General features: G+C 42.7%; 1 protein-coding gene across 2 annotated transcripts; it reads right to left on the reverse strand.

Annotated features, from left to right (window-relative positions):
- Positions 1-25,556: 25,556 nt before the first annotated feature.
- Positions 25,557-43,149, reverse strand: LOC121536967 (dnaJ homolog subfamily C member 10). 2 transcript variants are annotated; one of them, XM_041844655.2, is made up of 22 exons: positions 42,995-43,149; positions 42,146-42,502; positions 41,614-41,782; positions 41,401-41,451; positions 41,209-41,291; positions 40,861-40,992; positions 40,170-40,341; positions 39,644-39,687; positions 39,415-39,546; positions 39,100-39,189; positions 38,687-38,797; positions 38,449-38,563; positions 38,108-38,235; positions 37,758-37,874; positions 31,103-31,204; positions 30,741-30,896; positions 29,917-30,050; positions 29,692-29,745; positions 29,416-29,563; positions 28,584-28,706; positions 26,935-27,051; positions 25,557-26,552 (listed from the first exon to the last, which is right to left on the reverse strand). In XM_041844655.2, the coding sequence occupies exons 2-22, from the start codon at positions 42,377-42,379 to the stop codon at positions 26,541-26,543; spliced, it is 2,424 nt and encodes an 807-aa protein (XP_041700589.2). In that variant the 5' UTR covers positions 42,380-42,502; positions 42,995-43,149; the 3' UTR covers positions 25,557-26,540. The 2 variants fall into 2 exon arrangements, with proteins under 2 accessions (XP_041700589.2, XP_041700590.2); XM_041844656.2 differs by lacking the exons at positions 30,741-30,896; positions 31,103-31,204.
- Positions 43,150-72,089: the final 28,940 nt, after the last annotated feature.

A 72,089-nucleotide genomic window follows, 5' to 3' on the forward strand; every position in this document is an offset into this window, starting at 1 on the left:
AAGGTTACACTCTTATAATAAAGGTTACACCCTTAGAATAAAGGTTACATCGATAGGATACAAGCTGCAGCATTAGATAAAGGTTACAACATTAGGATAAAGGTTACAACATTAGGATAAAGGTTACAACATTTGCATAAATCTATACCATGAGAATAAAGGCTACAACATTAGGATACATGGTACAACATTAGAATACAGGGCACAACATTAGAATACAGGGTACAACATTAGAATACAGGGTACAACATTAGGATACAGGCTACAACATTAGGATAAAGGTCACAACATTAGAATAAAGGTTACAACATTAGAATAAAGGTTACAACATTAGAATAAAGGTTACAACATTAGGATACAGGCTACAACATTAGGATACAGGCTACAACATTATAATAAAGCTTACAACACTAGAATAAAGGCTACAACACTAGAATAAAAGGTTACAACATTAGAATAAAGGTTACAACATTAGAATAAAGGTTACAACATTAGAATGAAGTCTACAACATTAGGATTCAGGCTACAACATTAGGATACAGGCTACAACATTAGGATACAGGATACAACATTAAAATACAGGCTACAACATTAGAATACAGGTTACAACGTTAGGATACAGGTTAACACATTAGGATACCATATTAGGATACAGGCTACAATGATAGGATACAGGCTACAATGATAGGATACAAGCTACATTATTAGGATACAGGCTACAACATTAGGATACAGGCTACAACATTAGGATACAGGTTACACCATTAGGATACAGGTTACAACATTAGGATAAAGGTCACAACATTAGGATAAAGGTTACAACATTAGAATAAAGGTTACAACATCAGGATAAAGGTTACACCCTTAGAATAAAGGTTACACTCTTAGAAAAAAGGTTACATCGATAGGATACAAGCTGCAGCATTAGATAAAGGTTACAACATTAGGATAAAGGTTACAACATTTGCATAAATCTATACCATGAGAATAAAGGCTACAACATTAGGATACATGGTACAACATTAGAATACAGGGTACAACATTAGAATACAGGGTACAACATTAGGATACAGGCTACAACATTAGGATACAGGCTACAACATTAGGATACAGGCTACAACATTATAATAAAGCTTACAACACTAGAATAAAGGCTACAACACTAGAATAAAAGGTTACAACATTAGAATAAAGGTTACAACATTAGAATAAAGGTTACAACATTAGAATGAAGTCTACAACATTAGGATTCAGGCTACAACATTAGGATACAGGCTAAGGTACAACATTAAAATACAGGCTACAACATTAGAATACAGGTTACAACGTTAGGATACAGGTTAACACATTAGGATACCATATTAGGATACAGGCTACAATGATAGGATACAGGCTACAATGATAGGATACAAGCTACAGCATTAGGATACAGGCTACAACATTAGGATACAGGCTACAACATTAGGATACAGGTTACACCATTAGGATACAGGTTACAACATTAGGATAAAGGTCACAACATTAGGATAAAGGTTACAACATTAGAATAAAGGTTACAACATCAGGATAAAGGTTACACCCTTAGAATAAAGGTTACACTCTTAGAAAAAAGGTTACATCGATAGGATACAAGCTGCAGCATTAGATAAAGGTTACAACATTAGGATAAAGATTACAACATTTGTATAAATCTATACCATGAGAATAAAGGCTACAACTTTAGGATACAAGCTACAACATTAGAATAAAGGCTACAAGTATAGGATGAAGTCTACAACATTAGAATAAAGGGTACAACGTTAGAATACAGGCTACAACATTAGAATAAAGGCTACAAGTATAGGATACAGGCTACAACATTAGAATAGAGGCTACAACATTAGGATACAGGCTACAACATTAGAATAGAGGCAACAACATTAGGATACAGGCTACAACATTAGGATACAGGCTACAACACTAGAATAAAGTTTACAACATTAGAATAAAGGCTACAACATTAGAATAAAGGTTAAACTCTTATAATAAAGGTTACACCCTTATAATAAAGGTTACACTCTTAGAATAAAGGTTACATCGATAGGATACAAGCTGCAGCATTAGATAAAGGTTACAACATTAGGATAAAGATTACAACATTTGTATAAATCTATACCATGAGAATAAAGGCTACAACATTAGGATACATGGTACAACATTAGAATACAGGGAACAACATTAGAATACAGGGTACAACATTAGAATACAGGGTACAACATTAGGATACAGGCTACAACATTAGGATAAAGGTCACAACATTAGGATAAATGTTACAACATTAGGATAAAGGTTACAACATTAGAATAAAGGTTACAACATTAGGATACAGGCTACAACATTAGGATACGGGCTACAACATTAGGATACAGGCTATACCATTAGAATAAAGGTTACAACATTAGAATACAGGTTACAACATTAGGATACAGGTTACAACATTAGAATACATGCTACAACATTACGATACAGGCTACAACATTAGGATACAGGCTACAACATTAGGATACGGGCTACAACATTAGGATACAGGCTATACCATTAGAATAAAGGTTACAACATTAGAATACAGGTTACAACATTAGGATACAGGTTACAACATTAGAATACATGCTACAACATTACGATACAGGCTACAACATTACGATACCGGCTACAACATTAAGATACAACATTAGGATACATTTGACAACATTAGGATACAGGCTACAATATTAGGATACAGGCTACAAAATAATAAAAGCTACAACATTAGGATACAGGCTACAAGTATAGGATAAAGGGTACAACATTAGGATACAGACTACAACATTATGATACCGGCTACAACATTACGATACTGGCTTTAGCATTAGGATACTGGCTACAACATTACGATACCGGCTACAACATTACGATACTGGCTACATCATTACTATACAGGCTACAAAATTAGGATACAGGCCACAACATTATGATAAAAGTTACAACATTTAGATACATCTATACCATGAGAATAAAGGCTACAACATTAGGATACATGCTACAACATTAGGATACAAGCTACAACATTAGAATAAAGGCTACAACATTAGAATACAGCCTACAATATTAGGATATAGGCTACAACTATAGGACAAAGTCTACAACAGAATGAAGGCTACAACAGAATAAAGGCTACAACATTAAAATAAAGGCTACAACATTAAAATAAAGGTTACAACAATAGAATAAAGGTTACAACATTAGGATACAGGCTACAACATTAGAATACAGGCTACAACATTTGGATACAACATTAGGATACATTTGACAACATTAGGATACAAAGCTACAATATTAGGATACAGGCTAAAACACTAGGATACAGGCTACAACATTAGCATAAAGGCTACAACATTAGCATAAAGGCTACAACATTAGCATAAAGGCTACACCATTAGAATACAGGCTACAATATTAGGATACAGGGTACCACGTTAGGATACAGGGTACCACGTTAGGATACAGGGTACCACGTTAGGATACAGGGTACCACGTTAGAATAAAGGTTACAATGATAGGATACAAGCTGCAGCATTAGGATGAAGATTACAACATTAGATAAAGATGGACATGATAGGATACAAGCTGCAGCATTAGGATGAAGATTACAACATTAGGATAAAGGTTACAACATTTGTATAAATCTATACCATGAGAATAAAGGCTACAACTTTAGGATACAGGTTACAACATTAGGATACAGGTTACAACATTAGAATACATGCTACAACATTACGATACAGGCTACAACATTACGATACCGGCTACAACATTAAGATACAACATTAGGATACATTTGACAACATTAGGATACAGGCTACAATATTAGGATACATGCTACAAAATAATAAAAGCTACAACATTAGGATACAGGCTACAAGTATAGGATAAAGGGTACAACATTAGAATAAAGGTTACAACATTAGGATACAGACTACAACATTATGATACCGGCTACAACATTACGATACTGGCTACAGCATTAGGATACTGGCTACAACATTACGATACCGGCTACAACATTACGATACTGGCTACATCATTACTATACAGGCTACAAAATTAGGATACAGGCCACAACATTAGGATAAAAGTTACAACATTTAGATACATCTATACCATGAGAATAAAGGCTACAACATTAGGATACATGCTACAACATTAGGATACAAGCTACAACATTAGAATAAAGGCTACAACATTAGAATACAGCCTACAATATTAGGATATAGGCTACAACTATAGGACAAAGGCTACAACTTTAGAATAAAGTCTAAAACAGAATGAAGGCTACAACAGAAAAAAGGCTACAACATTAAAATAAAGGTTACAACATTAGAATAAAGGTTACAACATTAGGATACAGGCTACAACATTAGAATAAAGGCTACAACATTTGGATACAACATTAGGATACATTTGACAACATTAGGATACAAAGCTACAATATTAGGATACAGGCTAAAACACTAGGATACAGGCTACAAAACTAGGATATAGGCTACAACATTAGCATAAAGACTACAACATTAGCATAAAGGCTACACCATTAGAATACAGGCTACAATATTAGGATACAGGGTACCACGTTAGGATACCGGGTACCACTTTAGGATACAGGGTACCACGTTAGGATACAGGGTACCACGTTAGGATACAGGGTACCACGTTAGGATACAGGGTACCACGTTAGGATACAGGGTACCACGTTAGGATACAGGGTACCACGTTAGGATACAGGGTACCACGTTAGGATACAGGGTACCACGTTAGGATACAGGGTACCACGTTAGGATACAGGGTACCACGTTAGGATACAGGGTACCACGTTAGGATACAGGGTACCACGTTAGGATACCACGTTAGGATACAGGGTACCACGTTAGGATACAGGGTACCACGTTAGGATACAGGGTACCACGTTAGGATACAGGGTACCACGTTAGAATAAAGGTTACAATGATAGGATACAAGCTGCAGCATTAGGATAAAGGTTACAACATTAGGATAAAGGTTACACCCTTAGAATAAAGGTTACATCGATAGGATACAAGCTGCAGCATTAGATAAAGGTTACAACATTAGGATAAAGGTTACAACATTTGTATAAATCTATACCATGAGAATAAAGGCTACAACTTTAGCATACAAGCTACAACATTAGGATACAGGCTACAAGTATAGGATGAAGTCTACAACATTAGAATAAAGGGTACAACGTTAGAATACAGGCTACAACATTAGAATAAAGGCTACAAGTATAGGATACAGGCTACAACATTAGAATAGTGGCTACAACATTAGGATACAGGCTACAACATTAGAATAGAGGCAACAACATTAGGATACAGGATACAACATTAGAATACAGGCTACAACACTAGAATAAAGTTTACAACATTAGAATAAAGGCTACAACATTAGAATAAAGGTTACATCGATAGGATACAAGCTGCAGCATTAGATAAAGGTTACAACATTAGGATAAAGGTTACCTCATTTGCATAAATCTATACCATGAGAATAAAGGCTACAACATTAGGATACAAGCTACAACATTAGAATAAAGGCTACAAGTATAGGATGAAGTATACAACATTAGGATACATGGTACAACATTAGAAAAAGGGTACAACATTAGAATACAGGGTACATCATTAGAATACAGGCTACAACATTAGGATACAGGCTACAACATTAGGATAAAGGTTACAACATTAGAATAAAGGTTACAACATTAGAATAAAGGTTACAACATTAGGATAAAGGTTACAACATTAGGATACAGGCTACAACATTAGAATACAGGCTACAACATTAGAATACAGGTTACATCTATAGGATACAAGCTGCACATTAGATCAAAAAACCAACACTCGATCCCACTGATGTCAACAACTACAGACCAGTATCCCTTCTTTCTTTTCTTTCAAAAACTATTGAGCGTGCCGTCTTTAGCCAACTCTCTTGCTATCTCTCTCAGAATGACCTTCTTGATCCAAACCAGTCAGGTTTCAGGACTGGTCATTCAACTGAGACTGCTCTTCTCTGTGTCACGGAGGCTCTCCGCACTGCTAAAGCTAACTCTCTCTCCTCTGATCATGTCCTTCTAGACCTGTCTGCTGCCTTTGATACTGTGAACCATCAGATCCTCCTCTCCACCCTCTCCGAGCTGGGCATCTCCGGCACGGCTCACTCCTGGATTGCGTCCTACCTGACCGGTCGCTCCTACCAAGTGGCGTGGCGAGAAGCTGTCTCCGCACCACGTGCTCTCACCACTGGTGTCCCCCAGGGCTCAGTTCTAGGCCCTCTCCTTTTCTCCCTATACACCAAGTCACTTGGCTCTGTCATATCCTCACATGGCCTCTCCTATCATTGCTACGCTGACGATACACAACTAATCTTCTCCTTTCCCCCTTCTGATAACCAGGTGGCGAATCGCATCTCTGCATGTCTGGCAGACATATCAGTATGGATGACGGATCACCACCTCAAGCTGAACCCTGGCAAGACGGAGCTGCTCTTCCTCCCGGGGAAGGACTGCCCGTTCCATGATCTCGCCATCACGGTTGACAACTCCGTTGTGTCCTCCTCCCAGAGTGCGAAGAGCCTTGGCGTGACCCTGGACAACACCCTGTCGTTCTCCGCTAACATCAAGGCGGTGAACCGATCCTGCAGGTTCATGCTCTACAACATTCGGAGAGTACGACCCTGCCTTACACAGGAAGCGGCACAGGTCCTAATCCAGGCACTTGTCATCTCCCGTCTGGATTACTGCAACTCGCTGTTGGCTGGGCTCCCTGCCTGTGCCATTAAACCCCTACAACTCATCCAGAATGCCGCAGCCCGTCTGGTGTTCAACCTTCCCAAGTTCTCTCACGTCACCCCCTCCTCCGCACACTCCACTGGCTTCCAGTTGAAGCTCGCATCTGTTACAAGACCATGGTGCTTGCCTATGGAGCTGTGAGGGGAACGGCACCTCCGTACCTTCAGGCTCTGATCAGTCCCTACACCCAAACGAGGGCATTGCGTTCATCCACCTCTGGCCTGCTGGCTCCCTTCCTCTGCGGAAGCATAGTTCCCGCTCAGCCCAGTCAAAACTGTTCGCTGCTCTGGCACCCCAATGGTGGAACAAGCTCCCTCACGACGCCAGGACAGCGGAGTCACTCACCACCTTCCGGAGACATTTGAAACCCCACCTCTTTAAGGAATACCTGGGATAGGATAAAGTAATCCTTCTACCCCCCAAAATAAATAAATAAATAAAATAACAAAAAATAACAAAACAAAAAAAAATTGTAAAGTGGTTATCCCACTGGCTATAGGGTGAATGCACCAATTTGTAAGTCGCTCTGGATAAGATCGTCTGCTAAATGACGTAAATGTAAATGTAAAATAAAGGTTACAAAATTAGGATAAAGGTTACAACATTTGCATAAATCTATACCATGAGAATAAAGGCTACAACTTTAGGATACAAGCTACAACATTAGAATAAAGGCTACAAGTATAGGATGAAGTCTACAACATTAGGATACAGGGTACAACATTAGAATAAAGGGTACAATATTAGAATACAGGGTACAACATTAGAATACAGGCTACAACATTATAATAAAGGCTACAAGTATAGGATACAGGCTACAACATTAGAATAGAGGCAACAACATTAGGATACAGGCTACAACATTATAATAAAGCTTACAACACTAGAATAAAGGCTACAACACTAGAATAAAAGGTTACAACAATAGATTAAAGGTTACAACATTAGATTAAAGGTTACAACATTAGAATAAAGTCTACAACATTAGGATTCAGGCTACAACATTAGGATACAGGATACAACATTAAAATACAGGCTACAACATTAGAATACAGGTTACAACGTTAGGATACAGGTTAACACATTAGGATACCATATTAGGATACAGGCTACAATGATAGGATACAGGCTACAATGATAGGATACAAGCTACAGCATTAGGATACAGGCTACAACATTAGGATACAGGTTACACCATTAGGATACAGGTTACAACATTAGGATACAGGGTACGACATTAGGATACAGGGTACTACATTAGGATACAGGCTACAACATTAGCATAAAGGCTACAACATTAGCATAAAGGCTACAACATTAGAATAAAGGCTACACCATTAGAATAAAGGTTACACCCTTAGAATAAAGGTTAAACCCTTAGAATAAAGGTTACACCCTTAGAATAAAGGTTACATCGATAGGATACAAGCTGCAGCATTCAATAAAGGTTACAACATTAGGATAAAGGTTACAACATTTGTATAAATCTATACCATGAGAATAAAGGCTACAACTTTAGGATACAAGCTACAACATTAGGAAACAGGCGACATTAGAATAGAGGCTACAACATTAGGATAGAGGCAACAACATTAGGATAGAGGCAACAACATTATAATAAAGCTTACAACACTAGAATAAAAGGTTACAACATTAGATTAAAGGTTACAACATTAGAATAAAGGTTACAACATTAGAATAAAGTCTACAACATTAGGATTCAGGCTACAACATTAGGATACAGGCTACAACATTAGGATACAGGCTACAACATTAGGATACAGGCTACAACATTAGGATACAGGCTACAACATTATAATACAGGCTACAACGTTAGGATACAGGTTAATACATTAGGATACCATATTAGGATACAGGCTACAATGATAGGATACAGGCTACAATGATAGGATACAGGCTACAGCATTAGGATACAGGCTACAACATTAGGATAAAGGTTACAACATTTGCATAAATCTATACCATGAGAATAAAGGCTACAACATTAGGATACAAGCTACAACATTAGAATAAAGGCTACAAGTATAGGATGAAGTATACAACATTAGGATACAGGGTACAACATTAGAATAAAGGGTACAACATTAGAATACAGGGTACAACATTAGAATACAGGCTACAACATTAGGATACAGGCTACAACATTAGGAAAAAGGTCACAAAATTAGGATAAAGGTTACAACATTAGAATAAAGGTTACAACATTAGAATAAAGGTTACAACATTATGATAAAGGTTACACCCTTAGAATAAAGGTTACACTCTTAGAATAAAGGTTACATCGATAGGATACAAGCTGCAGCATTAGATAAAGGTTACAACATTAGGATAAAGGTTACAACATTTGTATAAATCTATACCATGAGAATAAAGGCTACAACTTTAGGATACAAGCTACAACATTAGAATACAGGCTACAAGTATAGGATGAAGGCTACAACATTAGAATAAAGGGTACAACATTAGAATAGAGGCAACAACATTAGGATACAGGATACAACATTAGGATACAGGCTACAACACTAGAATAAAGTTTACAACATTAGAATAAAGGTTACACCCTTAGAATAAAGGTTACATCGATAGGATACAAGCTGCAGCATTAGATAAAGGTTACAACATTAGGATAAAGGTTACAACATTTGCATAAATCTATACCATGAGAATAAAGGCTACAACATTAGGATACAAGCTACAACATTAGAATAAAGGCTACAAGTATAGGATGAAGTATACAACATTAGGATACATGGTACAATATTAGAATAAAGGGTACAACATTAGAATACAGGGTACAACATTAGAATACAGGGTACATCATTAGAATACAGGCTACAACATTAGGATACAGGCTACAACATTAGGATACAGGCTACAACATTAGGATAAAGGTTACAACATTAGAATAAAGGTTACAACATTAGAATAAGGGTTACAACATTAGAATAAAGGTTACAACATTAGGATACAGGCTACAACATTAGGATACAGGCTACAACATTAGGATACAGGCTACAACATTAGGATACAGGCTACAACATTAGGATAAATTTTACAACATTAGAATACAGGTTACAACATTAGGATACAGGTTACAACATTAGAATACATGCTACAACATTACGATACAGGCTACAACATTACGATACCGGCTACAACATTAAGATACAACATTAGGATACATTTGACAACATTAGGATACAGGCTACAATATTAGGATACAGGCTACAAAATAATAAAAGCTACAACATTAGGATACAGGCTACAAGTATAGGATAAAGGGTACAACATTAGAATAAAGGTTACAACATTAGGATACAGACTACAACATTATGATACCGGCTACAACATTACGATACTGGCTACACCATTAGGATACTGGCTACAACATTACGATACCGGGTACAACATTACGATACTGGCTACATCATTACTATACAGACTACAAAATTAGGATACAGGCTACAACATTAGGATAAAAGTTACAACATTTAGATACATCTATACCATGAGAATAAAGGCTACAACATTAGGATACAGTGGGGAAAAAAAGTATTTAGTCAGCCACCAATTGTGAAAGTTCTCCCACTTAAAAATATGAGAGAGGCCTGTAATTTTGATCATAGGTGCATGTCAACTATGACAGACAAATTGAGAATTTTTTTTTCAGAAAATCACATTGTAGGATTTTTTATGAATTTATTTGCAAATTATGGTGGAAAATAAGTATTTGGTCACCTACAAACAAGCAATATTTCTGGCTCTCACAGACCTGTAACTTCTTCTTTAAGAGGCTCCTCTGTCCTCCACTCGTTACCTGTATTAATGGCACCTGTTTGAACTTGTTATCAGTATAAAAGACACCTGTCCACAACCTCAAACAGTCACACTCCAAACTCCACTATGGCCAAGACCAAAGAGCTGTCAAAGGACACCAGAAACAAAATTGTAGACCTGCACCAGGCTGGGAAGACTGAATCTGCAATAGGTAAGCAGCTTGGTTTGAAGAAATCAACTGTGGGAGCAATTATTAGGAAATGGAAGACATACAAGACCATTGATAATCTCCCTCGATCTGGGGCTCCACGCAAGATCTCACCCCGTGGGGTCAAAATGATCACAAGAACGGTGAGCAAAAATCCCAGAACCACACGGGGGGACCTAGTGAATGACCTGCAGAGAGCTGGGACCAAAGTAACAAAGCCTACCATCAGTAACACACTACGCGCCAGGGACTCAAATCCTGCAGTGCAAGACGTGTCCCCCTGCTTAAGCCAGTACATGTCCAGGCCCGTCTGAAGTTTGCTAGAGTGCATTTGGATGATCCAGAAGAGGATTGGGAGAATGTCATATGGTCAGATGAAACCAAAATAGAACTTTTTGGTTAAAACTCAACTCGTCGTGTTTGGAGGACAAAGAATGCTGAGTTGCATCCAAAGAACACCATACCTACTGTGAAGCATGGGGGTGGAAACATCATGCTTTGGGGCTGTTTTTCTGCAAAGGGACCAGGACGACTGATCCGTGTAAAGGGAAAGAATGAATGGGGCCATGTATCGTGATATTTTGAGTGAAAACCTCCTTCCATCAGCAAGGGCATTGAAGATGAAACGTGGCTGGGTCTTTCAGCATGACAATGATCCCAAACACACCGCCCGGGCAACGAAGGAGTGGCTTCGTAAGAAGCATTTCAAGGTCCTGGAGTGGCCTAGCCAGTCTCCAGATCTCAACCCCATAGAAAATCTTTGGAGGGAGTTGAAAGTCCATGTTGCCCAGTGACAGCCCCAAAACATCACTGCTCTAGAGGAGATCTGCATGGAGGAATGGGCCAAAATACCAGCAACAGTGTGTGAAAACATTGTGAAGATTTACAGAAAACGTTTGACCTGTGTCATTGCCAACAAAGGGTATATAACAAAGTATTGAGAAACTTTTTTTATTGACCAAATACTTATTTTCCACCATAATTTGCAAATAAATTCATAAAAAATCCTACAATGTGATTTTCTGGATTTTTTTTCTAATTTTGTCTGTTATAGTTGACGTGTACCTATGATGAAAATTACAGGCCTCTCTCATCTTTTTAAGTGGGAGAACTTGCACAATTGGTGGCTGACTAAATACTTTTTTTCCCCACTGTACATGCTACAACATTAGGATACAAGCTACAACATTAGAATAAAGGCTACAACATTAGAATACAGCCTACAATATTAGGATATAGGCTACAACTATAGGACAAAGGCTACAACTTTAGAATAAAGTCTACAACAGAATGAAGGCTACAACAGAATAAAGGCTACAACATTAAAATAAAGGTTACAACATTAGGATACAGGCTACAACATTAGAATAAAGGCTACAACATTAGGATACAACATTAGGATACATTTGACAACATTAGGATACAAAGCTACAATATTAGGATACAGGCTAAAACACTAGGATACAGGCTACAACACTAGGATACAGGCTACAACATTAGAATAGAGGCTACAACATTATGATAGAGGCTACAACATTAGGATACAGGCTACAACATTAGGATACAGGCTACAACATTAGGACAAGGGATGCAACATTAGGACAAGGGATACAACATTAGGATACAGGCTACAACATTACGATACCGGCTACAACATTAGGATACAGGCTACAACATTAGGATACAGGCTACAACATTAGGATACAGGCCACAACATTAGGATGCAGGCCACAACATTAGGATGCAGGCTACAACATTAGGATACAGGATACAACATTAGAATAAAGGCTACAACATTGGGATAAAGGCTACAACTTTAGAATAAAGTCCACAACATTATTTATTATTATTTTATTTTTTATTTTTAGTCATTTAGCAGACGCTCTTATCCAGAGCGACTTACAGGAGCAATTAGGGTTAAGTGCCTTGCTCAAGGGCACATCGACAGATTTTTCACCTAGTCGGCTCGGGGATTAGAACCAGCGACCTTTCGGTTACTGGCACATAGCTCTTACCCACTAATCTACCTGCCGCCACATTAGGATAAAGGTTACAACATTAGGATACAGGGTACAACATTAGGAAACAGGCTACAACATTAGGATACAGGCTACAACATTAGGATACAGGCTACAACATTAGGATACAGGCTACAACATTAGCATAAAAGCTACACCATTAGCATAAAGGCTACACCATTAGGATACAGGGTACCACGTTAGGATACAGGGTACCACTTTAGGATACAGGGTACCACGTTAGGATACAGGGTACCACGTTAGGATACAGGGTACCACGTTAGGATACAGGGTACCACGTTAGGATACAGGGTACCACGTTAGGATACAGGGTACCACGTTAGCATAAAGGTTACAATGATAGGATACAAGCTGCAGCATTAGGATACAGGTTACAACATTAGGATAAAGGCTATACCATTAGGATACAGGCTACAACATTAGGATACAGGCTACAACAATAGGATACAGGATACAACATTAGGGTAAAGGCTACAACATTAGAATAAAGTTTACAACACTAGAATAAAGGCTACAACATTAGATTAAAGGTTACAACATTAGATTAAAGGTTACAACATTAGATTAAAGGTTACAACATTAGAATAAAGGTTACAACATTAGAATTCAGGCTACAACATTAGGATACAGGCTACAACATTAGGATACAGGCTACAACATCAGGATACAGGCTACAACATTAGGATACAGGCTACAACATTAGAATACAGGCTACAACATTAGAATACAGGTTACAACGTTAGGATACAGGTTAACACATTAGGATACCATATTAGGATACAGGCTACAATGATAGGATACAAGCTACAGCATTAGGATACAGGCTACAACATTAGGATACAGGCTACAACATTGGGATACAGGCTACAACATTAGGACAAGGGATACAACATTAGGACAAGGGCTACAACATTAGGATACAGGCTACAACATTAGGATACAGGCTACAACATTAGGATACAGGCTACAACATTAGGATACAGGCTACAACATTAGGATGCAGGCCACAACATTAGGATGCAGGCTACAACATTAGGATACAGGCTACAACATTGGGATAAAGGCTACAACATTGGGATAAAGGCTACAACTTTAGAATACAGGCTACAACTTTAGAATACAGGCTACGACTTTAGAATAAAGTCCACAACATTAGGATAAAGGTTACAACATTAGGATACAGGGTACAACATTAGGATACAGGCTACAACATTAGGATACAGGCTACAACATTAGGATACAGGCTACAACATTAGGATACAGGCTACAACATTAGCATAAAGGCTACAACATTAGCATAAAGGCTACACCATTAGAATACTGGCTACAATATTAGGATACAGGGTGCCATGTTAGGATACAGGGTACCACTTTAGGATACAGGGTACCACGTTAGGATACAGGGTACCACGTTAGGATACAGGGTACCACGTTAGGATACAGGGTACCACGTTAGGATAAAAGTTACAATGATAGGATACATGCTGCAGCATTAGGATAAAGGTTACAACATTAGGATAAAGGCTATACCATGAGAATAAAGGCTACAACATTAGGATACAGGCTACAACATTAGGATACAGGCTACAACATTAGGATACAGGCTACAACATTAAGACAAGGGCTACAACATTAGAATACAGTCTACAACATTAGGATACAGGCTACCACATTAGGATACAGGCTACCACATTAGGATACAGGCTACAACGATAGGATACAGGCTACAACGATAGGATACAGGCTACAACGATAGGATACAGGCTACAACGATAGGATACAGGCTACAACGATAGGATACAGGCTACAACGATAGGACACAGGCTACAATATTAGGACACAGGCTACAACGATAGGATACAGGCTACAACGATAGGATACAGGCTACAACGATAGGATACAAGCTACAGCATTAGGATAAAGGTTACAATATTAGGATATAGGCTACAACATTAGGATACAGGCTACAACATTAGGATACAGGGTATAACATTACAAAAAGGCTACAACGATAGGATAAAGGCTACAACATTAGCTGCCCAGCCCGGATCTTTCAGTAGGCCATGCTTGTAATTCAAATGCTAATTAGGATGAGGCAGTTGTCAGCAGGTTGAGGACAAATAGACAGAAATCAAACAATGTGTTGCAAACGAAACGTTCTAGTCTCAGTGCTATCAGCAGGTAGGACAGAGACTTGGATGGGAGGTAGCCTGAACGATAGCCTAGGCCTGTATACAAAAAGCACATCAAAGTAGGAGTGCTAATCTAGGATCTGTCCATATAACATTATTCATTATGATCTAATAGGCAAAGCTGATCCTAGATCAGCACTCCTACTCTGAGATGCTTTGTCGATACTGGAACTACAGACGTACAATCTTTATTTGATCACTTTTGTTGCTGAGAATTTTCCTGCACAGCAGTAAATGCAAACTTGTAGTGTATTCAAGGTTTAAAAAGACTTGTAGGATTATTTTCCTGCGGTAGCAAATTGGCTCAAATTAAGATCCTACATCTGTAGTCTCCCATGACTCTCCGAAGTCTTCAATCAATCATACTTCCTCAGCTCTTGAACATAACACTTTACAGAGGCACTGACAAGTAGCTACACCACCTGACAGACCCCAGCAACCGATCCCCACAATCCCGCCGCACTAATCATATCCCCCAAGACAAGCTTGTCAGGGTATACTGTACGTGCTCCAGCCTCTCAATGCAATTATGGAATTGAATGCCCTTACACATAGTAGGCTAGTCTACTCAGGAAAAGTCCACTTGGTTTTCACCTCATTAAAAGGGTATGTTGTTATTCTGTGGCAGACTGGGGGTGAAGGTAAAGCCCTGAGCCATTACAGTAGGTACAGCTGTTTTAACACTGAATACAGTACACATCTATCAGATATTTCAGCTGGATTTGGAGCCGAGCTCAACGCACGCACACGTACGCACACACACCTCCTCTTCTCTAGTGCACCTGCAGGGCCAGACAGGGAGGCAGACATTAGTTCCCATCTCCCAGAACACGACTGTAATGTGCTCATCAGGGTTGAATTGACTTAATTGAAATGGAATTGACAGCAATTGGGCATGCATTACGTCATACAGCTAGCACAGCTCTGGGCACATATGAAAGTGCTTACAATTAGTAATCTGCTGTGGCATGGTGGAGCGAAGGTTTATGGTACTTTAAATCAAACCCACCCATGTCACCCCATGAGCTGTGGCTCTCTGGATCAGCTCGAAGGGGGATTGCTTTGGTAGTGAGTGTGTTTGTTTAACTATACTTGTGGGGACAAGAAGTCCCCACAATAATAGTAAACTAACAAAAATTTGACCAACTGGGGACATTTTGTTAGTCCCCACAAGGTCAAATGCTATTTCTAGGGGGCTTAGGGTTAAGGTTATAATTCGTTTTAGGGTTAGGAGTTAAGGTTAGATTAAGGGTTAGGGTTAGGAGCTAGGGTTAGGGTTAAGGTTGGGTTTTGGTTAGGGAAAATTGGATTTTGAATGGGACTGAATTATGTGTCCACACAAGGTTAGTTATACAAGACTGTGTGTGTGTGTGAGTGGAGCATGATGTTAGTTTTACATTAGTCTCAGAGAGGAAAAGGTCCTAACAGTTGAAGCTAGAGAGAGTGGAGGAGAGGGGGCCTGGACCTGGCAGTAGTCTTAAAGCACTGAAAACATTTCACTAATGGCAGTGAACAGTCAGCACCTGAGAAAACATTCACATTAAATTGTAGGAGAAATTAGCAACATTTTCTGCTGCTGAAATCACAAACAAACAAAGGCCGGCGAGTGGACTGAAAGCCAGATTAAACTACTGTAACAGCCAGGAGGAAACCTGGGTGGAGGACTGAGCTGAAGTTTTAAAAACTAGATTGTCATTACACAGACATTTCCTTATCGTGTAAATAATAGAGCTGAATAGTAATGATGTTTATACTAACTTCTGTGTAACAGTTGCCATGTTGGAAACAGGGAGAGTTTTAACTTTTTGTAGCAAAAGGTTACTCGTGGGACTCTTGGCTTCACTGACTTTACACAGCCTTTTGCTTCAGCCAAAACCTCAGAAATCTTTTTTTAGACCTCCACAAGTCTGGTTCATCCTTGGGAGCAATTTCCAAACGCCTGAAGGTACCACATTCATCTGTACAAACAATAGTACGCAAGTATAAACACCATGGGACCACGCAGCCGTCATACCGCTCAGGAAGGAGATGCGTTCTGTCTCCTAGAGATGAACGTACTTTGGTGCGAAAAGTGCAAATCAATCCCAGAACAACAGCAAAGGACCTTGTGAAGATGCTGGAGGAAACAGGTACAAAAGTATCTATATCCACAGTAAAACGAGTCCTATATCGACATAACCTGAAAGGCCGCTCAGCAAGGAAGAAGCCACTGCTCCAAAACCGCTATTAAAAAGCCAGACTACGGTTTGCAACTGCACATGGGGACAAAGATCGTACTTTCTGGAGAAATGTCCTCTGGTCTGATGAAACAAAAATAGAACTGTTTGGCCATAATGACCATCGTTATGTTTGGAGGAAAAAGGGGGTGCTTGCAAGCCGAAGAACACCATCCCAACCGTGCAGCACAGGGGTGGCAGCATCATGCTGTGGGGGTGCTTTGCTGCAGGAGGGACTGGTGCACTTCACAAAATAGATGGCATCATGAGGAAGGAAAATTATGTGGATATATTGAAGCAACATCTCAAGACATCAGTCAGGAAGTTAAAGCTTGGTTGCAAATGGGTCTTCCAAATGGACAATGACCCCAAGCATACTTCCAAAGTTGTGGCAAAATGGCTTAAGGACAACAAAGTCAAGGTATTGGAGTGGCCATCACAAAGCCCTGACCTCAATCCTATAGAATATTTGTGGGCAGAACTAAAAAAGTGTGTGCGAGCAAGGAGGCCTACAAACCTGACCAGCTCTGTCAGGAGGAATGGGCCAAAATTCACCCAACTTATTGTGGGAAGCTTGTGAAAGGCTACCCGAAATGTTTGACCCAAGTAAAACAATTTAAAGGCAATGCTACCAAATACTAATTGAGTGTATGTAAACTTCTGACCCACTGGGAATGTGATGAAAGAAATAAAAGCTGAAATAAATCATTCTCTCTGCTATTATTCTAACATTTCACATTCTTCAAATAAAGTGGTGATCCTAACAGACCTAAGACAGGGAATTTGTACTAGGATTAAATGTCAGGAATTGTGAAAAACTGAGTTTAAATGTATTTGGCTAAGGTGTATGTAAACTGTAGACTTCAACTGTACCTATATATCGATTAAGACAAGTTGAGAAACAGATTACCGATGTAGCAAGGACAAACACGTCTGTCTCTGCCAGAAAAGTTCAAATGAAATTTGAAATAACTGAGTTACAGGGAAAGGTGTTTGACACCAGATCCTACTTCACAGTAGGGTCTGTAAAAATGTTTAATTGTTTATGTTGTTGCAGAAATGCCTTCTTCAACATGTGAACTTTCATGTGCCTTCATTACTAACTTTTATGAGATCCGTAAATATGAATAAAAATGTACAATTATGAGCCTAGCTTAGCCAAGGAGAAAGCACTGAGCTATACCGGGAGAAAGACAGGGTACTTCCTGGCTAGTAATGATTGGCTGTGGTAATGGAGTGGTTGGACATGCCGAGAGATGAGTCCTGATTGGTCTGTCATGTCACAGGCTTCTGTCTATAACAGAATGGGGGCTTCCCTGGTCAGTATATACGGTGCATTCGGAAAGTATTCAGCCCCCTTCCCTTTTTCCACATTTTGTTAAGTTACAGCCTTATTGTAAAATGGATTAAATAAATGTTTTCCCTCATCACTATACACAGAATACACCATAATGACATAGCGAAAACTGGTTTTTAGAAATGTTAGCAAATGTATTAAAAATAAAAAACAGAAATACCTTCCTTACATAAGTATTCAGACCCTTTGCTATGAGACTCGAAATTGAGCTCAGTCCTGTTTCCATTGATCATCCTTGAGATGTTTCTACAACTTGATTGGAGTCCACCTGTGGTAAATTCAATTGATTGAACATGATTTGGAAAGGCACACACCTGTCTATATAAAGGTCCCACAGTTGACAGTGCATGTCAGAGCAAAAACCAAGCCATGAGGTCGAAGGAATTGTCCGTAGAGCTCTGAGACATGATTGTGTCGAGGGACAGATCTGGGGAAGGGTACCAAAACATTTCTGCAGCATTGAAGGTCCCCAAGAACACAGTGGCCTCCATCATTCTTCAATGGAAAAGTTTGGAACCACCAGGACTCTTCCTAGAGCTGGCCGCCTGGCCAAACTGAGCAATCGGGGGAGAAGGGCCTTGGTCAGGGAGGACAACCATCTCTGCAGCACTCCAACAATCAGGCCTTTATGGTGGCCAGATGGAAGCCACTCCTCAGTAAAAGGCACATGACAGCCCGCTTGGAGTTTGCCAAAAGGCACCTAAAAGGACTCAGACCATGAGAAACAAGATTCTCTGGTCTGATGAAACCAAGATTAAACTCTTTGGCCTGAATGCCAAGCGTCACGCCTGGAGGAAACCTGGCACCATGCCTCTGAAATCTTGCAAGGCCATTTTCTCCTACTTGTCTCTTAAGTGGGATTACAACTTTTTCCTTTTAAAGCAGCATAACTTTCCCACGTTTCCTCCAACTATAGTGTATGATATACCCTTTAAGTCTGTACTTTCATAAAATGCAAAAAAAATAAGCAAATCACTTACATTTGATATAAGCCTCAATGGAGAAATCCAAAATGCACAAATAACATCCGTATAACATTTAGTTTCTCTGAGGCTTTCCTGTTTAAGGTTAGTCCAATGGACCGACAGTGATCTAGTCATCAGCACATGCCTACTCTGTGATTAACACTAATCAGTCCAACTGTGCTTAGTGTAGGCCTACATCTTTTTATGTGGAGGGGAAGTGGGGGTTGTTTTTGCTTAATGTATTGTGCACTAACAAAAGGTACACCTCAAACATTACCACCAAGTACATAAGCCATTGATTGTGCTTCACCGTACAGTAAAACTAAAATTTGAATCATATAATATTTGAGTGTTGAAGGATTTTGGACATACAGTGGGGAAAAAAAGTATTTAGTCAGCCACCAATTGTGCAAGTTCTCCCACTTAAAAAGATGAGAGAGGCCTGTAATTTTCATCATAGGTACACGTCAACTATGACAGACAGAATGAGAAAAAAAAATCCAGAAAATCACATTGTAGGATTTTTATGAATTTATTTGCAAATTATGGTGGAAAATAAGTATTTGGTCAATAACAAAAGTTTCTCAATACTTTGTTATATACCCTTTGTTGGCAATGACACAGGTCAAACGTTTTCTGTAAGTCTTCACAAGGTTTTCACACACTGTTGCTGGTATTTTGGCCCATTCCTCCATGCAGATCTCCTCTAGAGCAGTGATGTTTTGGGGCGGTCGCTGGGCAACACTGACTTTCAACTCCCTCCAAAGATTTTCTATGGGGTTGAGATCTGGAGACTGGCTAGGCCACTCCAGGACCTTGAAATGCTTCTTACGAAGCCACTCCTTCATTGCCCGGGCGGTGTGTTTGGGATCATTGTCATGCTGAAAGACCCAGCCACGTTTCATCTTCAATGCCCTTGCTGATGGAAGGAGGTTTTCACTCAAAATCTCACGATACATGGCCCCATTCATTCTTTCCTTTACACGGATCAGTCGTCCTGGTCCCTTTGCAGAAAAAACAGCCCCAAAGCATGATGTTTCCACCCCCATGCTTCACAGTAGGTATGGTGTTCTTTGGATGCAACTCAGCATTCTTTGTCCTCCAAACACGACAAGTTTAGTTTTTACCAAAAAGTTATATTTTGGTTTCATCTGACCATATGACATTCTCCCAATCCTCTTCTGGATCATCCAAATGCACTCTAGCAAACTTCAGACGGGCCTGGACATGTACTGGCTTAAGCAGGGGGACACGTCTGGCACTGCAGGATTTGAGTCCCTGGCAGCGTAGTGTGTTACTGACGGTAGGCTTTGTTACTTTGGTCCCAGCTCTCTGCAGGTCATTCACTAGGTCCCCCCGTGTGGTTCTGGGATTTTTGCTCACCATTCTTGTGATCATTTTGACCCCACGGGGTGAGATCTTGCGTGGAGCCCCAGATCGAGGGAGATTATCAGTGGTCTTGTATGTCTTCCATTTCCTAATAATTGCTCCCACAGTTGATTTCTTCAAACCAAGCTGCTTACCTATTGCAGATTCAGTCTTCCCAGCCTGGTGCAGGTCTATAATTTTGTTTCTGGTGTCCTTTGACAGCTCTTTGGTCTTGGCCATAGTGGAGTTTGGAGTGTGACTGTTTGAGGTTGTGGACAGGTGTCTTTTATACTGATAACAAGTTCAAACAGGTGCCATTAATACAGGTAACGAGTGGAGGACAGAGGAGCCTCTTAAAGAAGAAGTTACAGGTCTGTGAGGGCCAGAAATCTTGCTTGTTTGTAGGTGACCAAATACTTATTTTCCACCATAATTTGCAAATAAATTCATTAAAAATCCTACAATGTGATTTTCTGGATTATTTTTTCTCAATTTGTCTGTCATAGTTGACGTGTACCTATGATGAAAATTACAGGCCTCTCTCATCTTTTTAAGTGGGAGAACTTGCACAATTGGTGGCTGACTAAATACTTTTTTCCCCACTGTATGTTTCTGATAAGGGCCCATGATATTCATGAAAGCCTACCCTACGGTGTCACAGGAAATGAAGAGGAAAGGAAAGAAGGCCTAGAAGGACAGTTTTTCCTGTGAGCAGTTCTTTAGCGTGTGAAATACCAAGGTTATTATTTCTGTTACTTTCTCACCACTGTCAGAGAGAATGGACTGTAGCTGGAACACAGGCAGTCAGTCAGAGCCTGGGTTCTAGGAGCAGGAAACCTTTTGTCAGCAGATTTTGGATAACACTGCACAGATGACAGTCAGGCCACCTTATTTTGTCATCTGAGAGTGATAGAGAGAAGGATAGAGGGAGGAGATCTTCTGGAAGCAGCCAAACTATGGAAGGAGGGAGTAGAATGATAGGAGAGCACAGAGCAGATAGAGACAGGAAAGCATAGATAGAAGGATAGAGAGGGACAGAGGATAATATCTTCTGGGAGCCAGTTAGTGAAGTATTGGGTAGCACTAGCTTGAATGGAGACATGACATGTACAGTGTAATGTTACGTGTCTTCTAGGTTCTCTTCCATCAAAAGAGTGACAGATTAGATATTGTTATTTTATCACAGGAACAAAGTAATCTGCCCTGGTAGGGAAACGTAACTACATGTGCCCTCTAATACTGAAAATACCAATTTATTAGTTTCAAAATAAACTCAGTCAAAAGATGGATATACTAAACTGTTCAAAAGACATTATGAATACTAAATACTCTAGTACTTCGAATTAAACAGAAGTACAGTCAGTGTAAAATAGTTGGGATCTTATATTTGAAATAGTTCAAACAGACATGTACCCAAAATACACATTTAGTCTGGACAGGCATCAAACTTCGTACCAACCATCAGTGGTGGAAAAAGTACCCAATTGTCATACTTGAGTAGAACTATAGATACCTTAATAGAAAGTTACTCAAGTAAAAGTGAAAGTCACCCAATAAAATAATACTTGAGTAAAAGTCTAAAAGTATTTGGTTTTAAATATACTTAAGTATCAAAAGTATAAATCATTTCAGTTTCCTTATATTAAGCAAAGCAGACGGCACCATTTTCTTGTTTTTAAAATTTACGGATAGCCAGGGGCACACTCCAACACATAGACAGTAGGGATGACCATGTGTTCTCTTGATAAGTGCGTGAATTTCACAATTCTACTGTACTTTGGGTTGTCAGGGAAAATGTGTGGAGTAAAAAGTACAACATTTTCTTTAGAAATGTAGTGAAGTAAAAGTAGTCAAAAATATAAATAGTAAAGTAAAGATACCCAAAAAAACTATTTAAAAACGAATACTTTAAATTAATTTTACTGAAGTACTTTACACTACTGCCAACAACGGCTGGCAGAATCCTCCTAAAAAATGCTTTAATTATCCCATTAACTGCATTGAGATGGAATGAGCAAACAAAATATATATAATGTTGCCAGGCTGGATAAACACTGTATTATACACACCGCCAGGCTGACCTTCGGGGGCCCCACAGGGGTGTGTGTTTAGTCCCCTCCTGTACTCCCTGTTCACCCATGACTGCGTAGCCACGCACAACTCCAACACCAAGTTTGCTGACGTCATGACGGTGGCAGGCTTGATCACCGACGACAATGAGACAACCTACAGGGAGGTCAGTGACCCGGCCGGAACAACAACCTCTCCCTCCCTCAACGTCAGTAAGACCAAGGAGCTGATCGTGGACTACACGCCCCCATCCACATCGACGAGGCTGCAGTGGAGCAGGTCGAGAGCGTCAAGTTCCTCAGTGTCCAAATCACTAAGAACTTAAAATGGTCCACACAAACACGCAGTCTTCCCCCTCAGGAAGTTGAAAAGGTTTGGCATGGGCCCTAAAAAAGCTATACAGCTGTACCATTGATAGCATCTTGACTGGCTGCATCATTGCTTGGTATGGCAATAGCACCACCCTCGATCGCATGGTGCTACAGAGGGTGGTGCAGACAGCCCAGTACATCACTGGGGCCGAGCTCCCTGGCATCCAGGACCTTTATATCAGGCGGTGTGAAAAGAAGGCCCGGTAAATCGTTAAAGACTCCAACCATCCAAGCCATAGACGTCTCTCTCTGCTTCCACACGGCAAGCAGTACCGGTGCATCAAGTCTGACACCAACAGTCTCCTGAACAGCTTCTAGCCCCATGCCATAAGACTGCTACACAGACTGAGTTGACCTTCTATTTTATTATGTGTCTCTGCACACTCACAGGGCCCTACACACTACGCACACGGATACTTCAACACACATTCAAACACGCTCTCCATCATTTGCTCACAAATACACTACCAGTCAAAAGTTTGGACACTCCTACTCATTCAAGGGTTTTTCTTTAGTTTTACATTGCAGAATAATAGTGAAGACATCAAAACTATGAAATAACACATATGGAATCACATAGTAACCAAAAAAGTGTTAAACAAATCAAAATATCAAAACCCAGCCGCGAGCTTCCCAGTGACGCGAGCCTACTAGATGAGCTAAATGCATTTTATGCTCGCTTCGAGGCAAGCAACACTGAAGCATGCATGAGAGCACCAGCTGTTCCGGACGACTGTATGATCACGCTCTCCGTAGACGATGTAAGCAAGACCTTTAAACAGGTCAACATTCACAAGGCCGCGGGGCCAGACAGATTACCAGGACGTTTACTCAGAGCATGCGCGGACCAACTGGCAAATGTCTTCACTGACATTTTCAACCTCTCCCTGACTGAGTCTGTAATACCTACATGTTTCAAGCAGACCACCATAGTCCCTGTGCCCAAGAAAGCGAAGGTAACCGTGGACTACAGGAAAAGGAGGGCCGAACATGCCCCCATTCACATCGACGGGGCTGTAGTGGAGCGGGTCGAGAGGTAAGTTCCTTGGTGTCCACATCACCAACAAACTATCATGGTCCAAACACATCAAGACAGTTGTGAAGAGGGCACGACAACACCTTTTCCCCCTCAGGAGACTAAAAAGATTTGGTATGGCAACTGCTCGGCATCCGACCGTATGGCGCTACAGTACATCACTGGGGCCAAGCTTCCTGCCATCCCGGACCAATATACTAGTCAAAGACTCCAGTCACCCAAGTCAGACTGTTTACATTTACATTTTAGTCATTTAGCAGACGCTCTTATCCAGAGCGACTTACAGTTAGTGAGTGCATACATATTTTTTTTTATACTGTTCTCTCTGCTACCGCACGGCAAGCGGTGCCGGAGCGCCAAGTCTAGGTCCAAAAGTCTCCATAACAGCTTCTACCCCCAAGCCATAAGACTGCTGAACAATTAATCAAATGGCCACCCGGACTATTTACATTAACCCCCCATTTGATTTTACACTGCTGCTGCTCGCTGTTTTTTTATCTATCACTTTACCCCTAACTACATGTACAAACTACCTTGACTAACCTGTACCCCCGCACATTGACTTGGTACCGGTACTCCCTGTATAGAACCTTGGTATTGTTATTTTATTGTGTTACTTTTTATTTTTTACTTTATTTAGTAATTATTTTCTGAACTATTTATTGAACTGCATTGTTGGTTAAGGGCTTGTAAGAAAGCATTTCACTGTAAGGTCTACATCTGTTGTATTCAGCACATGTGACAAATTACATTTGAAATCTACCTCTATTGATCCAGTATCCCTGCACATTGTAAATTTGGTACTGGAACTGACCCTGTATTTAGTATGCTTATTCACTTTATCATTTTCTTATTTTTAGTATTACATTGTTATTCATTACTGCATTGTTGGGGTTAGAGCTAGCAAGAAAGGCATTTCACTGTACTTCTGCATGTGACATTAAAACTTGAAACCTGAGCGAAGCATGAGAATACCACTGTTCTGCTGCCATCTAGTGGATATTTGGGGAACTGATACAGAGTCAAAATGCCATTCAACAAAAAATGGAAGAATGTTTAAAAAACATGACATTTATTCCATACAAGGGTCTGTGCAAAACAACTTGAAAAGGAAAAGAGAAGGACTGTCTTAAAGGGGACACGATCAACATTTTCAAGACCACAAGTTCCCACATAAGTTATTATCAAACATCATCCAAGGATAGTATTTTGAGTTGAAAATACCAGACTACAAGGACATGATATAGAACTGTGATATCTTTCCCACATTTATAATATGACAGTAAACTTTTGCAAGACTGCATCATCCCACAACTAATCAAATTATTCCCATCGACACTTCAGTGATGGCAAACCGTAACAGATAAATTAATGATGTGGAGGGTATTGGCAACATATTTCCTGTTAATTGTTTTTAGTGTCCAGGGTTCCTTTTTCTAAACTGTGTGTGTGTGTGTGTGTGTGTGTGTGTGTGTGTGTTTGTGATACTGTTGCATACTGAACAATTAGGCTACTTTAAGCAGACAAACACCATTATCATTATACCACCACCACATTCAGTACAGTGTGGTCACTTCACAGAATGAATAAAACACTGTTCGCGACACTCAAATGGTTCAAGTTGAATCAACACGAGTGGCATTGAATTTGGCAAGCCCATTATAAACTGAAACTGCCATTTTGTATCATCATAAATAAACATAAAATATATTGTCCCCAACCTACATCAGACAGTACATTCAGATACCAGGCAGGTCAACACCTACCGTATGGACACACTCCACCTATATAACTAGTCAAACTTACGACAGGACAGTGAGTCAGTCTTTCTGAATCGTTGAATCAGTTTTGACAGACCGACAATACTGACGTAACCGTTCGATAACGTCTACTTTGCTAATGTTCTTTGGCAGTAATCCTCTCTTCTCAATTTGTTTGTTAACTGTGTGTGGGTTTGACTGTTCTTTGTTTACATTTCCCTTAAGGAAAAGCATCTCAGTGAATCTTGGATCTTCCTAATCGACCCTCTTGAACTCACAATTCATCCTGCAGAAAGAAAGAACGAAAAGTTCATCGTTTTAACATGCTATTCAAATATTACAACATGATCCATTTGGATTACAATTGCGGTGGTGAACATTCACGGATGTACTGCGACAAAGTGAGGTTGATAAAATATCTCATATTTCAGTTTGATACTTCGATATTCTGAGCCAACACAATCCACAATCACTTCAGTCAGACTATTAGCAGTCGTCTTGGCTGAATTAGTTAAGCCAGTAAATCCAGAAGCCAGAAGCCAAACTCTCACTTAAAAGTCTATGCCAGAGAATAATATAATTCTGCTCGACTGCAAAAAGCAAGAGGTAGCTAAGATTAAAAAGCAACATGGTGATTGCAGAGTTGCTGAACCGCGTAAGAAGCTTACCTTGAAGTTGGCGGCCTTGCCATGTAACCATGGAGATAGCTGCTGGAGCCTCTGACGGAGGAGGTCGGCAATGTTAGTAGCATCCCGGCTGTTGACGTGCTCCCCTCCCTGGTCACGCTGGGGGACAGAAGGAGGTATGATAGAGGGACGGAGGGATGGGTGGATAGAGGGATAGATGAAAGGATAATGGAGGGAGGGATGGCGGGATGGAGACGGAGAGGAGGGATTAGTAAGGGGAACAGTGCTCTGAGGTAGAGTTATTCTCGGGTCCAAACAGTTGGACCCATTCCGAAATTGACTTTTTTTTTTTATATATAGAGACCCGTTCCGAACTGACCCAAGGACAACTAGACCCGTTCCGTATAGACCTGGTTGGATCCAGACCCGGTCCGATCAGATTGAGGGAAGCAGCAGAAAAGTACTTTTTTACGCTACTTTATTAACTGGAGCTGATCAAGCGAGAGGAGGGAGAGGGGTGCTGCTCTAGCAGGCGGGGGAGGGGCCATACTGTGAGCAGGGAGGGAGAGACAGCAATCAACCAAGCCGACTCGTGCTAAAGTAGACTAATAGCTGCCATAGCTACAAAATGTATCATCAAATAGGATGACATAGTACCCATCTTCACTGCATCATACCGGGAGAAGCTTGCTAATTTTAACTAGCTAGGCTAATTGAAGCTGCAGTGAATGCGCTTTCTCATCCTACAGTTACAAATAACAACAACTCCATTCAGAATATTAAGTAGCAGCCAACCTGTTGTCTCTTGCAGTGGAGGCTGCTGAGGGGAGGACGGCTCATAATAATGGCTGGAATGGAGTCAATGGAATGGTATCAAACACAAAGACGTGGTTTCCTTGTGGTTGATACCACTCCATTGACTCCATTCCAGCCATTTTTATGAGCCGTCCTCCCCTCAGCAGCCTCCACTGGTCTCTTGGTCGTTGTAGCCTATCCTTCTCCTTTAAGTTTTAATTCCGTCATTTTTATTCCATCTTCCATTGATTAGATATCTCCTAACTTTTGCCAGACATGGAGGCTCTGACTGTAGCCTATTGTCGCTTTGATGACTTATGATTAGCCAACAACAACTTTCATTCTTGTGAAAGCAAGAGCAGCAGCATAAATGATAACATTTCACTCTACTGCAGCAGTCGCGTTCGGATATGTACGGGCCCTTCCGGACAAGTCAGTTAAAATTACAGATACCCGAGACCCGTGACAATCATATCAGATCTGACCCAGACACCCATGACATTATTTAGAATTCTTGATCCGGACCTGCGCGGGTCCCAGATTGGGTCTCGGGTATTAGGGTACAGGTGGATCCATGAAGACCTCTACTAAATGGTAAACAACTTTAGGCAAGAGGTTCCCAAAGCAAAATACTAAATAAATAAATATACAGTTTAACAAGAATATCTTTCTACTAGAACTTCTGATACATAGTAATCAAATGTCTAACTTGTAGCGTGTTTTCCAGTCTAACAAGGACAGGAAGATGTCAGATACAGTTTGTTTTCATCATAGCAGCTTATTTGTATCATTGCACCCTCTTGGTGAAGTTATTGTACAATAATGTGTTATCTTCTCAATAACTTACCTGGATAAATAGCTAATACATAAAAAACTACCAATCAGGAGTCTCTTACCTTCTTGGTGACCAGGTGTGGGTAGAATCGGACGCTGGGATAGGCTGTGATGCCGGCTGATTGACAGGTCTGGTAGTGGGCCTGACAGTCTACTTTCCCTGCCCTCACGCTTCCTTTCACCATCTAGACAAAGACAAAGTCTGCATTAGAAAATGGCATCCTATTCCCTGTAGTGCACAAATTTTGACCAGGGCCCATAGGGCCAAAGCCGCCCGGTGTTTCTTTCCCCAGTAGAGATAAAGTGTATGAATTGCCTGACTGGCTGGGCTGTGGGACAGCGGTTGTTCAGTGGCTGTGCAGTGATAATTCAAATGGAACTGTTAACAGGCATAGCCCGTGGATTATTGTGAAAACTAACGGCTATCAAACAATCAGCATCCAAACTACCTGTTTTATAAATAGTGAATAATGTGCCATTTGGGCACAGAAAATAACATGGCCGCCCAGTGACTCAGACACTTCAGAACCATTACATTATTCAGAGCAAAGACACACAAGGCACTCCACTGTTACTGTTAAGCTGTTACCAGCCTAGCGCTGGAAGCACAGTATGAGTAGAGATGCAGATACAATAACTTCGCTCTACCATAGAAACACAGCCGCTTCACATTAAAATAACAATGGACTCATATTATAAACATGAATATGAGCCATATTCATGAAGTGTCTCAGAGTAGATCAGTTTAGCCATTTATATCATAATTATTATGATTAGCCTACATGGACAGGGGGGGGCCCTGATCCTAGATCAGCACTCCTACTCTGACGCTTTATGAAAATGGGCCCAGAAACAAGTGTTTGAGAGATGGTGGGAGTGGAGAGGATATCTTACCCGAGCGAGGACCTCGAACTCTGGGGCAAAGTGCTGGCATGGCCCACACCACGGAGCATAGAAGTCCACCACCCAGTGATCCTTCCCTTCCATCACCTTGTTCCTGAAGTCATCTGGAGTCAGATCCACTGACGCTCTTGGGAGAGTGCTAAGACAAAGACAGACTGCATAAATTCCTTTCTGTTGAATACAAAATCAAATACAAATATTCCTCTAATAGTGATTGATAAAAGGCTAGGACAGGCTAACATAAGAAACACAGCGGAGAGAACATACCCCATAGCCCAGACTTTGAGAGAGTGTGCGTCTCGATGCCAGCCGTTGTAACTCCTGGTGAGAGAAATAAAAACAGCACTCTTATTTATTTACAACATAACTTAAGGTAAACTTTACAACATGTAAACTTAGTGCAACCTGTACAACATGTAAATAGGAACTGTAAGACTAGGGTCTGAATCAAGCATTTCTGAAACTCTTGTGAAAGGACAGTAAGGTACATACTGGTATACGTCTCGTCGGTTGGCGTTCTGAGGGTAGAGGCGTATCTCAGGGTAGGCTCTGACCCCCTCTCCCTGGCAGAAGGAGTGGTGTTTCTGACAGTCCACCGTCCCCACCTTTATCATACCATTCAGCGCCTGAGGAGACAGAAGAGACATCAGCAGACAGAAAACCAGGAGGAATACAAATTATTTGCTCGAGTGGACGACCATTTAGAAAATCTTGGAGACAAATGCATTTAGTTGGATTTATTGATGACACCCACCCACCCTAGAATGAAATGTGATAATGCTCATACCATATATATCTTTGCTAGATTCAAGCCACCCGATATCCAGAGAACACATCAGTGGAAGCTCTGTTGCTGTGCCTACCCGTGCCATTCTCCTCCACTCTGGCAGCAGGGCAGATATACCAGTACTCGCTACAGCCTACTACCCTACCCCCTACAGTCCACCCAGCCACACCAGGGAGCATAGAAGTCTACCATCCTTCTACCTAAGTACCTACTGCCTAGTACCTACTCTCTACTCCCTCCTGCCAACAGCCTACTCTCCAGCCTACAACCTACTGCCTGCTACTTACCAGCTATCCAAGCCACCCTTCTCCACTCAGGCAGCAGGGCCTGGCAGGGCCCACACCAGGGAGCATAGAAGTCTACCAGCATACTGCCTAACACCTACTCTCTACAGCCTACTACCCTACCATCCTCCTCCACTCAGGCAGCAAGGCCTGACAGGGCCCACACCACAGGGCATAAAAGTCCACCATCCTACTGCCTAGTACCTAGTGCCCAGGGCCTCCTGCCCTAAAGAACCAGTACCTACCCGTGCCATCCTCCTCCACTCAGGCAGCAAAGCCTGACAGGGCCCACACCACGGGGCATAGAAGTCCACCATCCAGGTCTCGTTGTGTTTCCTCCTCTTTACCAGCTCTACAAAGCTGTCTGGGTCCATGGTCACCACTGTAGGGTTGACCAAGTCCTGGAAAAGTGGGGAGAATCAGAGGAGTCACTACAGTGGGGCTCTATTGTATAAAGGGGCTGGAAATTCAGAACCATTGTCAATTGGAGAGTGGTACGGTAACCATATGTTGAGTCTCTTGGTTTTAAACCTCTCTGGCGCTATAAGCACTGGCTCGCAAGGAGACAGCACCATACTGCAAACTAGGCTAATTGTAAGCTTCTCACCTGTATGAACTCCAGGATTCCATCAGCAGAGTGATGGCCCTCGTACTCATGGATGGAGGACTTGTTAAAGATTACCGTGGTCGGGTAGGCATGGATATTATACTGAAAACAGGCACATAGGACATACGTTAAATTACTGTAGTAGCTACTGCTACTTTGAGTTATCCATCAAAACCAGAAACGCATTTACAATTTGGTTGATACTCAGGGATCTGATCAGAACATCTTGAGTTTGGCTAGGGGAAAGGCCAGTTCCAATATATGAATGGAGGATGTCAGATTAAAATCAGGAGAAGTCACATCCCTGTGGATACTGAATTGGCATTGCTGCCACTGATTTTGACCAATGATTCAATATTACATCCATGTCAGGCAGATAGAAGATATTCTCTGGAGGGCAGTAGTCCCAGGTTTTAATCCCCAGTAGGTGGTGTGGTGGTGGGTGGACAAGCCGATACCCGGCCGTCTCTCACTCATTTACTGTTCAATTATCCTAACCAGATTCCGCTGCAGTGGGCTCCCACAGCCCATCACTCTAATAGGGGCTGCAGGTAGCCTAGTGGGTATGAGCGTTGGGCCAGTAACCAAAAGGCTGCTGGTTGGATACCCCAAGTCGACTAGGTGAAAGATCTGTCGATGTGCCCTCGACTAAGGCACTTAACCATAATTGTTCCTGTAAGTCACTCTGGATAACAGCGTCTGCTAAATTACTAAAATGTAAAAGCACTGACTGTCATCTGTACTTTATCACACTTAGAGGCTGAAGGGCTGCAGCGTAGAGACCGGACTAAGGATTAACGTCGGTAACCAGGATCGAAAATATAAAATCACTAGATAGCCCTACTACGCCTTACTACGACACAGCCAGAGAGGAATGATAGCCCTACTACGCCTTACTACGACACAGCCAGAGAGGAATGATAGCCCTACTACGACACAGCCAGAGAGGAATGATAGCCCTACTACGCCTTACTACGACACAGCCAGAGAGGAATGATAGCCCTACTACGCCTTACTACGACACAGCCAGAGAGGAATGATAGCCCTACTACGCCTGTATGCCATACAGCCCAGTGGAAAGCAGTAAGAAATAAAATGCTTTGCAGATATGTATGAGTCATACTAAGGTAACTCCATTGAATGAAACAAATATTATTTAGTTCAATCACAAAATCAAAATCACATTTTATGTCACATGCGCTGAATACAACAAGTGTAGACTATACCGTGAAATGCTTACTTATGAGCCCTTTCCCAACAATGCAGTTAGAAAGTAAGAAACTAGATAAAAATAAAATAGTAACACAATAAAATAACAATAACGAGGCTATATACAAGAAGTACCGGTACCGGGTGAATGTACTGGGATACGAGGTAGTTGGGGTGATTGAGTCAGGTAATATGTACATGTAGGTAGGGGGTGAAAGGCAGAAAGTCCAGGTAGCAGTTTAATTAACTGTTCAGGAGTCGTATGGCTATGGGGTAGAAGCTGTTAATGAGCCTTTTGGTCCCTGACTTGGCGCGCCTGTATCACTTGCCGTGCGGTAGCAGAGAGAACAGGCTGACTTGGGTGATGGAGTCTTTGACCATTTTTAGGGCCTTCCTCTGACACCGCATGGTATAGAGGTCCTGGATGGCAGGGAGCTCGGCCCCAGTGATGTACTGGGCCGTATGCACTACCCTCTTTAAGGATCTGAGGGCCCATGCCATCCAGGACCTCTATACCAGGAGGAAGAGGCATTGTCGTGCCCTCTTCATGACTATGTTGGTGTGTTTGGACCATGACAGGTCCTTAGGTGATGTGGACACCGAGGAACTTGAAGCTCTCGACCGTCTCCACTACAGCCCTGTTGATGTGAATGTGGGCGTGCTCAGCCCTCTGTTTCCTGTAGTCCACGATCAGCTCTTTTGTCTTGCTGACGTTGAGGGAGAGGTTGTCGTCCTGGCATGACACTGCCAGGTCTCTGACCACCTCCCTGTAGGCTGTATCATCGTCATCGGTGATCAGGCCTACCACGATCAGCAAACTTTATGATGGTGTTGGAGTCGTGTCGGGCCACGTAGACGTGGATGAACAGGGAGTACAGGTGGGGGCTAAGCACGCTCCCCTGAGGGGCCCGGGTGTTAAGGGTTAGCGTGGCAGATGTGTTATTGCCTTCCCAAACCACCTGAGGGCAGCCCTTCAGAAAGTCCAGTATCCAATTGCAGAAGGATGTGTTTAATTCCAGGGTCCTTAGCTTAGTGATGAGCTTGGAGGGAACTATGGCGTTGAATGCTGAGCTGTAGTCAATGAACAGCATTCTCACGTAGGTGTTCCTTTTGTCCAGTTGGGAAAGGGCAGTATGGAGTGCAATAGAGTGGGGATCTGTTGGGGCGGTATGCAAATTGGAATGGGTCCAGGGTGTCTGGAATGATGGTGGGTGTTGATGTGAGCCATGACCAGCCTTTCAAAGCATTTCATAGCTACAAATGTAAGTGATACGGGGCGATACTCATTTAGACATGTTACCTTGGCGTTCTTGGGCACGGGGACTATGGTGGTCTGTTTGAAACGTGGGTATTACAGACTGGGTCAGGGAGAGGTTGAAAATGTCAGTGAGGACACTTGCTAGCTGGTCAGCGCATGCTCCGAGTACGCGTACTCGTAATCCGTCTGGCCCTGCGGCCTTGTGAATGTTAAGACCTTTTAAAAAACAGGTTACTCACCTCGGCTACAGAGAGCGTGATCACACAGTCATCCGGAACAGCTAGTGCTCTCATGCATGGTTCAGTGTTGCTTGCCTCAAAGCGAGCATAGAAGGCATTTAGCTCGTCGGGTAGGCTTGTGTCACTGCGCAGCTCACGGCTGGGTTTCCCTTTGTAATCCGTAATAGTTTGCAAGCTCTGCCACATCCGACGAGCGTCAGAGCCGGTGTAGTAGGATTCGACCTTAGTCCTGTGTTGACGCTTTGCCTGTTTGATGGTTTGTTGGAGGGCGTAGCAGGATTTCTTATAAGCGTCCGGATGTGTCCCACTCCTTGAAAGCGGCAGCTCTAGCCTTTAGTGCAGTGCGGATGTTGCCTGTAATCCATGGCTTCTGGTTAGGATATGTAAATACGGTCACTGTGGGGACTACGTCTTCGATGTACTTATTAATGAAGCCGGATTGAGGTGGTAAACTCCTCAATGCCATCGGATGAATCCCGGAACATACACAACATGACCAAAAGTATGTGGACTTCTGCTCGTTCGAACATCTCATTCCAAAATCATGGGCATTAATATGAAGTTGGGCCCCCCTTTGCTACTATAACAGCCTCCAGTCTTCTGGGAAGGCTTTCCACTAGATGTTGGAACATTGCCTGGGGGACTTGCTTCCATTCAGCCACAAGAGCATTAGTGAGGTCGGGCACTGATGTTGGGCGATTAGGCCTGGCTCACAGTTGGCATTCCAATTCATCCCAAAGGTGTTCGATGGGGTTGAGGTCAGGGCTCTGTGCAGGCCAGTCAAGTTCTTCCACACCGATCTCAACAAAGCATTTCTGTATGGACCTCGCTTTGTGCACGGGGTCATGCTGAAACAGGAAAGGGCCTTCACCAAAACTGTTGCCACAAAGTTGGAATCACAGAACCGTCTAGAATGTCATTGTATGCTGTAGCGTTAAGATTTCCCTTCACTGGAACCAAGGGGCCTGAACCATGAAAAACAGCCCCAGACCATTATTCCTCAACCACTTTACAGTTGGCACTATGCATTCAGGCAGGTAGCGTACTCCTGGCATCCGCCAAACCCAGATTTTCCATCGTACTGCCAGATGGTGAAGCGTGATTCCTCACGCCAGAGAACACGTTTCCACTGCTCCAGAGTCCAATGGTCTTACACCGCTCCAGCCGACGCTTGGCATTGCGCATGGTGATCTTCGGCTTGTGTGCGGCTGCTCGGTCATGGGAACCCATTTCATAAAGCTCCCAACGAACAGGTCTTCTGCTGACATTGCTTCCAGAGGCAGATTGGAACTCAGTAGTGAGTGTTGCAACCGAGGACAGACGATTTTTACGCGCTGCAGCCCTCGGCGGTCCCGTTCTGTGAGCTTGTGTGGCCTACCACTTCGCAGCTGAGCAGTTGTTGCTCCTAGACGTTTCCACTTCATAATAACAGCACTTACAGTTGACTGGGGCAGCTCTAGCAGGGCAGAAATTTGAAGAAGGTGGCATCCTATGATGGTGCCACGTTGAAAGTCACTGAGCTCTTCAGTAAGGCCATTCTACTGCCAATGTTTGGCTATGGAGATTGCAAGGCTGGGTCCCCATTTTATACACCTGTCAGCAACGGGTGTGGCTCAGATAGCTGAATCCACTCATTTGAAAGGGTGTCCATATACATATAGTGTATTCTAATCTGTGCTAGCAAAACAGTCCTGTAGGTTAGCGTCCGCTTTATCGGACCACTTCCGTATTGAGCGCATCACTGGTACTTCGTGTTTTAGTTTTTGATTGTAAGCAGGAATTAAGAGGATGGAGTGATGGTCAGGTTTGCCAAATGGGGGCGAGGGAGAGCTTTGTATGAGTCTCTGTGTGTTGAATAAAGGTGATCTAGAGTTTTTCTGCCTCTAGTAACTAGAGTCTAGTTGCACAGGAGAAATTAGGTAAAACAGATTTGAGTTTCTCTTCATTAAAATCCCCAGCCACTACAAGCGCCGCATCTGGGTGAGCATTTTCTTGTTTGCTTGCTGAGTGCAGTCTTAGTGCCGGCATCTGCTTGTGGTGGTAAATAGACAGCTACGAAAAATAGATAAACTCTCTTGGTAAATAGTATGGTCTATAGCTTATCATGAGGTATTCTAACTCAGCCGAGCAGAACCCTCGAGACTTCTTTAATATTAGATTGTGCACCAACTGTTGTTGACAAAGAGGCACCCCCCCCTCCCCTCAGCTTACCGGATGCAGCTGTTCTGTCCTGCCAATTTACAGAAAAATCAGCTAGATTTACATTTTCATGTCCTTGTTCAGCCACGACTCTGTGAAACATAGGATATTACAGTTCAGATCACGTTGAATGGATAGTCTCGAACGGCGCTCATCCAGTTTATTTTCCAGTGATTGCACGTTCGCCAATAGAACGGACGATAATGACGACTTATCCACTCGCTGTCTCGTTAGATATCCCGCAAGCCAACCTCTATAGCGCTGCCTCCGCTGAGTGACGGGGATTTGGGCCTAGTCTGGTATTAGCATTTTGTCCTTCGTCTCCGATTAATTGAAATCGAGTTTAGTAATCACTATTTTGATGTCCAGAAGCTGTTTTTTGTCATATGAAACGATGGCCGAAACATTATGTACAAAAAAAAAGTTAGGCCCAACAAAAAAATAAAAAGCCACAATTGGTCAGGAACCTGTAAAAACGGCAGTCATTCGCTCCGGCGCCATTATTACAAACCATCATCATGATCAATACCTTCATTATAGTGAGAGATTATGTTATAGAGTAAGGCAGCAGTTCCCAAACTAGGGGGTCGCCTGATATGAAAATGGGGTCGCGGGAGAATTTCCAAAATCTCAAAATCATTGTAATGTGGTTAATCTTAATCTAAATGATATGAAAGTAAAGGGCTTTATGTTTCTAGAACGGTATCGCAATTGAGAATCGAGTCACACTTAGATGGAGTATTTGGCTGTTTTGGCTGCCAGAACCAGTCTACCTCTGAAAATAACAAGGTACTTGGACCTTAAGGAGTAGCGCTCACCTCCAATGCTTGGAAGAGCACTTTGGGACATACTTCCCAATCCATTTGACTGATCATGGCTCAGTTGGCATGCCGGTAAGTGAAATCGAACAGCTGATCGAGCTGTCATGTGACCGAATGCATTCACGGGTCACTACGGAGGAGTTTTGGTTCCTGACTCAAAGGGAATAACCTGCCGTCTCACTCTGAGCATTAATGCCGTGTTCAAAACAACGGGGAACTCGGAAATCTCCGACTTCAGTGCGTTCAAGACAACTGGGAACTCTAAAAGAAACGATTTGAACAGTCCTCCAACTCTGAATTCCAACAAAGGAACTCGGGCCTAAAGATCACTGACGTCATGATTTGACCTCGTATTTTTCAGAGTTCCCAGTTGTCTTGAAAGCACCATAAACTCATGGTAGGCTACCCTTCGCCAGCTCATATCTGTGTGAAGCTGGATTCAGTGCTCTCATCTGCATTAAAACCTAATATTGATCCAGGTTGGATGTGACAGCAGAGATGAGGAGCGCACGACATGCATCAAGCACACCCATCTCAGTGGTGGTGAGAAGAGAGATTATGTCTGACTAATTTGCAATCGACTGTCATAGTCCCACATTAAAAGTATGTGACGGTGAGTTGAGAAGACAATCAGAAACTGTTAGAATGCTTTTCAATTGACTGCCATAGCCCCAAATAAAAAAGTAAACATTGGCTGTTAATTCCACAATTTTTTTCACATGGTTGGGGTCGTGACAATTTTCAGATATCAAAATGGGGTGGGGCCAGGAGTTGGGGACCTAGTTAAACTCTGGGGCCTAGTTATTTACTGTGGAATTTTAGAGCGACATTCTTAGATGGCTGGCTCCTCAATACATCTAGGCCTCTATCGTGAAATATACAGAAGAATACCACATCTCTTGGTTTTGGTATGTTCTCCAGACACTCACCACGCTGCAAAGGCCCTCGTGCACGGTGCAGTCCAGTGTTCCAAACTTCATCTGACCAAACAACTGGATCGAGGCTTTCCTCAGCTCAGGGAGGAGAGCACGACAGGGCGGACACCACTACAAGGAAACAGTGTTAGTATTTGTTAATGGACCAAACCCAATGTCTCTGCCAAATCAACTGGCTCTAGTCCAATTTACACAACAATGTCTGTTTACTTTCAGGGATTAATGTTAGTCACCAACGGATTATTATTTTAGTATAGCCACACCTATCTTTTCAAACATGTAGTCAACTGTGAACATTGATAAGCAAGTAAAGCATTAGTCACTAACATTAGACTGATACTTACAGGAGCAAAGAAGTCAACCATCCAGGGCTCCTTGCCATCACTGGGGAAGTCCTCTGGTCTCAGAGTGGTGACATGGGCGCTGACACTCTCCTTAGCAAATGCTACAATGTTATACAGCACATCCTTCCCTGGAAGAGCCGAAACAGTGTTGCAAGTTTATTTGCCATTTATAATGAATACATTGGAAATCTTACTCAGCAAGCACTCATGATAAAAAACACAATAAATGAATCCATAAAATGTGCATATGTATATACTGTACAACAACAAGTGAAAAGGTACGCAGAGTGAATTAAAAAACAAATACAAAACTCCTGTGTTTGAATAAGACGTGGACTTACCATGGTGTATCTCAAAGTCATGAATCCCAAGGCCTTTAAAGACCGCGATGCAGGGCTTTTGAATGTAGAAGGAGCCACACAATTCTGACTCAGTAAGGCAGTCCACCTTTCCCACCTGAGAAAAAGCACAAAGTACTGTCCGTTTTAAACAGAAAGTATCCAGACTGAAACAGTGCCGTGAATCAATAGTGAAACGATATAGAGCAATATTCAGTGTAGATTCCAAGCTACACCTTACCTGTATGTGGGCCCCCTTCAGAAAAGCATTGAGCTTCTTATACTCATGAGACTCTATGGTCTTCTGTCCAAAGTAAAAACTGACCAGCCACCGATGATGGGCCAGTTTACTCTAGAGACATATGTATAACAGAATAGAACACAACAGAATAACTGTATTTTTCCTAAATATTTCAGCTTCACCACTACAGGTGTGTTCCCAACTGAAATCATGTCAGACAATAGACGATTTCATATCAAATATCTGCGGCTACCATTAGTAGGTAGGCCTATTAATACAAAAAATGAGGAAACAGGCCATAGCAGCCATAGCAGATGCTGCCATAGCAGACGCTGTGCTAAGAACTAACCCCCACCCCCCACCGACGATTTTTACTGTACATTAGATTTATTGTTGGGTTATTATTACTGTACCTTAAAGGTGTCCTTAGTAAGAGCCTCCAGGTCAGGCAGATGCTGCATCACCTCTCCATAGATCTCTCTGGTGTCCAAACTCTGCAGAAACTGTTATGATAAAACCAATGTGTTTGTTGTAAAACTGTGCTTTCACAACCGTTACGATTCGATCATAGCATCTCGATAGAACATTTTTATAAATTATCTTAGCGATGTATGGTGAGGATTCTTCATAAACCCTCCTAGGTTTCTCTATCTCACCTACAAATACATTTCATATTGTACTTGCTTTTGTTTTTACTGTGCGCAAACAAAACTATGGGCCTCTCTTACCAGCACGCTGCCCTTGCTCTTCAGTGAACTGCCGGGAGGGAAGAAGGCTGTTGTGCTGGTGGTCACCTCAAAGCTGTCACACAACTCAGCCTGTGTAGAGCAGTCCATCCAGCCCACGTTCACTAAACCCTCCTGATGAGGACACGAGAGGAGGAGACATAATCAGTCAAAATAACAAAGTATGTTCATGGGAAGGTAAGCATACAGCATGGGTTTAATGAGGACTTACCAACATTCCTGCTAATTTGTGCCTCGTCTGTGACTCTAGACAGTCTATGAAAAGATATCAAAACAGACAGTATTTTTAACTATATAGAAAAGCAGTCATACCAAGTTCATTTGTGAGATACTGGTTTCACCAATTCCGACTAGGAGTCTCTTAATTTGTAAACATGACAAATCATCTCAACATTACCCTTAAAGGGTTGCAATGAGGCTATTTATCTACTTCAGTCAGATTAACTCATGGATACCATTTTTATGTCTCTGTGTCCAGTTTGAAGAAAGTTAGAGGCAGTTTTGCGAGCCAATGCTAACTAGAGTTAGTGCAATGACTGGAAGTCTATGGGAACAGCTATCTGTTCCCATAGACTTCCAGTCATTGCACTAACGCTAGTTAGCAATTGCGCTAACGCTAGTAAGCAAATTCCCTCAAACTGCACAGAGACATAAAAATGGTATCCACAAGTTCATCTGACTCTGGGGAAGTAGACATTGCCAAAATCCCGAAGTTTCCCTTTAATAGCCCGTCTTACCTCCTGAGTCAGAACAGAAGGTGATCAGCCATCCAACTCCAGATGAAAACGCTGCCTCAATCTCAGTGAAGACGTTGCCTTGCCACAGCTCTGTAACTCCGCTCATCACAAACTGCATGCCAAACTTAGTCAAACTCTCCTTGCACCTATCTCCAAAGTATTTCTCTGGATTCTATTAGAAGACAGAAAAGGTCAGTTTTAGTGTTGTTCCTAACACCATGATCAGTGATATGTAGCCTGGTTAAACCACCTTAAGAGTCTATTGACGCACCCGTCTGTCAATCTAAGTAACATAATAAACAAAAAAAACGTTTACAAAAAGAATGTGTCCAAAAAAACAACAATATTTCCTGAGCTAAATGTCTGTTTTGCTATTTATGAATGTGTTATTCAATGCGTTTCTATGGGCTACAGCAGTAAAGGCCAAATTCAATATTTTATCTAATATTTTTGTATTTTTTGATACATACAGGGGTCCTAAAATTCTAAATCAAATAGCTAAATGATCCATGGTATGACCATCTTAAAACAATTCCATGTTAGCTTAGTAGAACCCCCCTCCACGTTTAGAGGTTAAACCAGATTGAATGATTCGCCAAAACAATGGTGAGCGCAGCATTCAGTCTGGTTTAACCAGGCTAAGTGATGCATGACAGAGCCATCCTAAAGGAAGCAGTGATGTTCCTCCTACCATTCCAGCTTTGTAAATGTAGAGGCTGGGGTAGCTGTTGATGCCTTTGCTGCGACACAGTCTGTTGTTGTCTCCGCAGTTCACTGCTCCTATCCTGATCACTCCATCCATCTCCTTAGCAAACTCCCTCCACTGCGGACACACAAACACAATAAGTAACATAACATAATGTTGAAATATTAAACATAGATAACAATTATCAAAGGATGAATAAAATAATTTACAAAAAAGGTACAATCTGCAATATTTACTACTGTTCAACGGATGCTAATTAAGTATATGAAACAACCAATGAATAGCTGTAAATATTGCAGATTGCACCTTTAGAGTGAGTGAGGAAAGTATTACCGTGGGAGCCAGCTCATGACAGTGATGACAACGAGGGAAGTAGAAGTTGACAAACCAGAGTTCCCCAGAGTTCACTGCTGCATCTATGGTAGTAAATATCCAGTCAGTATCACAACAAAATGTACCACAACAACCAAACATACCACAAGGAAAGTTGGCTCTGAAGGTTTGGAATAGTGTGACATCACTTACCGAAGTCTCCCCTATCTAAAGTGACAATCTCTATGTCATCATCGTAGATACCTGCAGAAAAAAAGACAAGAGTATGATAAGTCACACCAACTTCCCAAAGGAAATGACTGAAAATGTTGCATGTCGTTAGCTGTAGCCTATCAATGACTTTTCTTCATATGTCTTGTCAATGTTTGCATTTCACAATCTTAGACTACTTTAAAAACGATTTACCAAATTCATTTCTATAGTAGTTCCAGCTCTCATATCGTCCTCCTCCCTGCTGCTCGTCCTGCAGACCCTTCTCTCCATACTTGTCATACTTCTTCCTCAGATTGTCATCCTTCAGAACTTCATATGCCCGGGTTACCTTCAGGAACTTGTCGTGCGCAGTTTCATCATGCTGGGAAATGAGAACATAAATCAAGTTCTGGACTTCGTGGAAAATCACTAGCCTGGTCCCAGATGGGTTTGTGCTGTTTTGGCATGACAATGACCATAGGAGTTGGAAAGACAGCACAAACAGATCTGGGACCAGGCTAGGAAATCACCAGTATTTTGTGATATATTTATGGTATAGTCTATGATAAATGTTGCAAAAGTATATATATAATTTTTTTTATGTAAAAAAAAATGGGATTGTGTGTATTGTAACATTAATGCACTGTTGGAGCTAACATTTCACTGCACCTTCGATTACATCTGCAAATCTGTATACGTGACCAATAAACTGATTTGAACATCTAATATAGGGAAGACTACTCACTGGGTTTTTATCTGGGTGCATGGTCAGAGCCAGCTTTTTGAAGGCTTGCCGTATTTCTCTGGTTGTGGCTTCTCTGGACACCTTTAGTAACTTATAGTAATCCTCAGAGGACACAGAAGCTACCAGGCAACTGAAGACAAGCAGGGAACCCAGCAAAATTCTGCTCCAAGGCATCTGCCCTGGATTCTGAACTTGACAGGCTAGTTTTGATTTTGCTGGTGGTAGAGATTCCATGGCCACCTGTCTCCTCAGTAAACACACAGTGTAACACGTTTCAGTGCTGGATCTCTGAAGTTGTTAGTGTCACACACCTCATCCTAGGTAGGAGAAACAACCCTAGAATGTTCTGACGTCTGCCTGTGTAAAGAAAGATCGAAATAATTACAAAGTGATTTCTCAGATCGTGACCTCTACTAGAGACATGATTGAATGGTGACATAATTGGCCAAGTTAACAAGGTAAGGCAAATTAAGCTAACTATGAACACAATTGTAACACTTTACATGTAATTCAGATCAGTGTTTCTTTGCAGAGATGCAAGATCATACGATCATAATTTGGCAAGGATCTTGCATCAATTACTTCTTCACAAGCTACAAGGCTAGCTAGCTATTTCAGTGTACAGAGACCAGGCTAGCTAGCTAACTTAGTAGCCCAATATGTACTAAGCGCTACTCCTTAAGGTCCAAGTATTGAGAATTGAGAATCAGGGCTAGCTAGCTAGTAGTTATATCTCAAGTAAGTTAACGTTTTGTCGCTAGCTAGCTACCTCATCATTTGGATCAGATATTTTCTCTACACAAAAAAGAAGCCGCTAAATGCATATACCCTGAAATCTTGCAACGTTACCTTGACAGAGTCACTTGTTGGCACACTTCTTATCCGGGTTTTCAACTTTTGACGTCAATTTGACATAAACGGTATTCCATCTAGGCATGACCCATGTACGACCTAGCGACTCCGGGTGTGATGAGATAACTCGATCCGGTGGAATACGACTATACGAGCGCTAATTTCAGAGAGCGCTCCGTAAGCCACGCCCCAGAGGGCAGAGCAAGCCATGTTGGACTGGGACTCGTGTTAATACGCTGAAAAAGCCTCTCATTTTACAGGGTCCGCAATGGTTCTGTGTAGCCTAGTTATGCTAATATATTTGAGACCAGTGTATTGCAGTTAATTTCGTCTTTGACTTAATAAGTAAAATATCTTTGAGTAGTAAACAGGGAAACAACAACGAGTCCCAGACAGTTCGCAAAATAGAACATACCAGAGGGGGCATCGTTTACTAGGCTACCTAAATTATTGGGATCATCTGGTTATCACAAGTATTTGGAACACATTGAACTCGTTGACAAAATAGACCATGGAACCCCTTTTCACACGAAGGTCCACGGTGGGTCTGTGTAAATTATGGCCGGCCGGACCTACCTACAGTGAGGGAAAAAAGTATTTGATCCCCCTGCTGATGTTGTATGTTTGCCCACTGACAAAGACATGATCAGTCTATAATTTTAATGGTAGGGTTATTTGAACAGTGAGAGACAGAATAACAACTGTTAAGTTGCGTCAATTCAAATCTGGTATTTGGGACAAAAGAGGTCAACACGACTTCTAAGATATACTAGTATTTTAATTAATGCAAAACCTTCAACAGACTGATACAATGACAATAGATTCATTAGTCTTTGTTCCCAATTATATTCAGCCTAGACTGATACAATGACAATAGCTTTTTATGGAATATAGTGACAAATAGCGTACACACTTTTATCCAATAATTCCCTATATCCCCAGCCCACCCCTGGTGGTACCTAGTCTGGGGATTTCAGTATTTTCCCAGAACCGCTCTTCTGTGGAACAATACTCAATATACCATGGCTTTTAACATCACATTCACCACAGGTTTACATGTCACAATATGGTGCTTATCTACTCATAATAGTTTCATAATTTAGTTCACTTACATCAAACAGGTGTTTCATAAAATTAATTTGGATAAAGCCAATGTGCAGAACTTTAGTTATAATAGGTGTCTGCTTACCTTTTTAAGTAGTCCGGACGCTTTGTAAAACACACGGTTCGATGACAGTGATTTTCAATAGGCTGGGTGAATTCCAGCAAAGTCCCTTCTACCAGATCACAGTCGGTGGTCACCAATTGTTAAGTTGCGTCAATTCAAATCTGGTATTTGGGACAAAAGAGGTCAACACGACTTCTAAGATATACTAGTATTTTAATTAATGCAAAACCTTCAATGGTAAATATGATGTTCGTATATACGGGTCCACTGAAATACCACGCAGGGCAGACAGAGAACTAAACCATTGTTTACAGGTACTTTCTCAAATACTCTGACAGAGAGTTCCCACCTCTTCTGTTGGCCAATCAGACTGAGTGTGGTTTAGACTTTATTCAGCCAATCCGTTGGCGCACGGGTTAGTCCCACCCCTTGGCGCTCCACCGTTCTCAGGCATAAGTTGCTATCATAATAACCTGTGGAGTCAGCACCCAAAAGACACCCCTCCAATCTGTACTCCATGTACCCACGTTCAAGGACGGTTTCACAGACAACAAAGAGAGAGTGTTCGTATCTGTAAGAAATACAAGTCTTATCTGACCTACCCCCTAACGTTCCTTACATGAATCACAGCCTGTTATGTGAAACAATTTATATCAGTATAGTACAAACCTATGCTCCTCATTAATGCATTCCTTCTAAGCTATTCATCACTTCAATCCAATTATTAGAAAACAAATCCCAACAATCCCCCTTTTGACACCCTCTAGGGTGTCACTCATTAAAATACAATACAAACAAAAAGAATCACACTTTTATTAATAGACAATTTGATAATAAAAGGCCTTCAGTCCTTCCATCTACACCCAACTTGCAAACGGTTGGCTACAAGTCACCCAGGCACTTCAAACCTTCACATAAGGAAAGACAAACATTCCCAATGGTTAACTTGATTAATATAGCATAAAACACAAACAGGGAAGTAAATTGTGGCCCCCTTTAGACACCCTCTAGGGTGTCACTCCTCCAAGTCTGGTAGGTCATATCCTTCATTCCTTAGGTCGGAGTCCGGGATTGGGCCGTATCTCACCATCTGTTTGGAAACCACCTTCTCCATCTCCTTTTCTCACCAACCCTCAGACACAGGGAATAAGTCAACATCCACAAAGAACAAGTATACCCATAGAAGCTATAACTTCACCCAGTATAGTTACAACAATAGTTTTCCATTTACCAAATATGTTATCAAACCAACCGTTTATGGAGCTATCAATACCAGAGTTCTCAGCCAGTTCGTTCGCCAGCGTGGTGATGGTCACGGACCCGTCCGGTGCTGTGTTGTTGGAGATGAAAGTACAGCACATATATCCAAACAGAACACAAACCCCGTCCCGCTCAGCCAAAAGCATATCTAAAGCTATTCTATTCTGCCATGTCATTAAGCTAGTTGCCGCTGTCTGCTCAGCTAATCCCTTTATTGCATCACGAGTGTGGTTTATAAATCTTTTGCTGGTTATATTAAATATAATTTATCCAATCTACATTTTTATTAATTGTTGACCACCAGAAAATACTTGATTCAAACCCAGCTGCGATCTGATTGTGGATCCCATCAATATATATCCTTTCATCAAAGGATCCCGGTAGGAGGTCCTACTTTCTACGTGACAACTCACCAGTCTCTGACACATTTGATTGTTTGCGTATGTAGGTGAGTTCTCAATCAGTTATCACCACACAACCATCAGATGTCAGCACGGGCCTGGTTTTGGTTCCTAAAATCCTCTGGCTCCAACAAAGAGGAGAGGTTAGTCATGGTCTCTTTTAGTTGTGACATTCTCTGTGTGGGAGCAGGAGCTAAGATGCCTTACCCTGTATCCTATCTTACTAGTCCTAGAAAAACAATAAGAATCCCCTGTGACTTCAAACTGAGGCAACCCAGGTCGGGATGACTTTGTTATCGGGGGAAACAGATAGTGCAAGTTACCATAAGACTCTTTCACCACATTCCCAGGTGGCTTGCATGGAGGATAAACCTGACAGAGAGTCAAAGCCTGTCAAGGGGAACGGAGTAGTTGTTAACCTTGGTTTGGCTGTCCTACAGGCATAACAGTCCTCTTTAGACCATATACTGAATCCATTCCAACCACAGGTTAAAATCTATTTACTCCGTCTCCATCTGTACTACTTCCTTCAGGTCTATAGTTTGCACCATCTCACTACCTCCCTCAGAGAGGTTTACTCTATGGGGTGCCCCAGTTGAAGAGGATATCTCACTTGTCAGGTCTGTAATCTGTTTTAGCATAATTCAGACTTTCAGACAGTACCTACCCTTATATGGGTCGCACTGCCATTTCTGATAATTCCCTACTTTCACAATACTACACCTGTCCCTAAACTGTGTATGGAGATTGACATATCCCCCCCCCGCTTGGTATAAGCAACTACATAGTCCCAGGATGTACATGGTGACATACATATGGTGATGTCCTTCCCTAAAGTCCCTAGTACTTCCCCTTTCCCTACGTCTTCTGGCTGATCAGGAGGGTCTGTGTGTTAGGAATATGGCCCCCACAATCAGACAGCTACCTACCGTCGGGAGACCTGTGAATCCCCACCCTCGCCCTGAGAACATGTCAGACGCCAGAGGCCAACCCATTGCTTCACCTTCTATCGAACTCACACAGGGATGATCAGACAGGGTAAGGGAATCTTCGTTAAGGAGCCAACCCCCGAGCCCTAGTGGTGATCGGTTCTTTCTCCTAACTCTGTGTTTGTTCGTCAGGTGTAGCTGGGTTTACCTTTTTGCAGTGAGTGACATGCACCCAGATGGATCTCTCAGCTATTCTGCTGGCAAAGGCAGTACTTGGTAGGGCCCTTCCCAGCAGGCCTGCTTCAGTCTCCTGGTTAGATAGAGTGGGTCACCTTCTCCTTTAGTTCACCTGTGGGGCACAAAACCTCTGACATACAGGTGTGGTTAATACATTTTCTTCACACATACATGTTCAGCTCTCAATTTCTAATCCTTTTTTTTTTTTGTCCTCTCCTTTGTATATATTTATTATTTAATCCTACCATCTCCTACCATACCATCCATCCCCCATTTGACACATGATTTGCCCATGTGTCTATTAATTTCACAGTACTATAAATTACCCTCAACTTAGTAAAATAAACTATCGTAAAGTCCTCCTCTCATGCCTTTAGAATTTACTAGTGTGGATGATTAATTAACACCAGAAGGTTAAAACAGAGTTCAGAGGCAGTTTAAATTATTCAATGAACTGTTCCATCCCATAGTATACCCAACAATACAGATATCCCCAGTCTTAACCCATCAATAATTGTTTGTATCAATCTAATTCCTCCTAACTAATTCATTAAACCACTAAAAATTCCTCGAGTATACAATGATTATTTAATTGATTACCCTAACTCTGCTACATGTGATCTCATCTCAAATGATCCATTATCAATTATTTGTTCAAACCCCTAGGAAAATCTTTCTCCCCTTCTATTGTTCCTGTCCCCCCTGTAAATGTCATATTTGAGTTTTTAGCCAATACAATCACGGTTACATCAAATGTTTCCTCATTTAATGGTATTTTCTTCCTAATATAACTTCCCTAAATGAGATTAAATCCCTTGCTTTTCCTCTACTATCCTTCTATCATTACTGGATCAATGATAATAACTGTAATAACTATCCATAATAATTGTAATAACTATTTCACATTAAATTGTGCCTTTTTTCTGATAATGTTATAATTGTAGCCTACTCAATCACTTTAGTTTAAAATATAAGTTTGTTTTATGTAACAATTCCAGAACCCACCACAGGCTGGTGCTATTCCCCCATCTGCGATTCTCTCAAAGTAAATACTTTCTTTTCTCACAACCAGCCACGTCATCATGCCACGTCATCACCCCCCGTCTAGCCAGCCCTTCCGTCTCAAACACCCTAGTAGCAAAAATAAAACACACTCTCTAACAGCGTTCTGCATTTACCTCTATCATCGGGTTTAAGAACTAACGTAACAACATTAACTATTCTCTATTGCTGTAGTAACGTCTTGTTTGGTTCAGTTTATTTATTACGGAGTGTCCATAATACTATAATAATACATAATCGAATTCCCCTCATGCATACAGATTTCACCTTATGCCATTGAAATGCCAAATAAACCATAATAGTTCAATGGAGCCCCCTATTGGCTCTCCCCTACCTATACATTACTTCCATAACCACATTAGTTATGGTCCGATTAGCCATTAAACCTTATCACATGATCAAACAACGCCACAACCTTAAACTCATATGGGGCGGCAGGCAGCTTAGTGATCAATAGCGCCGCGCCAACAACCGAGAGGTCGCCGGTTCCAATCCCCGAGCCGACCAGGCGAAAAATCTGCCGATGTGCCCTCGAGCAAGGCACTCAACCCCAATCGCTCCTGCAAGTCGCTCTGGACAAGGGCATCTGCCAAATTACAAAAAATGCAAATGTAAATATTCTCCACTTTCCCACCCATGACGAACGGGTGAGCAAGTTCAGAATATCCATCGTCAGAAACCCCCAGGCACCTCTCAAATAATCACCCCGTGGTGTTCCCAGCCAATTCCCAGTCTTTCCTGGCTCCAAAAGCCACACTTTCGCTCTCCCCAGCCCCTCCCCTCGCAACTCTCTCTTCAGCTTTTGAGGAGCTGTGTTTCTTGTTAGTGTTTCAAATATTCTGTCGTTATTTAAGGTACTTTAGTCTATTTATTTAAATCAAATCATTCCCACCTAATTAGTTAAAGTTGGTGCACGTTTATATTTAAACGATAAACGGAATTATTTCAGTCTAATTGTTTAACCAGTATTTTGCAGGGTCAAACATAAAACATTACATCAAATAATCAACAAAAAAGCCTCAACCCAAGCACCTATAACCAGAATTATGCTATGTCTAACACCAAACGGCACAGTTCAAACATATCAGCTCAACCGTTTCAGTTCAGTCACACAATTCATCACTTCAGCTTTATGTTCTCAATTGTTTTTAACGGGTTATATGGTTTAAGCAACCACAAACCCAACAGTTATCCCCAAATTATACAGTTTGGACAGCCACAGACGTTTTAATTCCCAATTAGTTTTCTATCAAGGTATACAGGTTTATCATTCACACTCTCATGCATACGACAACACCCGCACTGTCTAACTTTTAAAGTACCAACAATAGGTACGTTGCCACGCCCTTACCCCTTTCGTTTAACCTACTCTATTTCTTATGTTCCCATTTGCACCCTATTGGTGCAAAGACAATAAGTTTATACTCTCTACTAATTTGCAGTATCTCACTTATGTTCCCATTTGTACCCTATTGGTGCAAAGACAATAAGTTTATACTCTCTACTAATTTGCAGTATCTACCCATGTTCACAGTTGTCCCGGCCAATAACGAAGTACAACGACAAATGTCGATTTATACTGTCTTCTAAGTTTTTAGGAGTGCTGTCCTATGATCCCAACTATATTCAAACTATGTTCCCAATTATATCCATCCCAGACCGATACAATGACAATAGATTTTTATAGAATATAGTGACAAATAGCGTACACACTCGAGTGCTGTCCTATGATCCTAACTATATCCAGACTATGTTCCCAATTATATCCAGCCCAGACTGATACAATGACAATAGATTCATTAGTCTATGTTCCCAATTATATTCAGCCTAGACTGATACAATGACAATAGCTTTTTATGGAATATAGTGACAAATAGCGTACACACTTTTATCCAATAATTCCCTATATCCCCAGCCCACCCCTGGTGGTACCTAGTCTGGGGATTTCAGTATTTTCCCAGAACCGCTCTTCTGTGGAACAATACTCAATATACCATGGCTTTTAACATCACATTCACCACAGGTTTACATGTCACAATATGGTGCTTATCTACTCATAATAGTTTACATTTACATTTACATTTTAGTCATTTAGCAGACGCTCTTATCCAGAGCGACTTACAGGAGCAATTAGGGTTAAGTGCCTTGCTCAAGGGCACATTTACGTCAATTAGCAGACTCACAAATTGGTGCATTCACCCTATAGCCAGTGGGATAACCACTTTACAAATTTTTTTTTTGGGGGGGGGGTAGAAGGATTACTTTATCCTATCCCAGGTATTCCTTAAAGAGGTGGGGTTTCAAATGTCTCCGGAAGGTGGTGAGTGACTCCGCTGTCCTGGCGTCGTGAGGGAGCTTGTTCCACCATTGGGGTGCCAGAGCAGCGAACAGTTTTGACTGGGCTGAGCGGGAACTATGCTTCCGCAGAGGAAGGGGAGCCAGCAGGCCAGAGGTGGATGAACGCAATGCCCTCGTTTGGGTGTAGGGACTGATCAGAGCCCGAAGGTACAGAGGTGCCGTTCCCCTCACTGCTCCATAGGCAAGCACCATGGTCTTGTAACGGATGCGAGCTTCAACTGGAAGCCAGTGGAGTGTGCGGAGGAGGGGGTGACGTGAGAGAACTTGGGAAGGTTGAACACCAGACGGGCTGCGGCATTCTGGATGAGTTGTAGGGGTTTAATGGCACAGGCAGGGGAGGCCAGCCAGCAGCGAGTTGCAGTAGTCCAGACGGGGAGATGACAAGTGCCTGGATTAGGACCTGTGCCGCTTCCTGTGTAAGGCAGGGTCGTACTCTCCGAATGTTGTAGAGCATGAACCTGCAGGAGCGGGTCACCGCCTTGATGTTAGCGGAGAACGACAGGGTGTTGTCCAGGGTCACGCCAAGGCTCTTCGCACTCTGGGAGGAGGACACAACGGAGTTGTCAACCGTGATGGCGAGATCATGGAACGGGCAGTCCTTCCCCGGGAGGAAGAGCAGCTCCGTCTTGCCAGGGTTCAGCTTGAGGTGGTGATCCGTCATCCATACTGATATGTCTGCCAGACATGCAGAGATGCGATTCGCCACCTGGTTATCAGAAGGGGAAAGGAGAAGATTAGTTGTGTATCGTCAGCGTAGCAATGATAGGGAGAGGCCATGTGAGGATATGACAGAGCCAAGTGACTTGGTGTATAGGGAGAAAAGGAGAGGGCCTAGAACTGAGCCCTGGGGGACACCAGTGGTGAGAGCACGTGGTGCGGAGACAGCTTCTCGCCACGCCACTTGGTAGGAGCGACCGGTCAGGTAGGGCGCAATCCAGGAGTGAGCCGCGCCGGAGATGCCCAGCTCGGAGAGGGTGGAGAGGAGGATCTGATGGTTCACAGTATCAAAGGCAGCAGACAGGTCTAGAAGGACAAGAGCAGAGGAGAGAGAGTTAGCTTTAGCCGTGCGGAGAGCCTCCGTGACACAGAGAAGAGCAGTCTCAGTTGAATGACCAGTCCTGAAACCTGACTGGTTTGGATCAAGAAGGTCATTCTGAGAGAGATAGCAAGAGAGTTGGCTAAAGACGGCACGCTCAATAGTTTTGGAAAGAAAAGAAAGAAGGGATACTGGTCTGTAGTTGTTGACATCAGTGGGATCGAGTGTTGGTTTTTTTGAGAAGGGGAGCAACTCTCGCTCTCTTGAAGACGGAAGGGACATGGCCAGCGGTCAAGGATGAGTTGATCAGCGAGGTGAGGTAGGGGGAGAAGGTCACCGGAGATGGTCTGGAGAAGAGAGGAGGGGATGGGGTCAAGCGGGCAGGTTGTTGGGCGGCCTGCAGTCACAAGTCGCAGGATTTTATCTGGAGAGAGAGGGGAGAAAGAAGTCAAAGCATAGGGTAGGGCAGTGTGAGTAGGACCAGCAGTGTCATTAGACTTAACAAACGAGGATCGGATGTCGTCAACCTTCTTTTCAAAGTGGTTGACGAAGTCATCCACAGAGAGAGGAGGGGGGGGAGGATTCAGCAGGGAGGAAAATGTGGCAAAGAGCTTCCTAGGGTTAGAGGCAGCTGCTTGGAATTTAGAGTGGTAGAAAGTGGCCTTAGCAGCAGAAACAGATGAAGAAAATGTAAAGAGGAGGGAGTGAAAAGATGCCAGGTCGGCAGGGAGTTTAGTTTTCTTCCATTTCCGCTCCGCTGCCCGGAGCTCTGTTCTGTGAGCTCGCAATGAGTCATCAAGCCACGGAGCTGGAGGGGAGGACCGAGCCGGCCGGGAGGATAGGGGACACAGAGAGTCAAAGGATGCAGAAAGGGAGGAGAGGAGGGTTGAGGAGGCAGAATCAGGAGATTGGAGGGAGAAGGATTGAGCAGAGGGAAGAGATGATAGGATGGAAGAGGAGAGGTCCCAAGAAACAAAGAGATCTTCTGTTAAATCTGACAATTCATCTAGATGGTTGTAAAGTCGTCTCAAATAAAACTGTGAAGGACCTCGGTGTTACTCTTGACCCTGATCTCTCTTTTGACGAACATATCAAGACTGTTTCAAGGACAGCTTTTTTCCATCTACGTAACATTGCAAAAATCAGACATTTTCTGTCCAAAAATGATGCAGAAAAATTAATCCATGCATTTGTTACTTCTAGGTTAGACTACTGCAATGCTCTATTTTCCGGCTACCCGGATAAAGCACTAAATAAACTTCAGTTAGTGCTAAATACGGCTGCTAGAATCCTGACTAGAACCAAGAAATTTGATCATATTACTCCAGTGCTAGCTTCCCTACACTGGCTTCCTGTTAAGGCAAGGGCTGATTTCAAGGTTTTACTGTTAACCTATAAAGCGTTACATGGGCTTGCTCCTACCTATCTTTCCGAGTTGGTCCTGCCGTACATACCAATACGTACGCTACGGTCACAAGACGCAGGCCTCCTAATTGTCCCTAGAATTTCTAAGCAAACAGCGGGAGGCAGGGCTTTCTCCTATAGATCTCCATTTTTATGGAACAGTCTGCCTACCCATGTGAGAGACGCAGACTCGGTCTCAACCTTTAAGTCTTTACTGAAGACTTATCTCTTCAGTAGGTCATATGATTGAGTGTAGTCTGGCCCAGGAGTGTGAAGGTGAACGGAAAGGCTGGAGCAACGAACAGCCCTTGCTGTCTCTGCCGGGCCGGTTCCCCTCTCCACTGGGGTTCTCTGCCTCTAACCCTGTTGCAGGGGCTGAGTCACTGGCTTGCTGGTGCTCTTTCATGCCGTCCCTGGGAGGGGGTGCGTCACTTGAGTGGGTTGAGTTACTGACGTGATCTTCCTGTTCTGGGTTGGCGCCCCCCTTGGTTTGTGCTGTGGTGGAGACCTCTGTGGGCTATACTCGGCCTTGTCTCAGGATTGTAAGTTGGTGGTTGGGGATATCCCTCTAGTGGTGCGGGGGCTGTGCTTTGGCGGAGTGGGTGGGGTTATATCCTTCCTGTTTGGCCCTGTCCGGGGTTTCTTCGGATGGGGCCACAGTGTCTCCGGACCGCTCCTGTCTCAGCCTCCAGTATTTATGCTGCAGTAGTTTATGTGTCGGGGGGCTGGGGTTAGTTGGTTATACCTGGAGTACTTCTCCTGTCTTATCCAGTGTCCTGTGTGAATTTAAGTATGCTCTCTCTAATTCTCTCGTTCTCTCTTTCTCTCTGAGAACCTGAGCCCTAGGACCATACGTCAGGACTACCGGGCATGATGACACCTTGCTGTCCCCAGTCCGCCTGGCCTTGCTGCTATTCCAGTTTCAACTGTTCTGCCTGCGGCTACGAAACCCCTACCTGTCCCAGACCTGCTGTTTTCAACTCTTTAATGATCGGCTATGAAAAGCCAACTGAGAGACCTGAGCCCTAGGACCATACGTCGGGACTACCGGCCGTGGTGACTCCTTGCTGTCCCCAGTCCGCCTGGCCTTGCTGCTATTCCAGTTTCAACTGTTCTGCCTGCGGTTATGGAACCCCTACCTGTCCCAGACCTGCTGTTTTCAACTCTTAATGATCGGCTATGAAAAGCCAACTGAGATTTATTCCTGATTATTATTTGACCATGCTTGTCACTTATGAACATTTTTGAACATCTTGGCATGGTTCTGTTATAATCTCCACCCGGCACAGCCAGAAGAGGACTGGCCACCCCTCATAGCCTGGTTCCTCTCTAGGTTTCTTCCTAGGCTTTCGCCTTTCTAGGGAGTTTTTCCTAGCCACCGTGCTTCTACACCTGCATTACTAGCTGTTTGGGGTTTTAGGCTGGGTTTCTGTACAGCACTTCGAGATATTAGCTGATGTAAGAAGGGCTATATAAAATAAAATTGATTGATTGATTGATTGATTGAGAGAGTAGTGGGAGAGAGAGAGCGAAGGTTGTGGCGGCGCATTACCATCTGTGTAGGGGCAGAGTGAGTAGTGTGGGAGGAGAGCGAGAGAGAAAAGGAAACAAAGTAGTGGTCGGAGACATGGAGGGGAGTTGCAGTGAGATTAGTAGAAGAGCAGCATCTAGTAAAGATGAGGTCAAGCGTATTGCCTGCCTTGTGAGTAGGGGGGGACGGTGAGAGGGTGAGGTCAAAAGAGGAGAGGAGTGGAAAGAAGGAGGCAGAGAGAAATGAGTCAAATGTGGACATAGGGAGGTTGAAATCCCCCAAAACTGTGAGGGTGAGCCATCCTCAGGAAAGGAACTTATCAAGGCGTCAAGCTCATTGATGAACTCTCCAAGGGAACCTGGAGGGCGATAGATGACAAGGATATTAAGCTTAAATGGGCTAGTGACTGTGACAGCATGGAATTCAAATGAGGAGATAGACAGATGGGTTAGGGGAAAAATTGAGAATGTCCACTTGGGAGAGATGAGGATTCCTGTGCCACCACCCCTCTGACCAGATGCTCTCGGGGTATGCGAGAACACATGGTCAGACGAGGAGAGAGCAGTAGGAGTAGCAGTGTTTTCAGTGGTAATCCATGTTTCCGTCAGCGCCAGGAAGTCGAGGGACTGGAGGTTAGCATAGGCTGGGATGAAGTCAGCTTTGTTGGCAGCAGAACGGCAGTTCCAGAGGCTGCCTGAGACCTGGAACTCCAGGTGTGGGGTGCGTGCAGGGACCACCAGGTTAGAGAGGCAGCAGCCACGCGGTGTGGGGCGTTTGTGTAGCCTGTGCAGAGAGGAGAGAACAGGGATAGGCAGAGGCATAGTTGACAGGCTGTAGCAAATGGCTACAATAATGCAGAGGAGATCGGAATGAAATGAACTAAACATCTGGGAGAGTAGAGAGCAGGACCTATCTCACCAAAAACTTCTACCTCAGAAACTATAATTGTTTCACTGAACCACCCGAACAAAAACTCTACCAACTTCCACCTTTAGAAATCAGAATTGTTGTGAACCACAGCGGTTCAATGTTTAAAGGAATAGACTCAACCCACTTTTAGTTTCATAATTTAGTTCACTTACATCAAACAGGTGTTTCACAAAATTAATTTGGATAAAGCCAATGTGCAGAACTTTAGTTTTAATAGGTGTCTGCTTACCTTTTTAAGTAGTCCGGACGCTTTGTAAAACACACGGTTCGATGACAGTGATTTTCAATAGGCTGGGTGAATTCCAGCAAAGTCCCTTCTACCAGATCACAGTCGGTGGTCACCAATTGTTAAGTTGCGTCAATTCAAATCTGGTATTTGGGACAAAAGAGGTCAACACGACTTCTAAGATATACTAGTATTTTAATTAATGCAAAACCTTCAATGGTAAATATGATGTTCGTATATACGGGTCCACTGAAATACCACGCAGGGCAGACAGAGAACTAAACCATTGTTTACAGGTACTTTCTCAAATACTCTGACAGAGAGTTCCCACCTCTTCTGTTGGCCAATCAGACTGAGTGTGGTTTAGACTTTATTCAGCCAATCCGTTGGCGCACGGGTTAGTCCCACCCTTGGCGCTCCACCGTTCTCAGGCATAAGTTGCTATCATAATAACCTGTGGAGTCAGCACCCAAAAGACACCCTCCAATCTGTACTCCATGTACCCAACGTTCAAGGACGGTTTCACAGACAACAAAGAGAGAGTGTTCGTATCTGTAAGAAATACAAGTCTTATCTGACCTACCCCCTAACGTTCCTTACATGAATCACAGCCTGTTATGTGAAACAATTTATATCAGTATAGTACAAACCTATGCTCCTCATTAATGCATTCCTTCTAAGCTATTCATCACTTCAATCCAATTATTAGAAAACAAATCCCAACACAACAAAAAAATCCAGAAAAAACGCATGTCACAAATGTTATCAATTGATTTGCATTTTAATGAGGGAAATAAATATTTGACCCCTCTGCAAAACATGACTTAGTACTTGGTGGCAAAACCCTTGTTGGCAATAACAGAGGTCAGACGTTTCTTGTAGTTGGCCACCAGGTTTGCACACATCTCAGGAGGGATTTTGTCCCACTCCTCTTTGCAGATCTTCTCCAAGTCATTAAGGTTTCGAGCCTGACGTTTGGCAACTCGAACCTTCAGCTCCCTCCACAGATTTTCTATGGGATTAAGGTCTGGAGACTGGCTAGGCCACTCCAGGACCTTAATGTGCTTCTTCTTGAGCCACTCCTTTGTTGCCTTGGCCGTGTGTTTGGGTCATTGTCATGCTGGAATACCCATTTATACGACCCATTTTCAATGCCCTGGCTGAGGGAAGGAGGTTCTCACCCAAGATTTGATGGTACATGGCCCCGTTCATCGTCCCTTTGATGCGGTGAAGGTGTCCTGTCCCCTTAGCAGAAAAACACCCCCAAAGCATAATGTTTCCACCTCCATGTTTGACGGTGGGGATGGTGTTCTTGGGGTCATAGGCAGCATTCCTCCTCCTCCAAACACGGCGAGTTGAGTTGATGCCAAAGAGCTCGATTTTGGTCTCATCTGACCATAACACTTTCACCCAGTTTATGGTATTATTTTATGTATCATTAAGGCAAATGTAGGGAGAGGTCAAAGGTAAAATATAATAAACATGTTTGATATTTTATAATCCAGATACATGCTTAAATAAGGAATATAGCCATGTAGTATATGCTGTGTTTCAAATGAATATATGTGCTCTTTCACAAAAGCTCTCAACAGTATGCGTTACATTAGTTTTTTTTTAAGAAGGGGCCTAGGCCACGCAGCCAATAGAATGATAGAATGAGAGGCTTCATATAGAAAAAAACATTCATGACCTTTTGGAGTGGACATTGTGTGACAGCTGGACGTTGAAAAAGAAGGGTGGTGTAGAACTAAAATAAGTTAGGAATTTGCCATAAGGGGGGTAACTGAATGTGCCATGTAAGTATGTTTGTGCATTTGTGTGTGTGTATAAAAGGGATGTCTAAGCCAGAGAGAGACAGCCGTTCCATGGAACTGCTCGGCTTTCGTTATTAGATAATAAAAGTCTAATTTTTGGATTCACAGGCTCCAGTTTCTTGAGAGATATGTTTGAGTTGACTACTTTCGAGTCATATATATTTCTACGACATATTTGGCGAGCTTTGCCAGGAGTTGATAACAGGGGCCAGAGATGGTGTACATCTGCAGTTATGAAACGGCTTGGACGGACCTTACAAACAAAAGCGGACGCATTTAATAGGTAAGCCAAGTTCTTACTTATATAGTATAAAGTTGTATGGTTCGATCCGGCCTCAGCAGCAGAATACCAAGTAGGTCTCTCCAAATTTAAAATTAGAGACTGGGAGCTTTTGGATTTAAGAATACATGTCGATGTCACTCTGTTGTTCGTCTGAACCGTTTGTTCAAATCATATGATTCATTTGTTCGTCCTGTTGGTCATTCTGTTTAATCCATTGTGATTTGATTGGTTGTGGTCAAGTTGGATGATTCATCTGACTCATTCAGGTTGCTCATCTGGACAGTCTGATCGATCTGTTTGATTCAATTGCTCAATTCGTGCATTCAATCATCGGGGTCACTCGGCGGCTCATCAGATGCGTCTGTTCGATTCAGTCAACTCATTTGATTCATCTTGCTGATCGCTCTGTCTGGGTCATTTCGGCACGGGCGGCTGTCCAGCTGGTTGAGCGATCAGACAATAACATGTTAAAAAGACCTACAGATACCGCTCTAGACGTGTAGTGTAAGTGAATCATCTTGAGGACTGCTTAGGTAGGCGAAATCCTGTGCAATAACGCTCTTTCTCTGTGTCGTGGAAGTGTATCAGAGAAAGAGGGCCGAATTTACAGGTCGCTTAGGAAAGCATAGTAGAAGTCCAGGTGTGTGGGGGAAGTGTATCACCTAGGGGGCTAAATAAATAGAAATCCTGTGGATACCGCTTTGGAGAGCTAAAATTAGCGCTCCAGAGGGCTGAACGGGCAGGTGGCTAGCTAAATTTGGGACCTACGGTTACCGCTCTAATGAGGAATTCATTGTTAGAGGTCTGCTCGGGTAGGTGGGGCATCATCCTGTGTTGTGGTGATGCCAAAGTTAGGCAGGGTCGAGTAGGTAAAAAAGTTAGTTCATCCTGAGTAGGTGAACGGGTTAAATAGCCACAAGGGCTTCAAAATATAGAGAAAGTGTTAAATAGAGTAGGTCTGCTCATCTTGTGTGGGTGAATGGTTTGCTTGGGCGGCTGTGAGTCATTCAACTGTCTGATTCATTTGGGCACAAGTGGCTGCTCATCTGTGTGAGTGAGAATAATAAGAAATCCTGCAAGTAAATAGCCTTTCTGTAAGGAAAGGAAATATATTTGAGGTCGTTTGAAGCTAATGTCTGATGGAGAAAGGGCGTGCCCAATCTCACATTAGGAAAGAGAAGAATAAATGGTGCGTGGATATTCATTGACAAACTAAGTGTAGAAATTCACGTTACCAGGAGGGGTAGAATAAATCCTGTTGGAGGAACAGGTCATGTGTACCGGTGTGATCATATGACGTCTATGCATTGTATTTTGATCAATCTTTTAGGGTATGTTTCTGACATTATATTTGGAAACTTTAGAGGTGATGTAGTATTATGATAAATTGACTACAGTAAAATAATAACTGGGATAGGGTTAACATTCCAAATTTGGGCCCTTTGATCGAATAAAATATTCCTGTAGGTTATACAATAGTAATTAAGCGCGTTTGAGAACAACATTGTATAAATATGGAATAAGAGTGGTATAAATGGTGTAAATGAGTCACATTCTAAAGTTTGAATGATGAGATATAGAGGTGTGTATGATAATTATATATATACGTTGAAATAATAAGCTTTTCTTGTAAATGATATCTTGAAGTTTCGTACAACAATGCCTGTCATAGAATTTTGTAAGATCAGTGAATAGTGACCAGCCTATATGATTCTGGGAGAATTCTATGACTGAGAGGAAGGATTTGGGTAATTTGTTGTTCTTTCGGCTGAGACTAGATTGTGATTAATTGATTTGTGGCAATAAAGAATCATTAGAAACATGAATGGTTTGGTAGATGTGAATATATTAGAATATAATGAATTTTATGGGAGTGTAATTTATTACGAGGGATTGGATACAATTATAGGTGTTGACTTGCTAGACGTACGTGGGGATGGGAGAAAGTACATAGAGCATTTGGCTGTCACGCCCTGACTCAGGGGACTCTTATATGTTGAGTCAGGGTGTGAATATTCTATGTTGTGTTTTCTATGTTTCAGTCTAGGTGTTGTATATCTATGTTTGGCCGGGTGTGATTCCCAATCAGAGACAGCTGTCGCTCGTTGTCTCAGATTGGGGATCATACTTAGGCAGCCTGTTGGCGTGCATTAGTTGTGGGATCTTGTTCCGTGTGGAGGCTTGTTTAGTGTTTCAGCCTTAGGACTTCACGTTTCGTTGGTTTGTTGTTTTGTCGTGTGTTTATCATTTAAATAAACATGTACGCATTTCACGCTGCGCCTTGGTCTGACCCGTCCTTAAACGACAGTGGTAGAATTAAGCATTATAATAAGCTATCTATTATTTCAGAAGCAGAGGTGATATAGTCAAGGAATTTTAGTATATTAGGGGAAAATGTAATTAATTTGGTTAGGGTTATTAGATCTGTTTCCAAATCAGTGAATGTGGGTTTGACTCGTTGACTGCTAAGTTGTTTACGTTGAGCGTGTAAGATCTGTGTCCTTCAAAGCTATTTTCTGATAAAATGTCGTATGTGCCAGATACTAAAACTACTGACCATTATCATTGGAATAAAGGAGGATTAACTTGTCATTTCAATAAAGCATAGATTCTGCATCGCTGATTAGAGTCTAGGTTTTTTAAGTATAGTTCAACTATGGTTGTGGGTTGTCTAGATTGACGGAACAGTCAGGATAAGACTGGACGATTTAGCAGCCTGCGTCTTTTCAGACTGAAGGACTCACTTATTCAATGGGAAAGAGGGAGGAGTGACTATAGTCTAATCAGAAAGGACAGTTCAATACATTTGAATAGCGGACTGGCAATTGCGATAGAGTTATGGCCATAATTTGAATTGTTTAGGTAGACTGGAATAAAAGTAAGCTATTTTAATAATATGAATATAAATATACTATTAGTTATTGTTGGGTTGTGAATAGACTTTACTAATGCCATGATCTTGTTCTCGGGTGGAGGAGAGTCGTGCTTGCTTGACTGTGTCGAGCTGAAAGAGATATTTGAAGGAAGTTTGAATAGTTGGATGGAAAACATTTATGTGACAAATTCTAATTGTTATTACTTTATTCTATAGTTTGCGTGACACCAGTGATGTATGCGAATAGTTGGTGAATTCTAGAACGATAATTTATTTTCGTTACGTGAACCAGGGGATGCAAGGAGCTTTGGCTATTATGCTGAGAGAATAGCACCAATTTATAGTGGGTTCTAGATTTGTTGAATAAACAAACTTATATTTTAAACTAAAGTAATGCAATAGGCTACAATTATAACATTATCAGTAAAAGGCACTATACGCTCATCTGTGGTCCTCTGTAGCTCAGCTGGTAGAGCATGGCACTTGTAACGCCAGGGTAGTGGGTTAGATCCCCGGGACCACCCATATACAAAAATGTATGCACGCATGACTTTAAGTTGCTTTGGATAAAAGCGTCTGCTAAATGGCATATTATTATTATTATCTGGAAAAAGCAAATTTAAGACACAGAAGGACAAAAAAAAAACAGAAAAATAATGGATACTAGGGGTGCCCAGAGAATCCTAAAGGGGAGGGTCAGCTAGTGGCAGTAATTATGCAGGCTGATGAAGAACCTATGATAAAGGTTCAGGTGAAGAATAGAGGCACCCCAATGATGATAGATACTGGAGCAACTTACTCATGTGTAAATCCAAATTATGCCTCTCACCAACCCCATGTTAGGCAAAGATGCACAGCCAGTAGAATTTTCATGACAAACGTAGGTAATACATATGACAGTTCCAGTAGAATAAAAAGCAGGAAAAAGCTACGTGTACATATATTAGTGTCAGAACAAATTCCAGTTAATTTAGTAGGAAGAGATACACTGTGTAGAATGGGGGTCCAGATTAAATGCAGATCAGAGGGACTATTAATAGTTAAGGAAGGGGTATGTCCACAGAAGGTAATGGGGAAACCATTATCACATTAGTAAACTATTTTGGTAGAAGGGCCGCAGCTTTTGTGGAGCGACGGGTAACGGTGCTTCGAGGGTGACTGTTGTCGATGTGTGCAGAGGGTCCCTGGTTCAAGCCCAGGTAGTGGCGAGGAGAGGGATGGAAGCAACACTGTTACATTGATGCTGTTGACCCGGATCACTGGTTGCTGCGGGAAAAGGAGGAGGTCAAAAGGGGGGTGAGTGTAACCGGTGTGAAATGGCTAGCTAGTTAGCGGTGCACGCTAGTGGCATTTCAATCGGTGACGTCACTCGCTCTGAGACCTTGAAGTAGTTGTTTCCCTTGCTCTGCTAGGGCCACAGGCATGTGGGAAAGTAAAACAAATGAGGCAAGGGATAGCATATTTGAGTTTTCGATGTCACAAAGCATGTTGGAGTGATTGAGTGGTAGCAGTGCGGCCAAGGAAAAGCCTAGGGGTTTAAATCTTATGGGATTTTATTTCGTTTTATGTGCGATGAATTGTGGAATTCACCGGAGAAGGGAGCAGTCACAAGTGATGTTCTTGAGGGTTGTCGGAAAGGAGGGATCAGGAGATGTGGCAAGAGAGTGAGAATTTCGAATTTAGATTGTGTGGATTGATTAAGAGGTATCAAAATGGAAACCAACTAAATTTGTACTTTTTCTTCCAGAAAAAAGGGGGGAGTGATTCTCTTTTCTTAGAAATATTTTCTGGGACTATAAATAAGGCCTGGCCATTTTTTGTTTGTTTAGTGTTTTACTATATGGTGTTCGAATAACCACAAACAAACTACTTAGTATGAAATGTTAGCTGTATAGGATTTGTATTTATATTTTGGGTTTTTTGACGGGATGGAAGTGAAATATCTTAAAGGGGCATACACATGTAATGTGGGTTTTTATTTACTGAGGGATAAGTAAATATGTGTGATTTATTTTGAAAAGAGCTGTACTAAGGACTTACTGTACACTCGGGATACAACATTTATCCAATTATCTTGATGGTTGTTAAGAGTAGTATACTATTGGATGAAACAATTCATTGAATGATTTCAATGACCTCTGAAATCTGTCCTGGCTTTATAGTGTGACCTGATCACCCGCACTGTAAATTCTAGAGGCAGGCTGAATTAGGGGGTTAGATATAATAAGGATAATTGTAAAGAAGTATAAAATTTGGAAAAAATCCTATATATAAATTAGTCCAAACAGGACAAGGATGAAGTGAGTGTCACGGTCGTCTGACGAATGAGTAGACCAAAGCGCAGCGCGTTGAGTGAACATGACTTTATTAAGATAAAGTACACTAACCAAAACAATAAACACTGACGAAACGTGAAGTCCAACAGTACACGACTGAACACGGAACAAAAACCCACAAACACACAGTGAAACCACAACAGTTTAAATATGGCTCCCAATCAGAGATAACGAGCCGACAGCTGACACTCGTTACCTCCGATTGGGAGTCATATGACTAATCACCAAACATAGAAATGAACAACTAGAAACCAACATAGAAATACACCCAAAAGAAAATGAACAACCCTGGCTCCATAAATCAGAGTCCCTGGAGCCAGAGTGTCACAGTACCCCCCCCTAAAGGTGCGAACTCCGGGCGCACCAGCATACAGTCTAGGGGAGGGTCTGGGTGGGCGTCTGTCCATGGTGGCGGCTCTGGCACTGGTCGTGGTCCCCACCCCACCATAGTCACTACCCGCTTACGTAGCCTCCTCCAAATGACCACCCCCCAACTAAACCCCACAGGATTAAGGGACAGCACTGGACTAAGAGGCATCACCGGACTCAGGGGCAGCACCGGACTAAGGGGCAGCACCGGGCTAAGGGGCAGCACCGGGCTAAGGGGCAGCACCGGACTCAATGGCGGATCCTGGCTGGCTGGCTCTGGCGGATCCTGGCTGGACGGCTCTGGCGGATCCTTGCTGGACGGCTCTGGCGGATCCTGGCTGGACGGCCCTGGCGGATCCTGGCTGGACGGCTCATGGCTGGCTGACGGATCTGGCTGCTCATGGCTGGCTGACGGATCTGGCTGCTCATGGCTGGCTGACGGACCTGGCTGCTCATGGCTGGCTGACGGATCTGGCTGCTCATGGCTGGCTGACGGATCTGGCTGATCCTGTCTGGCGGAAGGCTCTGGCTGATCCTGTCTGGCGGAAGGCTCTGGCTGATCCTGTCTGGCGGAAGGCTCTGGCTGATCCTGTCTGGCGGAAGGCTCTGGCTGATCCTGTCTGGCGGAAGGCTCTGGCTGATCCTGTCTGGCGGAAGGCTCTAGCGGCTCCTGTCTGGCGGAAGGCTCTAGCGGCTCCGGTCTGGCGGACGGCTCTGAAGGCTCATGGCAGACGGGCGGCTTAGCAGGCTCAGTACAGACGGGCGGCTTTAGCGCCGTAGGGCAGACGGGTAGTTCAAGCGCCGTTGGGCAGACGGGCAGTTCAGGCGCCGTTGGGCAGACGGGCAGTCCAGGTGCCGTTGGGCAGACGGGCAGTTCAGGCGCCGTTGGGCAGACGGGCAGTTCAGGCGCCGTTGGGCAGACGGGCAGTTCAGGCGCCGTTGGGCAGACGGGCAGTTCAGGCGCCGTTGGGCAGACGGCAGACTCTGGCCGTCTGAGGCGCACCTTAGGCCTGGCGCGTAGTGCCGGAACTGGAGGTACCGGGCTGAGGACACGCATCTCAGGGCTAGTGCGGGGAGAAGGAACAGGCCGGACCGGGCTGGCGACGCGCACCGTAGACTTGGTGCGGGTGGCAGGAACAGGCCGGACCGGGCTGGCGACGCGCACCGTCGACTTGGTGCGGGTGGCAGGAACAGGCCGGACCGGGCTGGCGATGCGCACCGTATCCCTGGTGCGAGTGGCCGGAACAGGCCGGGTCGGGCTGGCGACGCGCACCGTATCCCTGGTGCGAGTGGCCGGAACAGGCCGGGCCGGGCTGTCGACGCACACCGTATCCTTGGTGCGTGGAGCAGGAACAGGCCGGGCAGGGCTGTCGACGCTACACCGTATCCTTGGTGCGTGGAGCAGGAACAGGCCGGGCTGGGCTGGCGACGCACACCGTAGGTTCTGTGCGTGGAGCAGGAACAGGCCGGGCTGGGCTGGCGACGCACACCGTGGGCTTGGTGCGTGGAGCAGGAACAGGCCGGGCAGGGGCTGTCGACGCACACCGTATCCTTGGTGCGTGGAGCAGGAACAGGCCGGGCAGGGCTGTCGACGCACACCGTATCCTTGGTGCGTGGAGCAGGAACAGGCCGGGCTGGGCTGGCGACGCACACCGTAGGTTCTGTGCGTGGAGCAGGAACAGGCCGGGCTGGGCTGGCGACGCACACCGTAGGTTCTGTGCGTGGAGCAGGAACAGGCCGGGCTGGGCTGGCGACGCACACCGTGGGCTTGGTGCGTGGAGCAGGAACAGGCCGGGCAGGGCTGTCGAACGCACACCGTATCCTTGGTGCGTGGAGCAGGAACAGGCCGGGCAGGGCTGTCGACGCACACCGTATCCCTGGTGCGTGGAGCAGGAACAGGCCGGGCTGGGCTGGCGACGCACACCGTAGGTTCTGTGCGTGGAGCAGGAACAGGCCGGGCTGGGCTGGCGACGCACACCGTGGGCTTGATGCGTGGAGTAGGAACAGGCCGGTCCGTACTGGGAACACACACCACTGGCTTTAACTGGGGATCAGGAACGGGCCGGACCGGACTGGTAACACACATCAGTCTCTCACGCCGTGCCGCAACAACTTCCCTTCCTCTACTCGCCAATGGCTCCCGTAATCCGATAGCCTTCTCTCCACGTCTCCCTGTAGCAGCCTCCTGCTGCCCAGCTGTCTTGCTCCTGGACACGCTGCTTGGTCCTTCTATGGTGGGTTTTTCTGTCACGGTCGTCTGACGAATGAGTAGACCAAAGCGCAGCGCGTTGAGTGAACATGACTTTATTAAGATAAAGTACACTAACCAAAACAATAAACACTGACGAAACGTGAAGTCCAACAGTACACGACTGAACACGGAACAAAAACCCACAAACACACAGTGAAACCACAACAGTTTAAATATGGCTCCCAATCAGAGATAACGAGCCGACAGCTGACACTCGTTACCTCCGATTGGGAGTCATATGACTAATCACCAAACATAGAAATGAACAACTAGAAACCAACATAGAAATACACCCAAAAGAAAATGAACAACCCTGGCTCCATAAATCAGAGTCCCTGGAGCCAGAGTGTCACAGTGAGAGAGTTAGTCCTGAAGAAGAGGTATTCCTTGAATAGTGATATGGGATACAGTTAAGTAAAGATATGCTCAAGGGTTGTCATTTTAAGTTTAGTTATTATTTTTGGTTTGATAGGCAATATTGTTGTTGTTTTGTTTTTTGAACACATGAATCACGATGTGATGCATGTGTCCAAGGGGGGAAGTTGGGCTTACAGAGGTTTTAATGTTTTATAATGGTTTTGTGGGGAAATATGCAAGGTGTATTAAGGATATGAGCAGTAGTAATAATGTGTTATGGGTTAGGTTAAATATTTTTTGTTTTTGTGATAGGAGGCAGGGTGTCTGTCTACAACAAGCTGGAAGCAGGTGTGCTTCATAATCTCAAGGCTTCTCTTGACGGATGAGAGGACATAAGTAGCATACTGTGTCTCACCAAACTAACTGTGTTCTTAAGATTTTATTTTCATTGGTGAAGATAACTCTGCCCAACTGAGTAGGAGAATCTGAGTATTCTCTGCGCCCTGGAGACTATGTGATGGCAAAAGACTACAGAAGAAAGAGCTGGAAAGACCCTATGTGGATGGGCCTGTACCAGGTGTTGTTGGCTACCTTAATGATGGTAAAAGTGGTGGAGACAGATACTTAGATCCATGTTTCTCACTATAGGAGTGTTCCAACCTCAGCCATTGGGTAGCATTGTTGTCTTTTGTGTGTCTGTGGTTGTATGTCTTTGCAGCAGTAACTCCGAGCTTCCATATGGGTAGGCTGGTAGAAGGACACTCTTCGCAGACCGATGTCGATAGATTGAGAGGGACTCTGGCTGATCCGGAGACCCTAGTGACGGAAGACCATACATCGTTGTCCAGGTTACACCAACGACGGTACGGATAGAGGGAAGCGCGATCGGGTATCATCTAAACCATTGTACCAGAGTGAGGGAACTGATGATTAAGAGACTTTCAAGAACTTCCAGACCGCCGAGAGATTCCAGACTTTCAAGACACACCAGATATCCTTATCATGATTTCTCTGCACTTGACTAGTTCCCTGAGAATAAGGGGAATAGAGTACTGATAATAATAAAGAGCAGAAGAACAAGACATAGAAGGGATATAGACAGGATTATAATGTATATTCTTGCACAGGCAGGAACCATAACTAAAATGCAGGAAGGGATCACTATTAAAATACAAGGGTTAAAATATTATTGGTGTGTGAGGAACGAGCACAAAGAGTATGGGGAAGTCACATGGGGTAGTGTGACCTTAATGAAAGAAAGAGACAGGTGAATCATAGACATAAGGAGAACAGTCCAAGACTTAGATAAACAATTTGATATAGTATTTGGTGTTAGATTTCCAGGGGGAAGTGTTATTTGAGTAGTTATTCCTTGGGAAAGTGCACTAAACCCTGTACATGGTAGAGCTATACCAAATACAGAAGAAAGGGAATTGAAGGAGCCGTTAAACAATGATTGATATAGATGAGTACAATATATTATATTACAATTAAATAAAGAAAATAGTCTAATATGCACCACATCTCCGTTTAAAGAATTAACAGTAGTTCAAAATCTTCACAGTTACTAGGACTGTGTTATGATTCAACTACAACTTTTGTCATATAAGGAACTCGGAAAGACCATATTGGCCAGCAGAATGTTTGTAATATTTAGGAAATCCTAAATATAAACAATTTTATGATCAACCAGGATGAGGAGAGAAGTGTAAGCAATTGTTAGAATAGGAACAAGGAAAGGGAAACACCAGAGTAATGTCAAATAGAGTATGAGCAAAAATATAGGAAGGTTACAATAAAACAATTGGGTTATATAATTTGGGAGAATTCAAGGGAGAATGTGAAACTAGGGGGTGTTTAAACAGATAGCCTTTGGAATACAGGGACCCCTTAAAGGAAAATCTATCAGGCATTAGATAGAAATGGGTATTAAGAATGAGTGATGAAACATAATGATTTGTCACGTAGACAATGTTAATAGGGATGTTTTGGATTGGAAATTAACTCAACTAAACTGTTATGATCAGTCCTTTCCTGAGGTTACTACGGATGGTGTCGTAATGCATAAGCAGAGATAATTTGGTCCAGAACGGTGTAAACCTCAATAAACACCAAAAACCCTTTACCCGGCTGAAGAGGAACAACAAAGGCGTTGAAGACGTTCCTGTCTGACACCACCTCTGCCAGGAGACCTGAATCCAGCATCAAATCAAAGCAATCAATTGCCTTCTCTTTTGTGCCTTTTCTCTCAAGAATGTCCATGTGGAGTGAGCAGGAGGAGAGAGGTCTATGTAAATGCAACGTTCTTCGTAGTTTGGGTATACTGGTTTGCAAATGGACAAAACAGACTAATGGTGGAGGTGGGGCGGCTCAGGTGTGACATTGGATTTGGGGCATTGCCATGGGCAATCCAAGATGAACTATGAAGCTATCTGAAGAACATAATGAAGACGCCAGAAGATTGAGTGCCGGTAGAGGAAGGGAGTGTTAGTTGAGGTAGTATGTTGATTAAGGAGGTATTATACACTGCTAAATTTATAGTAATTTAGACTAGGAATGCATTAAGATACTGATCTGTTGTAATTCTTGTTATGAGGAAGTTAATGCTAGAATTATGATAATATAAATATACATTCTGCCAGTGTCAATATGTGCCAATGTGAGAGTTTTAACTTTGAATGATGGAACCAAGGTGACTAATTAAGAATTGTCATTCTAAAGTTGTTTTGGGTAATTCATTTGATTATGATTATGAATTATAAGTGGACTAATTGATCTGAATAAGTTATTAATATTAATGCCTAGTGATGTTGACATTGCAATTAATGGATTAGATATTGATATTGATTATTTTGATTGTTATACTACTTGTGATATGGGTGAAAAAGGTTATGTAAGCTAAAGATGTTGACACCATTCTTAACATGTCCTAGATATTATTGTTAAGATAAAGTTGCATATTTTGATGTGTTAGGATACTAATACATATATGGGAAATGCTACAACTAAACAGAAGTGGGGAGCAATGTTTACAAAGATGGCAATCATGATAGGCATAGCACTTGTAGTAATGGGAATGGTATTTTGCTGTATACTACCTCTGTTAAAATCATTTGTTGATCCAAACCACAGTAAAACAAATGACTGTACAGATCATTGTTACTAGTTCAGCCAAAGAAATACACCAAGTTCAGGGAGCTCCAGGACAGTATGTAAATGAATATGGGAAATTTTGTAAACGTTAAGGGAGGACCAATGGACTGTCCATTTGGGAATTCTGAATGTTTGTATGGAGTTGTTCCTGGGGGTGGATGGGCTTGCCATGGTTACAAAGCCCAATAGAAAAATGTGGAGGTTAATTTAGAGGAAAACCTTCCAGACTTGTAATCAATACCTAACTGGGCTCTGGGTCCTCATCAGGATGAGTCAAATAATGAGGAAGATATATTGGTTTGAATATACAGTGGGGAAAAATGTATTTAGTCAGCCACCAATTGTGCAAGTTCTCCCACTTAAAAAGATGAGAGAGGCCTGTAATTTTCATCATAGGTACACGTCAACTATGACAGACAAATTGAGGAAAAAAAATCCAGAAAATCACATTGTAGGATTTTTAATGAATTTATTTGCAAATTATGGTGGAAAATAAGTATTTGGTCACCTACAAACAAGCAAGATTTCTGGCTCTCAAGGACCTGTAACTTCTTCTTTAAGAGGCTCCTCTGTCCTCCACTCGTTACCTGTATTAATGGCACCTGTTTGAACTTGTTATCAGTATAAAAGACACCTGTCCACAACCTCAAACAGTCACACTCCAAACTCCACTATGGCCAAGACCAAAGAGCTGTCAAAGGACACCAGAAACAAAATTGTAGACCTGCACCAGGCTGGGAAGACTGAATCTGCAATAGGTAAGCATCTTGGTTTGAAGAAATCAACTGTGGGAGCAATTATTAGGAAATGGAAGACATACAAGACCACTGATAATCTCCCTCGATCTGGGGCTCCACGCAAGATCTCACCCCGTGGGGTCAAAATGATCACAAGAACGGTGAGCAAAAATCCCAGAACCACACGGGGGGACCTAGTGAATGACCTGCAGAGAGCTGGGACCAAAGTAACAAAGCCTACCATCAGTAACACACTACGCCGCCAGGGACTCAAATCCTGCAGTGCCAGACGTGTCCCCCTGCTTAAGCCAGTACATGTCCAGGCCCGTCTGAAGTTTGCTAGAGTGCATTTGGATGATCCAGAAGAGGATTGGGAGAATGTCATTTGGTCAGATGAAACCAAAATAGAACTTTTTGGTAAAAACTAAACTCGTCGTGTTTGGAGGACAAAGAATGCTGAGTTGCATCCAAAGAACACCATACCGACTGTGAAGCATGGGGGTGGAAACATCATGCTTTGGGGCTGTTTTTCTGCAAAGGGACCAGGACGACTGATCCATGTAAAGGAAAGAATGAATGGGGCCATGTATCGTGAGATTTTGAGTGAAAACCTCCTTCCATCAGCAAGGGCATTGAAGATGAAACGTGGCTGGGTCTTTTAGCATGACAATGATCCCAAACACACCGCCCGGGCAACGAAGGAGTGGCTTCGTAAGAAGCATTTCAAGGTCCTGGAGTGGCCTAGCCAGTCTCCAGATCTCAACCCCATAGAAAATCTTTGGAGGGAGTTGAAAGTCTGTGTTGCCCAGCGACAGCCCCAAAACATCACTGCTCTAGAGGAGATCTGCATGGAGGAATGGGCCAAAATACCAGCAACAGTGTGTGAAAACCTTGTGAAGACTTACAGAAAACGTTTGACCTGTCTCATTGCCAACAAAGGGTATATAACAAAGTATTGAGAAACTTTTGTTATTGACCAAATACTTATTTTCCACCATAATTTGCAAATAAATTCATAAAAAATCCTACAATGTGATTTTCAGAAGAAAAAAAATCTCATTTTGTCTGTCATAGTTGACGTGTACCTATGATGAAAATTACAGGCCTCTCTCATCTTTTTAAGTGGGAGAACTTGCACAATTGGTGGCTGACTAAATACTTTTTTTCCCCACTGTATGCACGTAAAATGTAACCACATATGGCAAGGTTAAGAATAAGTAAATGTATATGCTTACATTCATTTAAAAATTAATCTTTGTATTTTTGGGACATTGTTGGAATGTCCCACAGGGGGGATTATATGGTATTATTTTATGTATGTAGGGAGAGGTCAAAGGTAAAATATAATAAACATGTTTGATATTTTATAATCCAGATACATGCTTAAATAAGGAATATAGCCATGTAGTATATGCTGTGTTTCAAATGAATGTATGTGCTCTTTCACAAAAGCTCTCAACAGTCTGCGTTACATTAGTTCTTTTTTAAGAAGGGGCCTAGGCCACGCAGCCAATAGAATGATAGAATGAGAGGCTTCATATAGAAAAAAGCATTCATGACCTTTTGGAGTGGACATTGTGTGACAGCTGGACGTTGAAAAAGAAGGGTGGTGTAGAACTAAAATAAGTTAGGAATTTGCCATAAGGGGGGTAACTGAATATGCCATGTAAGTATGATTGTGTATTTGTGTGTGTGTATAAAAGGGATGTCTAAGCCAGAGAGAGACAGCCGTTCCATGGAACTGCTCGGCTTTCGTTATTAGATAATAAAAGTATAATTTTTGGATTCACAGGCTCCAGTTTCTTGAGAGATATGTTTGAGTTGACTACTTTCGAGTCATATATATTTCTACGACAAGTTCTCCTCTGAATCATTCAGATGTTCATTGGCAAACTTCAGACGGGCCTGTATATGTGCTTTCTTGAGCAGGGGGACCTTGTGGGCGCTGCAGGATTTCAGTCCTTCACGGCGTAGTGTGTTACCAATAGTTTTCTTGGTGACTATGGTCCCAGCTGCCTTGAGATCATTGACAAGATCCTCCCGTGTAGTTCTGGGCTGATTCCTCACCGTTCTCATGATCATTGCAACTCCACGAGGTGAGATCTTGCATGGAGCCCCAGGCCGAGGGAGATTGACAGTTATTTTGTGTTTCTTCCATTTGCGAATAATCGCACCAACTGTTGTCACCTTCTCACCAAGGTGCTTGGCGATGGTCTTGTAGCCCATTCCAGCCTTGTGTAGGTCTACAATCTTATCCCTGACATCCTTGGAGAGCACTTTGGTCTTGGCCATGGTGGAGAGTTTGGAATCTGATTGATTGCTTCTGTGGACAGGTGTCTTTTATACAGGTAACAAGCTGAGATTAGGAGCACTCC

Source organism: Coregonus clupeaformis, chromosome 23 (genome assembly GCF_020615455.1).
Source record: "Coregonus clupeaformis isolate EN_2021a chromosome 23, ASM2061545v1, whole genome shotgun sequence".
NCBI lineage: Eukaryota > Metazoa > Chordata > Actinopteri > Salmoniformes > Salmonidae > Coregonus > Coregonus clupeaformis.

Coding starts and splice junctions, on each gene's coding strand:
- LOC121536967 (XM_041844655.2), bottom strand. CDS start 42,379: ATGGAATCTCTACCACCAGCAAAATCAAAACTAGCCTGTCAAGTTCAG. Junction 38,564..38,686: donor TGAAGGGGGCCCACATACAG/GTAAGGTGTAGC, acceptor GCTTTTTCTCAG/GTGGGAAAGGTGGACTGCCT. Junction 27,052..28,583: donor CACACCTGGTCACCAAGAAG/GTAAGAGACTCC, acceptor TCTGTCCCCCAG/CGTGACCAGGGAGGGGAGCA.